Source organism: Mastigoproctus giganteus, chromosome 12 (genome assembly GCF_048544385.1).
Source record: "Mastigoproctus giganteus isolate SK-2022 chromosome 12, ASM4854438v1, whole genome shotgun sequence".
NCBI classification, from domain to species: Eukaryota; Metazoa; Arthropoda; class Arachnida; order Uropygi; family Thelyphonidae; genus Mastigoproctus; species Mastigoproctus giganteus.
Window position 1 is genome coordinate 158,057,789 of NC_143586.1, and position 72,089 is coordinate 158,129,877.

The window sequence follows — 72,089 nt, forward strand, 5'->3', positions numbered from 1 at the left end:
GAAGCATGTGCTACGCACTGCTGCTCCTTCCCACCTGGCTACAGAGGCGCCTAATGATAATGTCAGTGAGGCGATTATTTGTGAAAAGGCCAAACAATTGTTTGAGGAACTTGGTGCTAAGGCTCCTAGTATAAGTACTGGTTCTGTGAAGGAGTTTTTTGGCACGAAGGAGTAGTTTATCGGATTTAGGAAAAGGACTGGATTAGTGTTATTAGGCATGGTGAAGCTGCCTGTGCAGATAGGGACACTGCCGAGCAACGTCGTGAGCAATTTAAGAAAATAATTGAGGATGTTGGCTTTCTTTTGCAGCAGATGTTTAACTGCGACAAAACTGACCTTTTCTGGAAGAGAATGGCACGCAGAACATATATCATGAAGGAGGAGACCACCTTGCCATAAGCCAATGAAAGACCGGCTTACAGTGCTCTTTTGTGCCAATTCTTTGGGTGACTAGAAGGTCAAATCACTGCTCGTGTACCATTCAAAGAACCACAGAGCTTTTAAAAACATCAGGATAAACCGCCTTGAAGTTTTGTGGCATTCTAACCACAAGGCTTGGGTGACCAGGAGTCTTTTCTCCGACTGGGTGACTAAGGTGTTTGGCCCCACTGTCCGTGACTACCTTAGGGAGAAGGATCTTCCATTGAATGGACAATGCTCCAGCTCACCCTCCTAATTTGATGGAAGAATTACCAGATGAGTTCAGTTTTATCAAGGTTCACTTCTTGCCACCTAATACGACACCTCTCCTCCAGCCTATGGACCAGCAGGTGATCGCAAATTTAAAAAAAAAAAAAAAAATTCTACACTAAGGCACTGTTCAGGTATTGTTTTGAGGCCACTTCTTCCAGTGATGTGACCTCTGAAGGACTTTTGGAAGGATCATTTCAATATAGCGGATGCTGTTTTCCTAATTGTGGTTGCTAGGAAGGAGGTTTCTGTTAGGTGCTTGAATTCGGCTTGGAGGCTGTTGTGGCCTGACGCTGTGGCTCCAAGGGACTGCAAAGGCTTTCAACAGTTGGAGGAAGAGCCTGTTGCGCAGGAAATTGTGGTCTGGGCAGTTCCATGGGCCTGGAGATCAATGAGGAGAATGACCACAGGAAGGAGCTATCATTTGAAGAGCTAGAAGAGCTTCATAATGAAGAGGCAGAGGCAGTGAAGAAGAGGAAAGCTTTCGGGGACGAGGACAAGGAAAAAAGTCAGCATTCCAGCTGAGGACCATAAAGAGCAGTTCTCTTGCTGGAATAAACTGTCCAAACTTATAAAAGATTATCACCCGAATATTGCCACTGTGGAAATAGGCCTTAATCGTTTTAATGACACCTTGCTGGCCCACTTTTGGAGGGTCCAAAAAATCCAGGATAAAGCAGTCAACTCTAAATTCATTCTTCAAAAAGGTGGACAAATGATCTCCAACTGATGAACCACTCACAGGACAGTCACCCAAGATGATCAGGAACGATGACACCTCTCCTTCCACCTGTATGTGATTTTTTTATGATTTTTATTAGGGAAAGTTTGTTTATATTTTCATTGGGGGAATATTGTTTAAGCTTTTCATGTGCAAAAGATTTTTATGCTTTTATTATGGAAAGTTCAATTATAGTTTTCACTAGGGAAAGATTGTTTATCCTTTTTATTAGGGAAAGTCTGTTCATATTTTTCACTAAGGAAACATTGTTTATGCTTTTCAAATTTTATGTACAGTGTATAAAAGTTAAATAAAAATAGATTACCCCTAAATACATATATTTCAATGTATGCTAGAACATACAGATGCTATAACGAACAAGGTTCTAGAATACCCCACTGTATATACAATACATGCAAAACATGCATGTATAATATATATTTGCATCATACAGAGGTCAATTTGATGATTTCCCTGCTAACGTAGATAAGTTACATAATTGTGTTTTAACTTTTCCTTTAGTATTAACATCTGCATTTGGACTGCAGTTAAAAAAAAAAAAAAGTTGAAAGATGCTAATGACTTTTATATTTTGAAAATTATTAAACTGTATCTTATTTGTACTTTAAATTTTAGCTCACATTTCCTAAAAATGTAAAAGATTAAGTAACAAACACTCAATAAAAGAGAGGTGAACAAAGCAAAATAAAAATATATATTAAAAAAAAAAAAATCCTTAAATTTCAGAGACTATACATACCACAATTTTCTGGAATGAATTGGTAAGAATAGCCACTAAAGTATTGATGAGAGCAATTCCCATTAAAAGATGATATAATCCAAACAAGCAATGGCCAACTTCCTCTGTGAAAACATGGTGATTAATAAAAGGAAGAGACTTGTTGCCTTCTAAATTTGAAATTACAACATCTGCAGACTCAACGCCAGACATACCAAACATGGCCCAGAATAATGTCCACACTGAGGAAGTAAACCTGCATCAAATAAATAAATAAAAAACTCACATTTTCCAAATGATTAATTACCTATATATGATATCATTTAGAGATTACTACACTTATTTGATAAATAAAAATTATTTCTATATTTACCTTTATTCGCCATATAGTGCAAGGAAGCCGTGGGCTTTTGCTGCACCAACAAAAAAAAAAAAAAAAAAGGAAAAAAAAAAGAAAAAAAAAATAAGAAAATAGTTGACCATTGAATTTCTTCAAACTATTAGCCTCAATTACCATCTATATATCCATCTATAGACTATAGATGGATATAATACAAAGATATAGATAGCTAGACCTGAAAATCTGGCCCAAAGGATAAGGAACATAATTTCTCCTCAACAGTCCATTGCTTCATTGATATAACTGGTGTTGCAGTCCAGACATTACACCTGGTATGTTACCACACTCTTCAACATATCCAAGGATTATTCACCACTTCACTATAGTGTAGGTTGATTACAATTTAAAGCCAGGGAGTTGTAAAAATTCATGTAACACCCTAGCAATAGCACTAATATATGAAGTCAGATATGAAGTTTTCTGAGCAATGCAGACAGGCTGCCAGGGCAGGTCATGGGATTTTGTCAATGATATATAGGAATTTTGCTAGCAGGGAAAAGGAGGTGATTGTCCCTCTGTATAAGGCAATGGTTAGGCCACACCTTGAGTACCGCGTACAGGTCTGGAGGCCTCATTTTATGAAGGATGTAAATTTGCTTGAGCGTGTACAGAGAAGGGCAACAAGATTGGTGAGGGGAATGAAGGGATCCTCTTACCACGAGAGGCTTAAGTTCTGCAAATTGCAGTGGCTGGAAACTAGGCACCTGAACGGTGATCTGATTGAGGTGTATAAGGCCTTGAATGGGTTGAGCACGCTGAATTCTGATGAGATCCTTCCACTTGTTCAGATTACGAACCTAAGGGGGCATAAATTCAAATTAAGAAAGGACAGATGTAGAATAGATGTGCGGAAATTTGCCTTTAGCCAGCGGGTGGTTAATTTCTGGAACAAACTTCCATCTGTCGTTGTGGAAGTTGATAGGTTGAATAAATTTAAGGAGGAACTGGACAGGCATTTGGAGGGACTGGTGTGATTTTTTTTTTTTTTTTTGGCTGATGCTGCATAAGCTCATACACTTGCTTTCTTGCATCACATCCCACTACTACTACTAATCAAACCTAGATAGAAGGAAAAGCAAACTATACTGGTATTGCTGCCAGAATAGTTTGCATTTCCTTCCAAAATTTAACTGAGACGAACTGCATATGCATAAGTCTTCCCTAATTTGGGCTATTTACAATTTCAGCTCTTGTATAATACTGTAATATGATCAGGTTGTGTTAAATCATACATGCACTACATTATCAACCCTAAGTGCTGGTGCACAACAGGAAATGAAGTTGCTATACTGCCCTGCATACATAAAGTTTCTGTAAATTGAGGATTTCAATCATGGATCAACTCTACTCAACAGCACAGCCAGCTACAGAAGAGTCCCATTTGCCTGAACAGTAAATCTGATAAAAGGAGATAAGCCATACAGATATTTTAAGATTATTCTCATTCCCTCATGGGACAATGGTGAACACATCATTAAATTGTTTCCATGTAAATACATTGTATGGAAAATTATTATCCCATTCATCAAATGTTACATTATATTATTTTATTTTTCCAGCTTGGTCTGGTAATCAACAATTCCATGGCTGAAAGAAAACTTCCTCTTCCCCTGTCATTTGAATTTATAGCCCCTAGTTCTGGAATTCTTTTAATTTTTAATATTTAAAAGAGTAAGAGATTACCTCAGTCTTTTGCATAGAATGTTTCCAGTCGATGCTCTCCAAATGTAAACAAATAAAATAAATGGATAAAATGATTTTAATGAATTCTTGCACTCATAGAGACATGACCGGTCTGATACACAACGAAATCGAAAGCTGAGAGCTCCAACTCGACCCTGAAACACATCAAACCAACTCAGGAAAAACCATTGAGTGCGAGAAGACATTCTATCAGAATAATTAAAATAGTTAAAGTCGGAAAACGTATCGTCTTTTTCTTCCAGTCACATAGCTTCCTCAGGAGCTGTTGTGGCCACCAACAAATTCCTCCAACTGCATCGATCGTGAGCTATAAGAGCAGCATCGCAAAGTGCTATGCCCAGAAGTTCACTGATCCCAACCTTCCACCTAATTGCAGGTCTTCCTGTTCCCCTCAGTTTTTCCTTCCATTATATTCTTCAACAGAAAGTTTTCCTTTCTTACTAATTGGCCAAAAAACTTGAGTTTTCTTCTGTTGTGCTATGAAGAAGAATTTTAGGCTTGCCAATTTTATTCAATACCCACTCATTTGTTCTTCGATCCAAGTAAGAAATATACAGTGTTCTTAACACCACATTTCAAATGCCTCAATTTTCTTCCTGTCAACTCTTTTCAGATTCCATCCTTCATATCCATAAGTGGCAACTGGAAAAATTAATGAATCAGTTATTCTCAATTTTGTCTTTAGGGGTAGATCACGATCTCTCCATAATTTTATCAGATCAGCAACCAACATTTTAGCAATTACCTGTCGTCTCTTTACATCGATTGAGCAGTCCCTATTTTTATTTATTCTTGACCCTAAGTAATCAAATTCATCAACTTCTTCGATATCTTGCCCATTAACCTTCACTTTACTGGAATTGAGATTATCGCCAATCATCATAATTTTAGATTTACACACATTCAGAAACAATCCTTTTTTCCTACTTGCTTCACATACTTAGAGTTTCTTTAAGATGAAACATACTTAGAGTTTCTTTAAGATCCTTAGAATTACAAATTAGCACAGTATCATCTGCATAATGAAGGTTATTTATCTTCATTATGTCGATCCACTGGTGATATTCCGGCTTATTATTATTATTGCTAGCCATATAGTGCAAGGAAGCCTGAGGCTTATGCTGCACCAGCTAAAAAAAAATTTTCGAGTTACCCTGAGAGAGAGAGAGAGAGAGAGAGAGAGAGAGAGAGAGAGAGAGAGAGAGAGAGAGAGAGAGAGAGAGAGAGAGAGAGAGAGAAGTAGAAGGGAATCACCAAGAAAGAGAAGATCAGGATCCTGGGCCCTGGGTGTGCCAAGCCCATACTCACCAGATGTGAGCCCCTGGGGTTAATCCCATTGATGGAAAAATTCAATGGAAAAGTTTGGTGAAACACAAGCAGTTGCTCTTGACATCTCAAAGACTTTCGATCGTGTTTGGCATAAAGGTCTTCTAAACAAGCTTCCATCTTATGGTCTGCCAACTGTTTTTTGTAATTGGTTATTCAGTTTTCTCTCTTCTCACTCACTGAGGGTGATGGTAGATGGCTCTCTGTCTTCTAACTTCTCCACTAATGCTGGTATCCCCCCAAGGTTCAGTTCTTTTTCTCTTGTATATTAATGACCTTCCATTGACTGGAAATCCTATCCATAGTTTTGCTGATGATAGCACATTGCATTCCACTTTCCATTTTGAGAAACCTTTCCCTGCTCAATCAGCTTCAACTTCTCGTCTGTTACCAATTCCTTAAATGCCGATCTCCAGGTAATTCTCCAGTGGGGCAAAGACAATTTAGTTGATTTCAATCCTTCTAAAACTCAGTCTTGTCTTATTTCTCGCAAAAAGGATTCTTCTGCTCCTATGCTTATCTTTGGTGACACTTCAATTTCTAGGAAAGTTGATATATATCTTTTGGGGATTACCCTGATTTCTAATCTCGCTCAAGCACATTATAAATATTCCTCAGCATCTAAAAAATTTTTAGATGCTTCCTCAGCATCTAAAAAACTTGGTTTTCTCTTTTGCTCTCGGTGTTACTTTTCTTCCAAACTTCACTCTGTACAAATCGCAAATCCACCCTACGATGGAATATTGTTCCCACATCTGGAGCGGTGCCCCCAAAACTTCTCTCAGGCTTCTAGATTCCATTCAGAAGAGGGCAGTTAGGTTAATTAATGACTGCTCTCTAAGAGAGTCTCTCTCTCTCTCCGCTCGCTGTCTCATAGATGTACTGTTTCTGCTGCATGCCTTTTCTACAGATACTTCCATGGACGCTGTTCTTCTGAATTGGCTTCTATAATTCCCGCTCTCTCTTTCAAAACAGTTCGAACACGTGCTGCTACCAGCCATTTACTGTCCAACTTCAAACTCACAGAACCAACTTTTCCTCTTCCTTGTTTATTCATTCAACTGCCGTTTTCTGGAACAACCTCCCTTCATATGTCTTTTCTTTAAATTAGAGTCTACAGAAGTTCAAGTCTAAAGTCAACAAATATCTTCTTTCGTCTTCTAAACCTCCAACCCAAGCATGGTACTAAGTACTATAGGTTCTAATACCTCTCCTGTTTGGGGGTTTTCGTAAAAAAAAAAAAAAAAAAAAAATCCTCCAATTTTGATGCCAGTCTCTAAATCTTCCAAAGCTTCACGCATGATGTCTTCGGCATAAAGATTAAAAAGGTGAGGTGAAAAAATACAGCCCTGCTGACACCGTTACCTATTGTGAAAAAATTTGTGTTTCCCATGTTCGTTCTCACAGTTCCTTCCTGTTCCTGCTACAGTAACTTAATCAGCTGAATTATGTGAATTAGGAAACCCATAATAGTCATAGTTTCTCATGTGAACACAATCAAATGCTTTTGCATAATCTATAAAACACAAAATGACTGGAACAATGAATTCTTTGCATTTTTCAATAATCAGTTGTAGACTGATTATTGAAATACTGATCTGATTTCTGGTTGCTCTACCCCTTCTGAAACCTGCTTGCTCTTCTTCTTCTAGTTTTCTTTTAATTCTGTTTTATATGATTTTAAGCAGAATCTTGCTAGCGTGAGAAATTAGGCTAATAGTCCTGTAATTTGAGCAAATTTTCAGATCTCTTTTTTTTGGTAAGGAGATGAAAATTGATTTCTTCCAATCTGATGGCCACTCCCCAAATTTTTGCAATCATTTTATGAAAAAACGTGGCACCCTTCACACCTGTAGTTTTAATCAATTCCGCTGGGATTTAATCAATTCCAGGTGACTTGTCACACATTAGTTCTCTGATGGCTTTTTTGACTGCTTCCTTCAGTGGAACTGGTTCATGATCACATTCTTGAAAAGGGGGTGGCAGATCATTAGTTCCAGCAGGTGCTTGGAAGAGCTGTTCACAGTATTCTTTCCTCCTTCCTTTGATTGTGTTCTCCTCTGTTAAAATTTCTCCTTTGGAGTCCTTAATTACATTAAGTTTTGTTCGAAACTTTTGTCTTAAGGACTTAATTACATCATACATCTTTTTAGTGTTGTTTCATTTGTTGTGGTATTCGATTTCTTTACACTTTCGATTGATATAATCCTGTTTGTCCTGGCTTAAGCAGCGCTTGATGACTTTGCTTAGTTCCTGATACTCTTCGTTTCCTTGTACACCCTGGGCTTTTGCCCAAGGTTCAATAAGTTTAAAAGTGGCTTCTGTAATCCACGGCTTCCTGATCTTTGACCTTTCTCTAATGTGTCTATTTGCTGAATCCTTAATAATGCTTTTTGCATTTTCCCACATTTCCTCAGGCAGCATATTGTCATCTAGTTCTAATAGAGCTTGAAAATGATTGCCTGTTTCAAGCATATAATTTTTTCGAATATTTTCTACATCCAATCGTCTAGGGAAAACCTTATTCATGATGTTTTTAAGCTTCAGCTTGAGAACAATGTGGAGTAGCTGATGATCACTGCCACAATCTGCTCCAGGAAGTGTTTTTGCTGTGATTACGCTGGAACACCACCTTTGCTGCATAAGGATATAATCAATCTGATTCCTTGTTTTATGATCAGGAGATTTCCATATGTACAGCGTTCTCGGGTGCTGCTGCCGAAAGCAGGTGTTATGAAAAGACTGTTCAGATGACAAAATTCAATTAAACTTTCACTCCATTCATTTCTAGTGCCAAGACCAAACCTATCACATTCTGGACTAGAAGAAACTATCTTGCCTACTTTTGCATTAAATCACCCATGTAATAACATCCTTTTTTTTGGGACCAGATCAAGAGCTGACTGGAGCTTTTCATTATAAAACGTCCATATCTTCGTCTGTGGATGTTGATGTCAGTGCATGTGCAACTAAAACTATGAGATTTACTGGCTCGCTCTGAAGTCTAACCGTCATCATTCTACTATTAATAGGATTATATCCAAGAAGAGACCTTGAACATTCCTTATTTAAAATGACAGCGACACCATGTTCTTTTACTTGGTCACTTCCAAAAAAAAAACAACCAAAAACCCATTTCCAGTTTTGAAATGACCTTGTCCTGTCCACATGACTTCTATACAATTTTATACCTATTCAAATCATTGATGACCATATCTGTCTTGCCTTCTTTTAAACTTTTCACATTCCATGTGGCCACGTTTACCTTCTTCTTTCTTAAATTTAATTTTGCAGGGGTACACAGTGGCATCTGGGAACTAGTTAACAGCAATTTTTGGAGTTGTTTTTGTTGTGGTCTCTGTGGCATCAGATAATGTGGTGTTATGCCATTGCTTACCACATGGCCAATTTTGAAAGAGATAGGCTTTAATCATAGGAAGGGTCATCATGCATCTCATGAGAATAAATAATTAAAATCACGATTATAAAATTTGGATAAACACATTGACATACAAATTAAACGAAATTCACTGTATTTTCCTCCTTAGGAGGAAACTGTATTTTCCTCCTAAGGAGGAAATATATCTTAATTTGTAATAGACTTTATTTTATTGACTGATTTAATGAAAATACTGCTGAATTTGGATAAAATAAAAAATTGTTAAAGTCATAAAATATATGGAAGCTTTCAACATCCATATGTTACCTTTATCAAACTTACATGTTAAACACAATAATTCTTAATATGTAAGTTTGACAGAGCATAATGGGAGCATGTGATCTCCAGCAAGTGCAAAGCAACTGTTGTTTGCTGATGAAACATCCACCTGATTAGCAATGTCACCCATATCGTTGAGTGTCTCTCACACCCTCAATACTGGAAATCCTTCCAAAAGAGCATAACATTAGCATTAGCATTAGCATTAGTAGAGGCATTTGATGCAAGAAAGCAAGCTTATGCAGCATCACCCAAAAAAAAAAAAAAAAAAAACCCACTTCCACTTCACCCCTCTGTTCGTTCAAAATACCTGTCCAGCTGAGCCTTAAACTTATTTAGGCTATCAACCTCCACCACAAGGGATGGAAGTCTGTTCCACCAACCAACCACCCGCTGGCTAAAGGCAAATTTCCGCACGTCTATCCTACATCTGTCTTTCCTCAATTTGAATTTATGCCCTCTCAGGTGATTTTTCTGAGCTAGAGGAAGAATCCCATCAGCATTGAGCATGCTTAAACCATTCAAGGCTTTATACACCTCTATCAGATCACCTCGCTGGTGCCTAGTCTCCAGACACTGTAATTTGCAAAACTTAAGCCTTTCTTCGCAAGAGCACCCCTTTGTTCCATTCACCAATCTTGTTGCCCTTCTCTGCACTCGTTCCAGCAGCTCTACATCCTTCTTGAAATGAGGGCTCTAGACCTGTATACAGTACTCTAGGTGTGGCCTGACCATCGCCTTATACAATGGAATAATCACCTCCTTATCCCTGCTGGAAAAATTCCTGTATATCATTGACAATACTCCATGAGCTACTCTTGCAGCCCGTCTGCACTGCTCAGAGAACTTCATATCTGCCTGCACAACCACCCCCAAGTCCCTTTCATTCTCTACCACTGTCAGTGTAGTACAACAGAGTTGATACGTTGCTCTGGGGTTGCTGTTTCCCATGTGTAGTACTTTACATTTGTCAATGTTAAACTTCATTTGCCACCTCTCAGCCCATCTGCTCAACCTTTCCAGATCCTGTTGCAGCAGCATAGTGTCAGTAGTGTCCTTGACAACCCTGCCAACCTTTGTATCATCTGCAAACTTGGACATTAAGCCCGATATACCATCATCAATATCATTTATAAATACAGAAAATAATAATGGACCCAACACTGAGCCCTGAGGGACTCCACTAATAACATCAGTCCACGATGAGCAGTGTCCATTGATTACCACTCTCCGTCTTCTCCCCCTCAACCACCCCTTTATCCATAGCAGCAATTTGCCTCCAATGTCACACTGCTCCAATTTGTGTAGCAGTCTTCCATGTGCAACAGTATCAAAAGCCTTTCTAAGATCCAAGTATATAATATCAAAGTTATTCCCTGCATACAGTTCTTTTGTGACTGCATCATAGTATCCAATCAAGTTGGTCAGGCAAGACTTCCCCTTAACAAAACCATGCTGTGTCTGAGCTATAACTGAAGTCTTGTCTAAATGATCCTGCAGTGCTTCTTTAACCAGTGCCTCCATTAATTTACCTGGAACAGAAGTTAAGCTCACAGGTCTATAATTACTTGTGTCAGCCTTTGATCCTCCTTTTGAATTGGGGTCACATTTGCACATTTCCAGTCTATGGGTATCTCCCCTGAGTCCAAGGAAGCTCTCATAATTATGGCTAAGGGTTTGCTTACTTACTTTGCTGCCTCCTTTAATATAACTGGATAGATCCCATCCACCCCGGGTGCCTTTCTTGTGTTTATCTTCAACAGTTTCTCCTCCACTTTACTCCCAGTTATTTCAAGATTCTGTAGCTTACTGCTAGAGTTGAATACACCTCTGGCATTCCCCTCGCTGAATAACTCCTCATGTGTGAATGTCGATGCAAAATATTCATTTAGTTTGTTAGCTACCTGAGCAGGATCATCAACACTTGACCCATCAATATCAAGTGGACCAATCTGATTCATCCCCTTCCTTCTAGAGTTTACATAAGTAAAGAACTCTTTGCTGTTTTTCTTTGCATCCCTTGCCAAGGATTTCTCGTAATCTGCCTTTGCCTGCCTAACCTCCTTTGTAACTTGGTTGCATATCAACTTGTATCTATCATAGGCTTCTGTGTCATGTGTTAATTTGTATGTATCCCATGCATTTTTCTTCTCTGCCATATGCCTCATTAGTTCATCTGACATCCATTTTGGCCTAAACCTTGAACAATATTTCTTAGTTGGTATGTAAAGCCTAGTAGCTTCCAAGATAAGTTCTTTGAATGCTTCCCATTTTGAATTTGCTGTGGTAACATCATCAGTTGGTCCCACTGTATAGAATTTAAATACTGTCTCAGTCCATCGTAGTCGCCTTTACGGAAGCAATAACCCTTCCCTTTACCCCTAATGGTAGTTACCTCTTTGAGTAAATCCCACTTCAGCACACTGTGATCACTGCCACCTAGTGGTTCATTTATCTGCAGATTCTTAATGCATGAAGAATCACTGCTGATAATCAAATCAAGAGTATTACTCCCTCTAGTTGCCTCCCGAACATGCTGATGTAGAAAACAATCATCCAATAAATCCACAAAAGTCCTGCTAGTGTGTGAGTAACCAGCCCCCAAATTCCAGTCAATATCTGGGAAATTAAAATCTCCCATTATAAGACACTCTGATTTACTGGCCCACTCTATTTCCCTGTACAGTTCCTTATTATACTCATCAGAGTCATTAGGGCTATAGCACACTCCTACTCTCAATTTTGATCTCCCAATGTTTATGTCACACCAAACTGACTCCACACTGCACTGTCCAGCGATGTCGACTGGCTTCACTTCCTTGGTTTTTATGTGTTTCTTAACTAATAGCATAACCCCTCCTCCCTTCCTATCCTGTCTATCCTTTCTGTAGACGTTGTACTCCCCAAATTGCAGTTCTGCATCCCTTATATCTGTGTGACACCACGTCTCTGATATCCCAACAATATCTGCCTTCGATGTTTTGAGCAATACCTCAAATTCATCAAATTTATTTACTAAACTCCTAGCATTGGTGTACACGCAAGTATACCTGCACCTGTATAACCTTATAGTATAACTAGTATAACCTTAAGGACAGAATGAATTCTTACCCTTCCTCATTACTACTTCTGTCAGGCCTAGTATTGTGGATACATTATGCTTCAAGGCAACAGTACTGCTGGTCATCTGCCAGATCGGTAATACAGTAAACCCTTGCTAATCCGTATGTCAGATAATCTGGATCAATATATGAAAAATTTTCTGTTCACAGTTGAGTACTTTGAATCAAAACACACGTGGTTTAGGAAGCCAGATGAGTCACTCTGACTGCACAGAGAGAGAGAGAGAGACGGAACATAAATTACATTGTCTTGCGTTTTGTTCAGTATCATTGTTGACCATGAGTCGGACGGATGGTATTGCTTATATTGCTTCATTTCATACTTATTTATATGTATATACACCGATGAGCCAAAACATTATGATCACCTACCTAATATGATGTTGGTCCTCCACGTGCAGCCAAAACAGCTTGTATGCAGCAAGGCATGGATGCTACAAGATTTATAAATGTGTCTTGTGGTATCTGGTACCAACATGAAACCAACAGATCCTTTAACTCCTGTCCATGGTTGAGACGCTGCAGATTGGAGTTGCTGTTCCAACACAAATCACAGATGCTCAATGGGATTGATGTCTGGGGAATTTGGAGGCCAGGACAATATCTGGAAGTCTTCCTCAGGTTCTGCAAACCAGTCTCGAACAATCCGGGTGGTGTGGCATGGCGCATTATCCTGCTGAAAGATGGCACCGCCAGAGGGGAAGACAGTTGCCATGAAAGGGTGTACCTGGTCAGCAATGATGTTTAGGTAGGTGGTAGACATCAGAATGCTCAGCACATGGACGGCTGGACCCAGGGTATCCCAGCAGAACATTGCCCAAAGCATGATACCGCTGCCACCAGCTTGTTTTCGTCCCACAGTGCACCCAGGTAAACGACGCACACATACCCAACTGTCCACACGTACAACAGGAAATGTGATTCATCGGACCAGATGACCTTCTTCCAATCACACTACAATGGGCTGCTCCATGTGCCCATTGTAGGCACTGTCATGGTGCCCATGCTAACCGCAGCCTCATTTTCCACAGTGTTCGATGTACTGTGTATTGTGGCGCCTCCGTAGCCAGGTCGGAAGGAGCAGCAGTGTGCTTCTTGATTATACCGGGGTTCGAGCCCATCACCCCCAAATACAGAGGATGCGGAAAGGTCAGGGAATGACCACTGCATATCTCGGAGCAATATGGCCTTAGTTGCTAATGTTCCTAAAAACCAAACAACAACAATTGTGACATATTACTCCCATCACCAGAATTCCAAATACCGGCAAGTTGTGCCACAGTTACCCTTCTGTTGCCACATACCATCGAGGAGAGCCTTCACTCACCTCGAGCATCGATGAGTCATGGTCGTCCAACACCTCGCCGGCGGTTCGTGAGTTTTCCCTCCTAGGACCACTTTTGGTAGGTACTAACCACAGCTGATTGTGAGTATCCCACCCACCAGCCATGCTGTTTTGGATATGCTCTGATCCAGTCATCTGGCCATTACAATTTGACCTTTGTCCAACTCGCTTAAGTCTGCTGCCTTTCCCATCTGAAGAACAAGAGAACCCTGATTAACAGAGCTCAGTATCAGGTGTTTTTTATGTCATGTCCTGACCCATGCATGCACTGTAGTTCAAACACAAAATAAACACAGGAAAACAAAATAAAATAAAAAGCTTGGGCCATCACACATCATATACAGTAAGCCTAGTTCTATTATTTAACAATATCTCCCTCCTTTTAAACAAACCCTTTATGCATCATATCAAATGGGAAATTGCATATATAAAAGTATATAGGGCCACCACATCAAATGAAACTAATATGTCCTTCAACTCTCTTATACTGTCTAAACTCTAATTCTATTTCATGATATTCAATTCTCTATTACTGTACAAACTCCCAGTTAGATTTAGCTGTATGTTTTGTATTGATAACAAGGGACCTTATCAGTTTTGATATAAATTGAACTAGCTTTTATATGGGGTTTCCAACACAGGATATGTTTCCACCATGATAAGGCCATGTATATAGAGGCAGCTTGTATATTTGAAAAGTCAGTGGCAGCCCAAGATTTTCTAGGGTGGGAGGAAGACTAAAGCAGTGTTCAGAAAATCATTAAGCTTTAAATATCATGTAGCAGTAAAAAATCCACATTACTTTGATCATGGAGTGGGAGGAGCTATAGCCCCTTTAGCATCTACCTAGGACTGCCACTGTGTACAGTTGATAAAGCTTATAAACAATGTATAAAAATATACAATGTATATTTATGAAAATATAAATTTTTAGGCATTTTATGAACAAATTGAATTGATGCTATAACCATCCAAGAACAGAGACATCACAGTGATTATGGGTGATTTTAATGCCAAAGTTGGTGGTGGTAAATGTATAGGGATTGTGGGCAAGTTTGTACTTGGCAAGACTGTGGAGACAGGTTGGTAGATGCACAAATATTTGAACTGGTAATAATGAATACCTTTTTCAAGCTGCCACTGCACAGACTAGGTGATGGAGAAAACAATATTGTGAAGAATCAAATTGATTATGTTTTGATCAACCGTTGTCTCAAAAACTGTGTGAAGCATTTCAGGACATATCCAGGCACTGATATAGGTTCTGACCATAATCCATTAATCGGCGAACTGAAAGTGAAGCTGAAACGTAGAAAAAAGGAGGGTAAACAACAGATTTACCTTCAGAAATTGGAGAGCAAAGATATAAAAAAAGAAGATTGAAGACTTGTTAGCGAAGGAACTGAATTAATGCCTCCCCAGAAGAAATATATGAAAGATGTAGATCGATTAAAGATGCTGTGCTTAAAGTGGCAGATAATCATCTGAAAGGTGAACCTTTAAATGCAAAACAGAAGTGGATAATGAATGATATAGTAGAACTGATGGAAAAGAGAAGGAGAACAAAAACAACCCAACAAAATACAAAAAAAATAAGAACAGAAATTAGGAAGAAAATAAAAGAAGCAAAACAAAATTAGATCCAAATGTGAAGAAATTGAGAAATGGAATCCTTACAAGACCAATTCAACAAGCATAAAGTCTTGAAAGAGGCATTAGGACTTCGCTACAAAACTTGTAGGGGAATACTAAAAAAGAAGAATGGATGATCGCAGCTTCAATTGAAGAAAGACTTGAATTCTTGCAAGAATATATAAAAGAACTATTTTACAACAACAGAAATGAAGAGTTTGGCAGATCAGAAAACGTAGAAGGACTGAGTATCACGGAGGAAGTAGTGAGCTTGGCGGTTAAATAAGTTAAATCCAAAAAGGCAAGTGGTCCTGACAGAACTTTTAAAGATAATAAAGGTGGAGGTGTTGAGATCATTGTTCATACCTGTACCAAAATGTGCAAATGCAAATAGATGCTCTCAATTTAGAACAATTAGTTTGATGAGCCATGCACTGAAGATACTTTTAAGGATTATACACAACTGAATTTATAAAAGATGTGAGGAAACATTTAGTGATTCTCAAATTGGCTTCCGACAAGGACTGGGTACCAGGGAAGCCTTGTTTGCAGTTGAGACTCGGGTAGAAAGATGAGAGATGTGAACCAAGAGATATACATCTGCTTCTTGGATTATGAGAAAGCTTTGATCAGATAATACTTGACAAACTGTTCAAAATTTTAGAGAAAAGTGGAAATAATGGCAAAGACATCAGAATAATGGTGAATTTGTATTGGGGACAATCAGCAAAAGTATGCATAGAAGGAGAAGAATCAGAAGAGGTAGAAATTAAAGGAGAAGTTTGTCAAGGTGGTATTCTCTCACCTATATTGTTCAACGTGTATGCTGAAGAAATTTTTAAACAAGCTACAGAAGAATGAACAGAAAGGATAAAGATTAATGGCAATACAATAAACATGATCAGATATGCAGACGAACACTATTTTGCTGGCTAGCTTGGAGAATGATTTACAATCACTAATGAATAGAGTAAATAGGATATGCGAAAATTTTGGTCTGAAGTTAAACATCAAGAAAACAAAATTTATGGTGATCAGTAAGAAAGAAGTGCAAACAAAAATTATAATCAATAATGAAGAAATTGAAAGGGTTAAAAGTTATTGCTACCTTGGATGTATGCTGAGCAAGGAGACAGTGTGAAATGAAACATCATGAATGATTTTGATCTTGATGTTAAAGATACTACTGCCAATATTCCTAGTTACTCAACTTATCATTTGTATCACATTCCCTGATAAATCTGGAGAAGGTTTAATGCAGATAACATGCTTTACAGGTAAGTTTCTGTAAATTTGTGATCCTGTTGGAAAAGCAAAAAAAATTTGATTTTCGCAATATACCATCGATTCCTCTTGCAGCTCCTGAATGGTCACTGAAAATTAATGATATTATCCAGCTGTTCTTGTTCATTCTCCAAACAACAGGCAATCTTGTTTTTACAAGCCTTTAATTTGTAGTTCCTTGAGCATCTGACCCATGAAGTGGCTTCAAAATTTTAAACTATGACACTGTTTTCTCATCGATGTAAATTAAAAATACTGGGCCTCTGCTATCCAAACAGTTGAGCAGTTCATGAGCATGAACTACTACTTCAGTATACAGCTCAATTAAAACAATGATTAAGTATCCTTAATGAATTCTTTAAGAAGAGTAAAAGATTCATTAGCAGCAACATGATTTGCAACAAAAGGTGTTTATCCTGTGCATCTTTCTTCAGATCTTCATACACTTTCTTCACCTTCTTTTAACACTATATCATACTTTATATGGTTTATACTTATTATTTATCTATTTATTTATTACTTATCTATTTTTGTGTATGAATACTTTATCATACTTTATCTGGTTTATACTTATTTATTATTTATCTATTTATTTACTACGTATCTATTTTTTGATCTGTATATAAAATCTGTATATACAATCTGTAAATATGTAAAATCTGTATATAGCTGAAAAAATTAATCAAAAAATCAAAGAATTACTTATGTAATTCTTCTCTCATTACTTACGTAACAAAGGCAGAAGACTGGTCTTTTCTACCACCTGAAGTATCTAGCTGTACCATACCATTATAGTATGTATAAAGATTTGTCAAGGCTAAACCAAAGCAAAACATAATCATGAAGCAGATTATTAGAAAGAAACCTATTTGCAGTGACATCTTCTCTAATGAAACCTAGGAGAAAAAAAATCCAGTGTATAGATAAAAAAAAGTAACACAAAATTAACTGAACACAAAACACATATCAACACATATTAGAGCCAGCTGTGGTCCTTAGGTAGCATGCGTGGCCACAGGTATTGTATGGACTCAACCTTGCAATGTGCAAGATGGAATCCATACACTGCCACAAAAAATTTGCATTAGTGGCAACACAGAATTAAATTGAAATTTGCTTTAAACTGTTTACTTTGTGTTCTCTTTAAAAGGCTTTCAAATTTAATATACATAAATAATATAAGTTATTATAATATTATAATTATAATAGTATAATTTAATACAGGTTTCAAATTTAACACTCAAAATAAAATAAAATTAAAGGCTGTATAAAGCTTAACAGAAAATAAATTTACTCTTAGGCAGTGTAATACTGTATTTATTATTATTATTTTTGTTTTATCTTTATATTTTATTTAATCAATAATAATAGTCTAGCTCTGTCATTTCAATTATAAGGATTTATCTTTCATTAGAAAAGCATTTACTATTTCATTTGGTACTGTTTGAAGTTTGGATCATGTCTGGAATATTATTAAAGATAATGTAAAGCAAATATTTATAGAATAAAGCACCACAAGGTTTAATTTTTAAAAAAATTTTTTTTTTTTACATTTTTCTGTCTTACTGTCTTAGGGACACTTTTTGCTCTTCAGCAACAGTGACTGGCTTGGGCTTAAGCTCATATTAGAAACAATATTATTCACAAGTTGACTAATATCATTTTTAAAGTATGAAATGTTACTAATATAATTTTTAATTTGCAAACATGATAAATAACATCACCAAAAAGGGAAATCTGTTATTTATTTATTAAAACATTGCATTTAGAAATCAGTATCTATTTATTAAAATCTCAAAGGTGAAAATTTGAGCGAATAATGAATTCACAATTTTTTGGTGATGTTATTCAATTAAAAACATTATATCTTTAGGCTGAGTTATAGATAATGATGTTGTTTATACACCTTGTTCCCTTCAGTGATAGCAACAACCCCAAGCCTGCTGCTATTACTGAAGGGAACAAGGTGTCTCCAAAACAGTAATACAAAAAAATATATAACAAAGAATCGTGTTTATTATCAAATTTCAACACTTGCAATGAAATATGACCGTTCCTTTACTTAATCATCACAAGGTATATATACACACACCCACCTGAAAGTTTGGAATCAGTGTACAACAGTTTTCGTTAATTTTTTTGAAATTAGCTATGACAATACAATATAAAAAAGCAACACACTACAAAGCATTTTAAAATTTTTAAATGATTAATATTAACAAATATACTGATTTTTCATCAAAATATCATCCATGGCAATTTCATGGATGCTATTTGTAGCATTGCCTTACAAAGATGTGGCATTTGGTGATTAATTTTATAATAGTTTCTTGACTAACATTATTTCAAGTGATCTGCATGGGTTCTCATGAATTTTTATGAAGGTGGGTAGACTTCACGGACTTGATGGTCCAGATGAACCCATCAAGGCTCTATTGGGTTTAAGTCAGGCGATTGGGGTGACTGCACCATAATTTGCAATACCCCTCCCCCCCATTGTTTAGTTGCTGGAAAGTCCCTGCACACCTTAGAGCTGTGCTTTGGGTCTTTGTCTTGTTGTAATACAAAATTTCTTCCACAAAGTCAAAGTCATCCAGAGGATATTGCACTATGTTCAAGAATGTTTTTATAGCCCTTTTTTCTTAAAATTCATTCAATTCTGGACAATGTCACCCACTCCAAAACAACACAAACAACCCCAGATCATGCGAGAACCACAACCACGCTAGGCTGTAGGCACTAAACAATGTGGCACCATTTTTACTTCAGTTGATCATCTCACATAAACTCTATGCTTGGATCCAAAAGTTTCAAATTTGGATTCATCTGTCCACTATACATGTTGATGGCTCTTAGCCCAAGCCAACTGTTTCTTTAGATTGTCAGGTTTTAATATGGGTTTTCAGACAACTACATGACCATGAAGTCCTGCCTGTTTAAGACAAAGTTTTACAGTGGATATAGGCAGAGGATTTTCTCTGTTCCTATTGAACTTAGCAGGTGTGATAAGTCATTGATTGCATTTATAAATCAGTATTATTTCTCATCTTTTGCTTCCACTGTTACATGTATTCATGCTTATCATGGTTTGTCCTTTAAACTGACAGCTCTTCGATTCACTGAATAGTAGTTTGTACTCCTTTAAATGAAACACCTAGTTTTTTTGCCAGTACTTCTCATAGAATAACTTTCTTTATACAGAGAAGTAAATAGCACTTCTTTATTCAACGCTCAGTTCCTTATTTCTTCCCATGTTTATCGCGAAACACACAAAACTTACAACAAACACTCTTTCTGAATGACAGGTGTTCGATTTTATAAGTTTCAGCACTTATTCCTCAATTTATATTATTGAAAAATACTCTAAAATCATCTACAATATTCTATAATATTGAAAATTTTTCACACCTAGAATATTCTGGAATCAACTACAATGTTCTGCCACATTCAGGAATCTTCTACAATGTTCTACAAGATTCTTGAATGTTCTATTCAGGAATCTTCTCCACCTTTCTGGAATATTCTCAGATTTCTTGAAATTTCTTAAATATTGTTTTAAATTTTTGATTTTTATACATAATAGAAAATATTTTAATAAAAATTGGTAAACAAGTTGATCCTATTTTAATAAAAACTTTAAAATTAAGATAAATGAAATGTGATTCCAAACTTTTAGGGGTGTGTTGTTGTTGTTGTTGTTGTTATTTGGTTTTTAGGAGCATTAGCAACTAAGGCCATATTGCTCCAGGGATATGCAGTGGTCATTCCCTCACCTTTCCGCATCCTCCGTATTTGGTGGGCACGGGCCCCAGTATAATCAAGAAGCATGTGCCACGCACTGCTGCTCCTGCCCACCTGGCTACGGAGGTGCCTTGGTGTGTGTGTGTGTGTGTGTGTGTGTGTGTGTGTGTGTGTGTGTGTAAGCATGAGAGTGTAAATAAATCTGAAAAAAGTTTGTTTAGATGGAGGTGAGAATTACACAAAGTGCCAGGGTCTAGAAGAGTACAGATAGTAGAAAAAGGTGAAAGAATGTTAATATCCTAAAAGTTATGATGAATTAAGAAAATTATGGACTGAATTTGCAAAGCCAATTTGGAGGTGAAGGAACTGTGAAGTAAAATTATTAATACAAATTATTAAACAAAATAAAGTAGAAACAAATAAAATAAAAAGTGATGGAGCTGTCATCAGATATGGGTGGGCAAATTTAGTTATAGGTCAAATAGAGGGAAGGCAAAAATGCAAAGTCTAATGTCAGCAGAAGTAAATATTGATACATGGTTAGGTAATTCATCAGGGGACTACATCCAACCATGTATCAGGAACTGCATTTCTATACTGCATAACAGTATAAGAAATGTGAAATAAAGCCAAAAAGAAAAAGATTAGCACATTCTTTTACAGTATAGACAAGGTAGTCCCAATGCAGTATCAATGATATGAAAATTATGGTAAAAATAAGGATAAGGCTAAAAAATATACATATAATTAAGTGTTTTCAGAGTGGGAAAGAGGTATTTTGAAATATATGTAGAATTTTTTATTGCTATATATGTATTTGTATTATGTAGAATTTGTATTGCTGTATATATATATATACAGCAATACCCCACATGGCACTGATAATTGGTACCGAAACTGTTCCATGTTATGTGAAACCATGCTGATTGAGCAATTATAAGGAGTTTTAATTGAACGCACACCAGAGAAAGTCTATAAACAAATTATAATAAATCTATAAACAATTTGTGCTTGATAGCCATTTAAAAGGATTTGAAATAAAAAATATTGCAAAAATTTTATTAATGAAAAGGTAACATCATGAGAGACAAGAAAAAAGCTTTGTTTATTTAGGTATTTCAATAATAAAGTCTGGTGAAGTCGTCTCTTCTTTTTCTCAGTGTACAAGTTTTTGTAGTATCGAATCCCATCTTGTAAAATTTGGCGTATCTTTATGCTACATTCAACATATGGATCTCCATTCATAATTGCCTCACAGGCCATGTCAATTCCCGACAAACTTTTTCTCCAATTCTTCTGTTGGAAATTTTTTTGGTACCACATCAGAATTGTTTTCCTCTTCTTCATATGAGTTTGACGTCAATTTCAAGAAGGGCTGCATCATCTATCATTTGCATGCAAGTCAATGCAGTCATGTACATTGGCAGTGTCCAAAGTTTCGAATCCCATGTCTTTTCCGACCCTCACAATGTCTTCAGCAATTATCTGAATTTGCAATTCAAAATCAGTGAAATCATTTGCCAAATGGGGCGAAACATGCTGCCAAACAGCATGTTGTTGGCAATGATTTCTAGCAAAGATATTTTCGATCTTATTTAAAGGGGTAAAAAATAAATTGTGAAATGAAAAGATATCATGTCAGGACTGAATTAAGAATACTGAACACTGTTGCACGTTGCCGCTGACTACTTGAGGGGAGCAATTGGCATGTGCATGTGAGACAATAGAGTTGGCACCGCAGCATATATGTATGCGTACCTAGACTACAAAAATGCAGCATATATGTAGAGTATGTGTCTAGGCTATTGAATGAGTCTTAATATGTACAGTAATTTTTGACTTGAACTTAATTGAACACCGTGTTAAGTGAGGTATTGCTGTATACATAAAAACTCTACTAGCAAGATAAGGAGGTGATTATCCCTTTGCACAAAGACATGGTTAAGCCACATCTTGAGCATGGTCTGTAGGCTTAACTTTAGGAAGGATATAGATCTGCTAGAATGAGTGCAGAGAAGGGCATCCAGATTGACGAAGGGAACAAAAGGGGCTCTTACCAAGAAAGGTTTCAGTTCTCCAAATTGCAGTCTGGAGACTAAGCACCTATGGGGAGGCCTGATCGAGGTGTTTAAAGCCTTGAATGGGTTCAGTTAGCTAAACTGATGGTATTCTTCCTCTTGCTGAGACTGCACACACAGAGAGCACAAATTCAAGTGGAGAAAGAATGGTCCCACGATAAATGTGCAGAAATTTGTCTTCAGCCAATGGGTGGTTGATTATTGGGGAAGTGGGCAGTTTGAATAAATTCAAGAACTAGACAATTCTTGGAGGGTGTGGATGGGTGAGGTGTGTAGTTTTTTTTTTTTTTTTGGCTGATGCTTTATAAGCTTGCTTTCTTGCATCATTTACCACTACTAATACTATTTAAAACTCTATGAACATAATAATAAATAAATAAATAAATTTTCTGTTTATACTCTGGGACGACCAAACGGTCAGCCGAGCTTACAAGAAACAGCACCGTATTCAGCAGTCACGAGCTTGAACCGTGGTCACTCAAGGCATGTGTACTTATGCACCCGCACGCCTGACCACTAGACTACGGTGGCCTAATGGTATTAGTATTAGTAATGGCCGCATGGTGCAAGAAAGCCTATGGCTTATGCTGCACCAGCCAAAAAAAAAAAACCACGAATAAAACAATGATAAAAAAATAATAATAAATAATAATAATTAATAAAAGAAAAGGAAATTAAACCTATCATCCTATGCGCTTCCCTGACCTGATGGTACTATCCAGATGACCTTTGAATTTCCCCAAACTGTCAGCCTCTACCACCCATGTAGGCAACTTATTCCAGTAATTTATAACTCGCTGGCTAAAATAAAACTTCCTGCAGTCCAATCTAAACCTTTCCCCCCCGTAACTTGAATTTATGTCCCCTAGTTCTAGCATCATTTATAATCTTGAAAATTTCCTCCTCATTCATTTTACTGATGCCTCTCAGAGCCTTAAACACCTCAATCAAATCTCCTTTAAGGTGTCTAGTTTCCAAACTCTGCAACCCACATATTCGAAGTCTTTCTTCATATGGACACCCTTTTGCTGATCTCACCAGGCGAGTTACCCGTCTTTGCACCCTTTCCAGAAGCTCGATGTCTTTCTTTAGGTGCGGTCTCCATACTTGAACACAGTATTCCAAGTGTGGTCTAACAAAAGCCTTATATAATTGGATTATCACGTCCCTATCTCTACTTGCAAAAGTTCGATAGATCATTGATAGGACACCATGGGCCTTCCTTGCGACCTGTTTACAATGCTCAGAGAATTTCATGTTTGACCGCATCGTAACACCCAAGTCCCTTTCCTCCAGTACTGGGTTAAGTTGAACTCCACCAAGTGAATAAGTTATTTTGGGATTACTGTTTCCCAGGTGTAATACCTTACACTTTGTTGGATTAAAGCATAGCTGCCATTTTTCTGACCATTCCTGAAGTCTATCTAGGTCTCTCTGAAGAAGCTCAGCTTGACATTGATCATTAACTACTCTACCAATTTTAATATCATCTTCAAATTTAGACATTGCCCTCTATCACTTCATCGATGTCATTTATGAAGATCAAAAACAACAGTGGTCCTAATACTGATCCCTGGGGAACCCCACTTCTTACATCAACCCAATCTGAGGAATAGCCATTTATCACAACCTTCTGCCTCCTGCCCTGAAGCCATCCTGCTATCCATCTAAGGATTTTCCCAGTGATTCCAACCTGTTCCAGCTTATAAAGCAACCACTCATGTGGGACTGAGTCAAAAGCTTTGCTGAAATCTAAATAAACAATGTCGAAATTATTCCCTAAATCCAGCTCATGAGTGACCCTTTCAAAATAGCGAACTAGATTTGTTAAACATGATTTTCCCTTTACAAAACCATGCTGAGTATGGTTGAGCTTGAGAATTTCAATTCAATCCAAATGATCCTGAATTCCACCCTTGATCATTGCCTCCATGATTTTCCCTACCATTGAAGTCCGACTGACAGGTCGATAATTTCCCACTTCACTCTTAGAGCCACCCTTTGGGAGATACATTGGCACTTTTCCAATCCAAGGGAATCTCCCCAGAGTCCAGTGACGCTTGCATAACCAGCCTCAATGGGTCAATGCACTCACTTAAGATTATAGGGTATATTCCATCAACTCCAGGAGCCTTACTGGCCTGTAGGCTCGAAAGTTTTTTCATTAAATAATCTTGCGAAATTTCAATATCATTAATTACATATTTTTCAACTTCACTCCCACAATTTCCCATTTCCACAAAAGGTTTTTCATTTGTAAATATCGATGCAAAATAACTGTTGAGTTCATCTGCAACGGCAGCTGGTATATTTAATACTATCCCCTTTCCCTTACGTAAAGGTCCGATCTGGTTTGTCCTTCTCTTCTTGGCATTTATATATGTGAAGAATTCCTTATCAGGCAAAGGCAGTTTATAATGATATAAACTGCCTTTGCCTGTTGAACCTTTTCTGTGGCTCTATTACAGATCATCTTGTAACTGTTATAGGCTTCAGTACTTTTTATTGCTCTGTAACCTTTCCATGCCACCTTTTTCTGCTCAATTAATGTGGCAACTTCACTATTCATCCAACTTGGAACCCTCCTCGTAGAGAATTTTTTTAATGGTAAATACACATTCAAGGCATCTGTGATTAATGTTTTAAAAGCATACCACAGTTCAATTGTATTCATTCCTGCGCAATATCTACCCAGTTGTAGTACCTTAAAGCATCGTAATTTCCTTTTCTGAAATTAAAACCCATTCCTTTGCCTTTTACTACTGCTACATCTCTCATCATCATCCACCGTAGAACTCAAAAGGGGCTCAAATCGTTGCACTCAGGCTGCTTCTGATAAGAAGCATTACCCCACCACCCCTTCTATCTACCCTATTCTTCCTAAATACATTATACAAGCCGTACTGAAACTCATCATCCCCTATTTCTGGGTGGCACCACGTCTCCATAAGCCCTATTATGTCTCTGTTACTTGTTTTAACCAGCAGTTTGAATTCGCTCATTTTATTGACGACACTTCTAACATTACTATATAAACAATTAAGACTTACTGTTCTTGTATATTTAACTACCCTAACACAACCCTTGTAGTTCTTTAGGCTCTCTTCCCTGGCATTAGGTACCCGCTCACTTGAAACGTTTCTACCCCTAGAACATCTAGATAATATGTCCAGTTGGGATAACAGATAAGAACTCTTGAGGTATGTGCAAGAGTTACTTTGACCAATATTATCAGATAAACGTGTGTCAGTATTACCCACATCCCCCCCCCCCCTAACTAGCAGTTTCCCTGATCCTTTAAGGTATTCTCAATAATACTAGCAAAAACTTTTGCACCACCTTTGTTTAAGTGTATCCCATCTCTACAAAACAAATTCCTTCTACCTACTAGTGTGGGCCATGCTGATAGAAATTTCCCCCCCTAAAGCCTTGCAGAGTCCTTCAAGTCTTGAGTTAATCCACAAGGCTTTTAACATATAATCCCTCCTATCGTATCTGGGCATTAGCATTAGCATTAGTAGAGGCATTTGATGCAAGAAAGCAAGCTTATGCAGCATCAGCCAAAAAAAAAAAAAAAAAAAAAACCCACTTCCACTTCACCCCTCTGTTCATTCAAAATACCTGTCCAGCTGAGCCTTAAACGTATTTAGGCTATCAACCTCCACTACAAGGGATGGAAGTCTGTTCCACCAACCAACCGCTGGCTAAAGGCAAATTTCAGCACGTCTATCCTACATCTGTCTTTCCTCAATTTGAATTTATGCCCTCTCAGGTGATTATTCTGAGCAAGAGGAAGAATCCCATCACCATTGAGCATGCTCAAACCATTCAAGGCTTTATACACCTCTATCAGATCACCTTGCTGGTGCCTAGTCTCCAGACACTGTAATTTGCAAAACTTAAGCCTTTCTTCGTAAGAGCACCCCTTTGTTCCATTCACTAATCTTGTTGCCCTTCTCTGTACTCGTTCCAGCAGCTCTACATCCTTCTTGAAATGAGGCCTCCAGACCTGTATACAGTACTCTAGGTGTGACCTGACCATTGCCTTATACAAGGGAATAATCACCTCCTTATCCCTGCTGGAAAAATTCCTGTATATCATTGACAATACTCCATGAGCTACTCTTGCAGCCCGTCTGCACTGCTCAGAGAACTTCATATCTGCCTGCACAACCACCCCCAAGTCCCTTTCATTCTCTACCACTGTCAGTGTAGTACCACAGAGTTGATACGTTGCTCTGGGGTTGCTGTTTCCCATGTGTAGTACTTTACATTTGTCAATGTTAAACTTCATTTGCCACCTCTCAGCCCATCTGCTCAACCTTTCCAGATCCTGTTGCAGCAGCATAGTGTCAGTAGTGTCCTTGACAACCCTGCCAACCTTTGTATCATCTGCAAACTTGGACATTAAGCTTGATATACCATCATCAATATCATTTATAAATACAGAAAACAAGAATGGACCCAACACTGAGCCCTGAGGGACTCCACTAATAACATTAGTCCACGATGAGCAGTGTCCATTGATTACCACTCTCTGTCTTCTCCCCCTCAACCACCCCTTTATCCATAGCAGCAATTTGCCTCCAATGTCACACTGCTCCAATTTGTGTAGCAGTCTTCCATGTGCAACAGTATCAAAAGCCTTTCTAAGATCCAAGTATATAATATCAAAGCTATTCCCTGCATCCAGTTCTTTTGTGACTGCATCATAATATCCAATCAAATTGGTCAGAATTGCAGACACATAGACATTGTGGCCTAGCTCGCGGCATTTCCTCAGCATGGTCCTGTATTTTTCCAACAAATCGTCAGACCGTACATTTAATATCATTAGTCCCCACATGAATAATAATATTCTCTTTACCCCCCTTAAAATCTGACAATCTGTTGGTGACATCATTAATAGTTGCTCTCGGTAGACATACCCTGGTTCTACTCCACCTATCCTTATTACAAAAAATATTCCCCATTTCCCTGACAATGGCGTCTCCTAATAAAACAATGTCCTTTTTAACCATTGTAGTTTGTGCTTGGTTTTTCTGTTTTGAGGCCTGAATCAGGTGTGCATTGCTGGAGTCTTGAGTCCCTGACGAGCTCCCAGATGCATTATTCTCGAGGGCAAGCACTCGTTTATTCAGTGACTCAAATTGTGTCATCAGTGCACCAAATTGTAATTCAAGATCGGTGCACTCCTTACATCAATCACAAAGAAAAGAATCCCCAGGCGGGCTATGATTATCCACCAGGTCGACCTTGGAAAACATTCCACAGGTTCCACAACGGATTAAATCATGACTCACCCATAAATCTCCATCTTCTATTTCCATGTGAGTCACGATACCCTGTGACATGTTTAAGGCAGATCTCGTAACTACCATTAGAAAATTAGTTAAATATCAATGAAAATTAACTTTTAAAAATTATATCTATAATATTATAAAAATCAAACTGTTACAGGAAAACCTATAACAAAATAATCCAACAATATCTAAATAAATCAAATATTTAAAAGCACCAAACAAAAGTAATCCAATCCACTTAACTGAGGAGCCCTGATGAAGCGCGTCCGCTCACCTCAAATGCCAACCTTGATATGAATATAGTGTGTAAACTTAGCTTATTTTTGCTGTGGTTACCTTCTTCTTTATAACCTTTTCCTTAACTACCTTCTTGGCTTTTTTCGCTGATCTTTTCGTATTGCTCCGAAAAAGGCCACAAGCAATACGAAAAGATCAGCGAAAAAAGCCAAGAAGGTAGTTAAGAAAATGGTTATAGTGTGTAAAGAAACTTAATAGCAAAACATGTATTTCTGCATTCAGGTTTAGTGTAATATTCTCAAATTAAATTGAATTTAAATGGAAATCATGCCTCAGGCAAGAGCAGCAGACCAACAGGAATGCTGTAGCTCAGGGGAGAACTGAAGGGGGATTCTACCAGGAATCATGGCGCCTTATGAAATATGCTACTTATGCAACGTTTGGACCCATCTGGAATGGGACATGATACAGCCAAGCGGATGTCTTTGTATTTTCAAAGAGTGTGAGGAAATTAGGTGTGAACTCAGTGTTCTGATTGGTTGATTAAGGGAGCTTCAAGAACAGGGTGCATGTCTTCAAAGGAATTAAAATAGGGCCCATCAAGCTCTGAGCTGCCCAACTCACTGCCAGAGCTTTACACTTGTGCATCAGGAAACAGCAGCAACTTCCAAAGAAGAATGCACTGGTCCCACAGGAGTTGGTTATATTGTCAATGACTATTATCAGGGTAATGAGAAATACATTGTGCAAAAAAGATAGGTGAAATAGGAACAGGGTATGTCTGCAAGGGGTAAAAAGCAGATGACGTTGTAGAGCAGATTTCATCTTTTAAATACATGAAAGGGGATATTGTTGTATCCATTGGCACAACTGATATTAAAGTAGGAGATCTGAGGACTTACTTAACAAGTACATGGTAATGTTGGGAAATGTAAGTAAGGTTTAAATTTGAAAGTTCCCGCAAATCTATTCAGACATGATAGGAGGGAGTATATGTTGAGAGCCTTGTCAGTCAATTCATCCCTGGAGAGATGGTGCAAGGCTCATGGGGGAGAATTTTTCTCAGCATGATCTGAGCCTACGGAAAAGATTATTTTCACAGGGTGGAATACAGTTAAATATTTGTAGAAGAATAAGAGAAATTTACCTCAATATGGTACGTAGAACACTTCCGTATGACACTCTCCAGAAATTAAAACAAATATAAAATTATTGAAAAATTATTACAGTAATAAATTTAAAAAATTATTTTAAAATTTTAACATAAATTTTGTAAAACTGACTTTCCTTCCTCAATTAAAAATTGAGAATCAATTAAAAAAATTAAACAGTTAATTTTTTAATTGTTTAATTGTTCTTAATTTATTACTGTAATCATTTTGTGTTGATTTTATATTCGTTTTAATTTCTGGAGAGCATCACATGGAAGTGTTCTACGTACCATATTGAAGTAAATTTCTCTTATTCTTCTAAAAATATTGAAATACAACATAGAACGTTGTTTCTATATTGATTTGTTTCTATTGTTTCTATATCTCGAATCAATACAACATTGATTCGAGGTTGGCATTCGAGGTGAGCGGACGCGCTTAGACAGGGCTCCTCAGTTAAGTGGTTTACTTTTGGATAGTGCTTTTAAATATTTGATTTATTTAGATATTGTTGGATTATTTTGTTATAGGTTTTCCTGTAACTGTTTGATTTTAATAATATTATAGATATAATTTTTTAAAGTTACTTTCATTGATATTTATTTAATTTTATAATGGTAGTTACGAGATCTGCCTTAAACACGTCACAGGGTATCGTGACTCACACGGAAATAGCAGATGGCGATTTACGGGTGAGTCATGATTTAATCCGTTGTGGAACCTGTGGAATGTTTTCCAAGGTCGACCTGGTGACTAATCCTAGCTCACCTGGGGATTCTTTTCTTTGTGATCGATGTAAGGAGTGCACCGATCTTAAATTACAATTTGGTGCACTGAGGGAACAATTTGAGTCCCTCAAAAAACGAGTGCTTGCCCTCGAAAATAATGCATCTGGGAGCTCGTCAGGGACTCAAAACTCCAGCAATCTACCAAGTGATGCACACCCGATTCGAGCCTCAAAACAGAAAAACCAAGTGCAAACTACTCTGGTTAAAAAGGACATTGTATTATTAGGAGACTCCATTGTCAGGGAAACGGGGAATATTTTTTGTAATAAAGATAGGTGGAGGAGAACCAGGGTATGTCTGCCGGGAGCAACTATTGATGATGTCACCAACAGACTGTCAGATTTTAAAGGGGGTAAAGAAAATATTATTATTCATGTGGGGACAAACGATATTAAACGTACACGATCTGACGATTTGTTGGAAAAATACAGAACCATGCTGAGGAAATGTCGCGAGCTAGGCCATAATGTCTATGTATCTGCAATTCTGCCCAGACACGATAGGAGGGATTATATGTTAAGAGCCTTGTGGATTAACTCAAGACTTGAAGGAATCTGCAAGGCTTTAGGGGGTAAATTACTATCAGCATGGCCCACACTTGTAGGTAGAAGGAATTTGTTTTGTAGAGACGGGATACACTTAAACAAAGGTGGTGCAAAAGTTTTTGCCAGTATTATTGAGGAAAACTTAAAGGTTCAGGGAAACTGCTAGTTAGGGGGGATGTGGGTAATACTGACACGCGTTTATCTGATAATATTGGTCAAAGTAACTCTTGCACATACCTCAAGAGTTCTTATCTGTTACCCCAACTGGACGTATTATCTAGATGTTCTGGGGGCACAAACGTTTCACGTGGGCGGGTAGCTAATGCGAGGGAAGAGAGCCTAAAAAACTTCAAGGGTTGTGTTAGGGTTGTTAAATATACAAGAACAGTAAATCTTAATTGTTTATACAGTAACGTTAGAAGTGTCGTCAATAAAATGAGCGAATTCGAACTGCTGGTTAAAACAAGTAACGCGGACATAATAGGGCTTACAGAGACGTGGTGCCACCCGGAAATTGGGGATGATGAATTTCAGTACGGCTTGTATAATGTATTTAGGAAGGATAGGTTAGATAGAAGGGGTGGTGGGGTAATGCTTCTTATCAGAAGCAGCCTGAGTGCGACGATAGCTTTCCCGGATTCAGACGTTTCACATGCTAGTATAGAGTCTGTATGGTGTGAGATAGTTGGAAACAAAGGTATAATGCGAGTAGGAGTAATCTACAGACCAGGTGATTGTGAAGATTATGACAAAAGCCTCTACATGTAAATGGAATGGGCAAGTAAGCGTCAATGCCTTATTATGGGTGATTTCAATCTGCCTCTAATTGATTGGAGTAAATGGGAAGGAAACTCGACATGGGGAACAAAATTTTTAAATCAACTAGATGACTGTTATTTGTATCAACATGTCAGGGAAAATACTAGAGAAAAGAGTATCCTAGACCTCATCATCACACATGAATCAGATGACATAACAGGGCTGACAGTAGAGGAACCAGTAGCAGGAAGTGATCACGGAGTTCTACGGTGGATGATGACGAGAGAGGTAGCAGAAGTAAAAGGCAAAGGAATGGGTTTTAATTTCAGAAAAGGAAATTACGATGCCTTAAGGTACTACATGGCCTCTATTAACTGGGTAGATATCGCGCAGAGAATGAATACAATTGAACTGTGGTACGCTTTTAAAACATTAATCACAGATGCCTTGAATGCGTATATACCATTAAAAAAATACTCCACGAGGAGGGTTCCAAGTTGGATGACTAGTGAAGTTGCCGCATTACTTGAGCAGAAAAAGGTGGCATGGAAAGGTTACAGAACAACAAAAAGTACTGAAGCCTATAACAGCTACAAGGTGATGTGTAATAGAGCCACAGAAAAGGTTCGACAGGCAAAGGCAGTTTATGAGAAATCACTAGCAAACAGAGCAAAGAGGGGGGATAAAGAATTCTTCACATATATAAATGCCAAGAAGAGCAGGACAAACCAGATCGGACCTTTATGTAAGGGAAAGGGGATAGTAATAAATACACCAGCTGCCGTTGCAGATGAACTCAACAGTTATTTTGCATCGATATTTACAAATGAAAAGCCTTTTGTGGCAAAGGGAAATTGTGGGAGCGAAGTTAAAAAATATGTAATTAATGATATTGAAATTTCGCAAGATTATTTAATGAAAAAACTTTCGAGCCTACAGACCAGTAAGGCTCCTGGAGTTGATGGAATATACCCTATAATCTTAAGAGAGGCGGCAAGCGAGTGCATTGAACCATTGAGGCTAATTATGCGAGCATCATTAGACTCTGGGGAGATTCCCTTGGATTGGAAAAGTGCAAATGTATCTCCCATACATAAGGGTGGCTCTAAAAGTGAAGTTGGAAATTATCGACCTGTCAGTCTGACTTCAGTAGTAGGGAAAATCATGGAGGCAATGATCAAGGGTGGAATTCAGGATCATTTGGATCGAATTGAAATTCTCAAGGATACTCAGCATGGTTTCGTAAAGGGAAAATCATGTTTAACAAATCTGGTTCGCTATTTCGAAAGGGTCACTCACGAGCTGGATTTAGGGAATAATTTCGACATTGTTTATTTAGATTTCAGCAAAGCTTTTGACTCAGTCCCACATGAGCGGTTGCTTTATAAGCTGGAACAGGTTGGAATCACTGGGAAAATCCTTAGATGGATAGAAGGATGGCTTCAGGGCAGGAGGCAGAGGGTTGTGATAAATGGCTATTCCTCAGATTGGGTTGATGTAAGAAGTGGGGTTCCCCAAGGATCAGTATTAGGACCACTGTTGTTTTTAATTTTCATAAACGACATTGATGAAGGGATAGAGGGCGTGATGTCTAAATTTGCAGATGATGTTAAAATTGGGAGAGTAGTTAATGATCACTGTCAAGCTGAGCTTCTTCAGAGAGACCTAGATAGACTTCAGGAATGGTCAGAAAAATGGCAGCTGTGCTTTAATCCAACAAAGTGTAAGGTATTACACCTGGGAAACAGTAATCCCAAAATAACTTATTCACTTGGTGGAGTTCAACTAAAGCCAGTACTGGAGGAAAGGGACTTGGGTGTTACGATACGGTCAGACATGAAATTCTCTGAGGATTGTAAACAGGTTGCAAGGAAGGCCCATGGTGTCCTATCAATGATCTATCGAACTTTTGCAAGTAGAGAAAGGGACGTGATAATCCCATTATATAAGGCTTATGTTAGACCACACTTGGAATACTGTGTTCAAGTATGGAGACCGCACCTGAAGAAAGACATCGAGCTTCTTGAAAGGGTGCAAAGAAGGGTAACTCGCCTGGTGAGATCGGCAAAAGGGCGTCCTTATGAAGAAAGACTTCGAATATGTGGGTTGCAGAGTTTGGAAACTAGACACCTTAGAGGAGATTTGATTGAGGTGTTTAAGGCTCTGAGAGGCATCAGTAAAATGAATGAGGACAAAATTTTCAAGATTATAAATGATGCTAGAACTAGGGGACATAAATTCAAGTTACGGGGGGAAATGTTTAGATTGGATTGCAGGAAGTTCTATTTTAGCCAGCGAGTTATAAATTACTGGAATAAGTTGCCTTCATGGGTGGTAGAGGCCGACAGTTTGGGGAAATTCAAAGGTCATCTGGATAGTACTTTCGGGTAAGGGAAGCACATAGGATGATAGGTTTAATTTCCTTTTTATTTATTTTTTATTTTATTAATTATTATTATTTAGTTATTTATTTTTATTTTTTTGTTTTTATCATTGTTTTGTTCGGATTTATTAGTTTTTTTAATTTTTTTTTTTTTTTTTTTTTGGCTGGTGCAGCATAAGCCATAGGCTTTCTTGCACCATGCGGCCGTTACTAATACTAATACTAACGTATTGAGCATTGTAACTCTGTTTTATACTATAAAATACAGTTAAACAGAAGGGGTACTAGAATATTCGCTAATGCTATGGAGGCAGTGTTGGGTGGGTCAGAAAACTGATAGGTTGTGGAGATACAAACACTAATTGATTAACTAGAGCAGTAAACACGGGTAATAGTGATTCTTGCACTGTTATTATTGGAACATGCAAAATCCTGGAAAGCAAGGTGTCAGTAATTTCAAGTCCTGCTGTGGGTCATCATGAAACAACTAAATATATGGTCTGTGTTAAAGTAACTAAGAGTAAGAACAGCTACGTGTATACTTGCATGTACACTAATGCTAGGGGCATAGTATATAAATTTGATGAATTTGAAGTACTGATTAAGTCATCAAATGCAGACAACTGTACGGTTATCAGAGACGTGATGTTACTCAGACATATGGGGCAGACAGGACAGGATGAGAGAATATACTCTTAGTTAAGAAACATATTAATTCTAAGACAGCATATCCAGTCAGTGTGGGTGGCCAGTGCAATTTTGGGTCAGTTTGGTGTGACACAAGAAAATGAGAGCAGAAGTGCATTATAGACCTAATCACTGTGATGAGTCTAATGAACAACTGTACAAACAGAGTAGGCCAGTAAATCATGATTGGTGTTTAATATCTAGAAAATAGTCCTATGTCTGATATTTTCCTATAAACATATGTCTCATACATTTACAGGAACTTTTTTTTTTATTTTTACTTGTTTATACTGGAATGACCACTACGTCATACCTGGCATGACGTAGTGGTCATTCCAGATTATTATTATTTTAATTTGATCTTTTAAAAAAATTTAAAGGAAAAAAAAATCTTCATTGACAGCCATCTTATAAGCTTCTGAAAAGCAGCATCCAACCTGAAGCCTTTGCATCCATTGTTACCTTTCATGCAAATGGAAAAAATGCACACTGCTCATATGAATTATTTTTTAAAAGTTGTATCATTACAAGATTTTGCTTTATATATTTGACTTAACAAAATTTCAGGAAAAATTTTTTACTGAAGCTAAATTATAAACTTACAAAAACTAGTGACAAATTGACAATGAACTGGTAAAAACTGAATTTTTTCAAACAATAGTTACTGTGATTATTAAGAAGAAATTTTTGCTTTGCAAAATAGATATTACAAACCGGTAAAAAAAAAAAACACTTAGGAAATCTTCAGAAAAGCTAGTGTGCTATTTGAGCTTTTAAAATGACATGTGCAATGGGTCAGGTCAACTGCAACAAAATGTACAAATGTAACGATTCTTTGCATGTGTGCTTATAGATTAAAGCTTTAAACATCTCAATCAGGTCTCCTTTGCAAGTGCCTAGTTTCAAGATGCAGCAATTTACAGAACTCAAAGTCTTTATTTTGGTAAGAGTAACCATTTGTTGCTCTTCTCTGCACCCATTTCAACAAATCCACATTATTCCTAAAAATAAAAGTTTTAGACTTATATGCAGTACTCAAGATGTGGTGGCATGACAATTCCCTTATACAATGTGATAATCACTCTTTATTCCTGCTAGCAAAATTCCAAATTCGAGTATATCACTGACAAAACCACTTGGGCTGTTCTGGCAGCCTGTCTGCACTGCTTAGAGAACTTCATATCAGGCTGCACATTACCCCCCCCCCCAGGTCCTTTTAATTTTCCACTATTTATGTTAACTACATACTGTAACAGCCTTTCCATTGTTCTTGCTCTGTGATTTGCTGGATATACTGAAGTCTGCTATAAATAGTGCATGCAACACTGTGAATGGAAGTTGGTATGTGATAATATTTATCTTTATAAAAAAAGAGTTTATGCACTCAGCATTGAGTAATACCATCTTCTTGTTTATGGTTTTGGAAAGGAAGTTTGTACTAAAACATGAAAGTTTCTGCTGATCATAAAATTTTCTATGAATATAAGTAAATATATTTATAATCATGCATGATGCCACATCTTCACACCATGTTGAATGCTCCTCAATATCAAAATATAATGATATTACCTGTTCTGAGATTACAAAAGCATGATTTGTCTGATTATTTATTATGATGCAGTAACAATGGAACTGTATGCAAAAAATAATTTTGATATCATGTACTTAGATTTCAGTAAAGCTTTTGACACTGTTCCACATGAAAGACTGCTGTACAAATTGAAGCAGTGTGGTATTAGAGGCAAGTTACTGCTGTGGGTAAAAGGATGACTAAGTGGCAAAAGACAGGGGTAGTTATAAACAGATACTGCTCTTCTTGGACTAATGTTGTTAGTGGAGTTTCTCAGAGTTCAGTGCTGGGCCTCCTTACTGTATTTATTAATGGTATTGATGAAGGCTTATCAAGTTTAATGTCTAAGTCTGCAGATGATATGAAAGGTAGCAGAGGTTGGTTAATAAAAGGAATCTAAATAAAAGGAATAAAAGGTAATGCTACTGCAACAAGACCTGGAAAAATTAGAAAAATAGGCTGAGAAGCGGCAATTATGGTTGAACATTGACAAATGCAAGATACTGCACGTGGTTAGCAGTAATCCCACAATAACATGCTACTTGGTGGTAGCACACCCATGACAGTGGAGAAAGAAAATGACCTGGGATAATTTTACAATCATTAAGTTCTTTAAGTAGTGCAGACTGGCTACTAAGAACGCTCATGGGATTTTGTCAATGATATACAGGAATTCTTCAAGCAGGAACAAGAAGGTGATTATCGTGCTGTGGTTAGAGACCCCCCATCTTCTGCATTGCACACAGATATGGAAGCCCCATTTTAGAAAGGATTAGATCTGTTGGATGAGCAACATAACTAGTCAGGACTACAAAAGAGTACCCTTTATCTTTTTGTGTAGTCTTTTGTATTTCCGTAAGACATGAGCTACAAATTGCAACATTTCGAAACCAGGCACCTGCAAGGAGACTTGAAACCTGACAGAAGTGTTTAAGGCCTAATATTAATTGAATAAACTAAATAGTGATGGCATCCTAACTCCTTCCTGGATAAAACACATAAGAGGGGGGCATAAACTTGAAAAAAAAAATTGTTTCAGGTCAGATTTGAAATTTGCATTCAGATTTGGAACTTTCATAGAGAGTGATTGATTATTGGAACAAACTTCCATCTGTTACTATGAATAAAATAGGTAGTTCTGAATGATTCAAGGAAAGGCTAGATGACAAATATAATTTGTCTGGTTAAGCAGGTCTGCAGATTTACTTAACAAGTATAGGTCAATGTTGAAAAAAAGATGCGAGTTAGGGTTTAAATTGATAGTGTCTGCAATTCTGCCAAGACACGATAGGAGGGAGTATATGATGAGAGTCTTGTCAATCAATTCGAACTGGAGAGATTGTGCAAGGCTCATGGGGTAGAATTTTTTCAGCCTGGTCTGTGCTTGATAAAAGAAGAGACTGCTTCTACAGGGATGGTAACACTTAAATACAAAGGGTGCAAGAATATTTGTTGATGCTATCGAGGTAGCGTTAGGTGGATCGGAAAACTGCTAGCTTGGGGAGATTTACAGACTAAAAGATTAACAGCAGCTGGAGACAGAGGCAAAGTGATTCTTGCATTGCTTCTATTGGAATGAGCAGCAGCCTGGGGATTTTAAGAACTGCTGCTGGAAGTTATCATGGAACAAATAAATACATGGGCTGTGTTACAGTTACTATGAGTAAGAACAGGAGCATGTATACTTGCATGTACACCAAAGCTAGAAGTATAGTAAATAAATTTGATGAATTTGAAGTGCTGGTCAAGACTTCAAAGGCAGATATTGTTGGGATATCAGAGACATGGTGTCATACAGATTTAAGCAGTGCAGAATTGGAATAAGGAGAGTACAATATGTACAGAAAGGATAGGCAGGGTAGGACAGGAGGAGGAGGAGGAGTTATGCTGTTAGTTAAGAAACACATAAAATCTAAGGAAGTGCATCCAGTTCACATTGGTGGTGGACTGTGTAATGTTGAGTCTGTTTGGTGTTACATGAGCACTGGGAAAGGAAAAATGAGAGTACGAGTGTGTTATAGGCCTACTGACTCTGATGAGTACAACAAACAATTGTACAGAGAAATAGAATGGGTCAGTAAATCAGAATGTCTTGTAATGGGGCATGTTAACTTTCCAGATATTGACTGTAACTTGTAGGTTGGTCACTTGCATGCTATGAAGACTTTTGTGGATTTATTGGAGGATTGTTTTCTACAGCCACATGTTCGAGAGGCAACCAGAGGGAGTAATACACTTGATCTGATTATCAGCAGTGATTATTCATGGATTAAGAATTTGCAGATAAAGCAACCACTAGGTGACAATAATCACAGTGTACTGATGTGGGATTTACTTAGAGATGTAACTACCATCAATGTTAAAGGGAAGGGTTTTTGCTTTCATAAAGGTGACAACAGTGGTCTCAGACAGTTTTTAAATTTCATACAGTGGGATCAACTGATGATGTTAAAAACAGCAAATTCTAAATGGGAAGCCTTCAAGGATTTAGTCTTGGAAGCTACTAGGCTTTTCTTAACAATTAAGAAATACTGTTCATGATTTAGACCTAAATTGATGTCAGATGAAGTAATGACGATCGTGGCAGAGAAGAAAAATGCATGGGATGCATATAAATTTTCAAGTGACATAGAAGCCTATGGCAGATATAAGCTAGTCGGTAATCAAGCCACAAAGGAGGTTAGGCAAGCAAAGGTTGATTACAAGAAATCCTTGACAAAGGATGCAAAGAAAAACAACAAAGACTTTTTTACTTATGTAAACTCTAGACAGAACAGGATGAATCAGATTTATCCACTTGATATAATCCTGCTCAGATAGCTGACAAACTGAATGACTACTTTGCATCTAAATTCACATATGAAGAATTCTGCAAGGAAGAGGAGGACAGAAGTTTATTAAACTCAAACAAGGAACTAAATGATATTGTAATAACGGAGAGAAAAGTGGAGGAGAAATTTTTGAAATTGAACATAAAAAAGGTACCTGGGATGGATGGAATCTAACCAGGTATATTGAAGCAGGCAGCGAGAGAAAAAAGCAAACCCTTAGTCATAATTATGAGAGCATCCTTAGATTCAGGGGAGGTCCCCATGGAATGGATATGTGCAAATGTATCCCCAATTCACAAAGGGAATCAAAGGGTGACACAAATAATTATAGGCCTGTTAGTTTAACTTCTGTTCCAGGAAAAATAATGGAGTCACTAGTTAAAGAGGTGATACAGGATCATTCAGATAAGACTGCAGTAATAGTTCAGACACAGAATGGGTTTGTTAAGGGAGGTCTTGTCCGACCAATTTGATTGGATACTACAATGTGGTCACAAAGGAACTGGATGCAAAAAATAAATTTAATATTATATACTTGGATTTCAGGAAAGCTTTTGATACTGTTGCACATGGAAGACTGCTGTTCAAAATCGAGTGTTATGGCATAAAGGGCAGGTTGCTACAATGGATAAAGGGATGGTTGAGTGGGAGAAAACAGAGAGTGGTAATAAAGGGACACTGCTCTTTGTGGACTAATGATATTAGTGGAGTCCCCCCAGGGTTCAGGCCGACCGGGCTAGCCAGGTGGGTAAAGTGCCTGCCTGGCAACCCAAAGGTCGCGGGTTCGAATCCCACCTCGGGCTTGGATCAAAGCACTGCAAAACCTTGGGAGGTGCACTATGGCCACAGAAGCCGATGCGCCAACAACTACCAACCCAAAAAAAAAAAAAAAACCCCAGGGTTCAGTGTTGGGCCCATTGTTGCTTTGTGTATTTATCAATAATAGCAATGAAGGTATATCAGGCTTAATGTCCAAGTTTGTAAATGATACAAAGGTTGGCAGGATTGTCAATGACAGTAAAGACAGTATTCTACTGCAATGTGATCTAGAAAAGTTAGGCAGATGGGTAAGAATTGGCAACTGAAGTTTAACATTGATAAATGCAAAGTACTGAATATGGGTAACAGTAACCCAAGAGAAATGTACTAACTGTGTGATACAATGCTCAGGGAAGTTCAGTAAAAAAGACCTGGGGGTAATTGTGCAGTCAGATATGAAGTTCTCTGAGCAGTGAGATGGGCTGCCAGAAGAGGTCATGGGGTCTTGTCAATAATATATAGGAATTTTGCTAGCAGAGACAAGGAGGTGATTATCTGCCTGTATAAGGTAATAGTCAGGCCACACCTTGTGTACAGGTCTGGAACCTCATTTTAGGAAAGATGTAGAGTAGAGTTGCTAGAATGAGTATAAAGAAGGGCAATGAAATTGGTGAGAAGAAGAAAGGGGTGCTCTTACCAAGAAAGGCTTAAGTTCTGCAAGTTAGCATTAGCATTAGTAGAGGCATTTGATGCAAGAAAGCAAGCTTATGCAGCATCAGCCAAAAAAAAAACAAAAAAACCCACTTCCACTTCACCCCTCTGTTCGTTCCAAATACCTGTCCAGCTGAGCCTTAAACTTATTTAGGCTATCAACCTCCACCACAAGGGATGGAAGTCTGTTCCACCAACCAACCACCCGCTGGCTAAAGGCAAATTTCCTCACGTCCATCCTACATCTGTCTTTCCTCAATTTGAATTTATGCCCTCTCAGGTGATTTTTCTGAGCTAGAGGAAGAATCCCATCAGCACTGAGCATGCTTAAACCATTCAAGGCTTTATACACCCCTATCAGATCACATCGCTGGTGCCTAGTCTCCAGACACTGTAATTTGCAAAACTTAAGCCTTTCTTTGTAAGTTGAACATCTTAAGAACCTGTGAGGTGATCTGATTGAGGTGTATAAGGTCTTGAATGGTTTAAGCAGGCTCAATGCTGATGGGATTCTTCTGCTTGCTCAGATTACGAATCTGAGGGGACATAGATTCAAATTGAAAAAAGACAGTTGAAGAATAAATGTGCGGAGGTTTGTCTTTGACAGCGGGTAGCTGATTGCTGGAACTGACTACTATCTATTGTTGTGGAATTTGATAGCTTAAATAACTTTAAGGCTGAACACAACAAACATTTGGAGTGACCAGATGGGTAAAATGGGATGGTTGGTTTTTTTTTTTTTTTTTGGTTGATGCTACATAAGTTTGCTTTCTTGCATCATATGCCCCAACTGATACTAATCTGGGCCAGGAGCACTTCCAGTTAAATATGATATGTAAACAGAGTAATGAAATCTTATTTACACATAAATGCATATTTTTATGTTCCTCTTTATGAGTGTAATAAAGAAGACATCAAAGGCAAATATTGTTGGAATATCAGAGATGTGGTGTCACACAGACATAAGCAGTGCAGAATTGGAATTTGGGGAGTAAAATGCGGACAGAAAGGATACACAAGAAAAGAAGGGAGGAAGGGTTATGCTGTTAGTTAAGAAAAACAAAAAAATATAAGGAAATGCATCCAATTGATGTTGGTGGACAATGCAATGTTGAGTCTGTTTGGTATGACATAAGCACTGAGAAAGGAAAATTAGATTAGGTGTGTGTTATAGGCCTAATGAATCTTATGAGTATAATAAGCAATTGTGATTGCTTATTATACTAGAGTGGGCCAGTAAATCAGAGTGTCTTATAATGGGGGATTTTAATTTCCCAGAGATTGACTGGAATTTGTGATTGGTCACTCACACACTAGCAAGGCTTTTGTGGATTTATTGGATAATTGTTTTCTACATCAGCATGTTCAGGAGGCAACTAGAGGGAGTAATACTCTTGATCTGATTATCAGTAGCGATTCTTCATGCATCAAGAATCTGCAGATAAAGAAACCACTAGGGGGCAGTGATCACAGTGTGCTGAAGTGGGATTTACTCGAAGAGGTAAATACCATCAGGGGTAAAGGGAAAGGTTTTTGCTTCTGTAAAGGTGACTACGATAATCTGAGACTGTATTTAAATTCTATACAATGGGACCAACTGATGATGTTACCAACAGCAAATTCAAAATGGGAAGAATTCAAAAAAATAACATTGGAAGTTAGTAGGCTTTTCATACCAACTAAGAAATATTGTTCAAGATTTAGGCCTAAATGGATGTCAGATGGATGAACTAATTAGAAATGTGGCAGAGACGAAAAGAAAAATGAATGGATACACATAAATTAACAAGTGATACAGAAGCTTATGATAGATATAAGCTGGTCTGTAACCAAGTCACAAAGGAGATTAGGCAGACAAAGGCAGATTACGAGAAATCTTTGGCAAAGGATGCAAAAAAAAAAAACAAAGAGTTCTTTACTTATGTAAACTCCAGTAGGAAAGGTGATGAATCAGATTATTCCACTTGATATCGACGGTTCAACTGTTGATGATCCTGCTCAGGTAGCTAACAAACTAAATTAATATTTTGCTTCTACATTCACATACGAGGAGTTATTCAGGGAGGGGAATGCTAGACGTGTATTAAACTCTGGCAGTAAGCTAGATAATCTTGTAATAACTGAGAGTAAAGTGGAGGAGAAATTGTTGAGGACAAACATAAGAAAGGCACCCAGGGTGGGTGGAATCTATCCAGTTATATTAAAGGAGGCAGCAAACCCTTAGCCATAATTATGAGATCTTCCTTGGACTCAGGGGAGGTATCCATGGACTGGAGATTAGCAGTAGCATTAGGCACATGATGCAAGAAAGCAAGCTTATATAGCATTAGCCAAAAAAACACCACACACACACACACACACCCTTCTAATTTCATTGATCCACCTGCTCCAAATGTTTGTCTAGTTCTGCCTTGAATCTATTTAAGCTATCAACTTCTACAACGACAGATGGCAGTGTGTTCCAGCAAACTGCCATCAGTTTAGGTCCTCTCAGGCGATTATTTTTGAGCAAAAGGAACAATCCCATCAGCATTGAGCATGATCAAACCATTCAAGGCTTTATACACCTTAATCAGATCACCTCGCAGGTGCCTAGTCTCCAGACACTGTAATTTGCAAAACTTAAGCCTTTCTTCATGTCGCCTGTGTAGCTTGGTGGGCAGGAGCAGCAGTGCGTAGCACCCGCTTCTTGATTAGACCTGGGTTCAAGCCCGTGACCACCAAATACGGAAGATGCGGAAAGGTGAGGGAATGACCACCACATATCCTCGGAGCAATATAGCCTTAGTTGGTAATGCTCCTAAAAACCAAATAACATACAAACATCAAACAGCCTTACTTCGTAAGAGCAATCCCTTGTTCCATTCATTAATCTTGTTGCCCTTCTCTGTACGTGTTCTAACAGCTCTACATCCTTCTTAAAATGAGGCCTCCAGACCTGTACACAGTACCCAAGATGTGTCTTGATCATTGCCTTATAAAAGGAGATAATCACCTCTAGAAAAATTCCTGCATATCATTGACAAGACACCATGGGCTACTCTTTGCAGACCGTCTGCACTGCTCAAAAAACTTCATATCTGCTGCACAATTACCCCCAAGTCCCTTTCACTCTCTACCTCTGTCAGTGTAGTACCACACAGTTGTTATGTTACTCTGGGGTTTCTGCTTCCCATATGCAGTACTTTACATTTGTCAATATTAAACTTCAGTTGCCACCTCTCAGCCCATCTACTCAACTTTTCTAGATCCTGTTACAGCAGCATACTGTCATTAGTGTCATTAACAAACCTGCCGACCTTCATATCGCCTGCAAACTTGGGCATTAAGCCTAATATACCATCATCAATATCATTAATGAATAAGGAAAACAACAATGGATCCAACACTGAACCCTGGGGGACTCCACTAATAACATTAGTCCACGAAGAGCAGTGTCCATTGATTACCACTCTGTCTTCTCCCACTCAACCATCCCTTTATCCACAGCAGCAATTCACATCCAATGCCACACTGCTCCAATTTGTGCAGCAGTCTTCCATGTGCAACAGTATCAAAAGCCTTTCTAAGATCCAAGTATATAATATCAAAGTTATTCCCTGCATCCAGTTCTTTTGTGACTGCATCATAGTATCCAATCAAATTGGTTAGACAAGACTTTCCCTTAACAAACACACATGTCGTGTCCGAGCTATAACTGAAGTCTTGTCTAGGTGATCCTGCAATGCTTCTTTAACCAGTGCCTCCATTAATTGATGATGGTATATCAGGCTTAATGTTCAAGTTTGCAGATGATACGAAGGTTGGCAGGGTTGTTAATGACCCTAATGACAGTATGTTGCTGCAACAGGATCTAGAAAAGTTGAGCAGATGGGCTGAGAGGTGTCAACTGAAGTTTAACATTGACAAATGTTAAGTACTGCATATGGGAAGCAGTAACCCAAGAGTAATGTAGCAACTGTGTGGTACTACACTGGCAGTGGTAGAGAGTGAAAAGGATTTGGGGATAATTGTGCAGGCAGATATGAAGTTTTCCGAGCAGTCCAAACGTTCTGCAAGAGTAGCTAATGGCGTCTTGTCAATTATATACAAGAAATTTTCTAGCAGAGATAAGGAGGTGATTATCCCCTTGTATAAGGCAATGGTCAGGCCACACCTTGAGTACTGTATACAGGTCTGGAGGCCTCATTTTAAGAAGGATGTATAGCTGTTGGAACGAGTACAGAGAAGGGCAACAAGATTAGTGAATGGAACAAAGGGTTACTCTTATGAAGGAAGGCTTCTTAAATTTTGCAAATTAGAGTGTCTAGTGACTATGCACCTGCGAGTTGATCTGATTGAGGTGTATAAAAGTCTAGATTGTTTTGAGCTGCTCAATGCTGATGAGATTCTTCCTCTTGCTCAAAATAATTGCCTAAGAGGGCATAAATTCAAATGGAGAAAAGACAGTTGTAGGATAGATGTGCAGAAGATTGCCTTTAGCCAGCATGTGGTTGATTGCTGGAACAAACTTCCATCTGTCGTTGTAGAAGTTGATAGCTTAAAGAGATTAAAGGCAAAAATAGACAAACATTTGGAGCTAGTGGATGTGTGAAATGAGAAGGGTGTGTGTGTGTGTGTGTGTGTGTGTGTGTGTGTGTGTGTTTTGGCCGATGCTATCTATATAAGCTTGCTTTCTTGCATTATGTGCCCTTGCTAATGCTAATGTAAGTTTATTAATTCCCGTGTTGTAATATTTTTAAATGTTAAAGAATTACCTGAGACAGAGCTGTCAAACTGCTGAGGTGCAATGTATATTTATTTATTTTTATTCATTTAAAAATAAAAACTTTTTTATTTATGTTTAACAATGTACTAACATTAGCTAAAATTTGGTAACTATAGCTTGATTATTTGGGGGCTGAATGTGTGTGAATAAGCATATTTTGTCTGGCAGTCGCAGATTTCTTATTTGAGATTGTAAATTATAAGTAAATGCTATGCATTTACTGATGTCTGAAAGTTCACTGGCAAATAGAATGCACTCATTTGTATAGTGCAAGATTTTAAGATTGATTGTTTCTGCAAGCTACGGTATCAATATTCAATTTTTTTTTTTTTTTTAAATTCTGCTTGAACAATGCCAACAATTCATTTTTCCTTAATGTATCCTTTGTATGTCCTTTTTAAGTTTTAATTAAAAAAATTAAAAGTTTTAAAAGAATATTGTATATTATGTTTTAAAAAAATGTAATGTATGTGTTTAAATCTTTTATTTTCAAAAAAAACAACAACAAAAAAATACATTTTAGACATAAAATAGAAACATTATTCTCTTCTTCTCTTCCATTTTTCAATTTTAAAGACTGTTAAGTGTGCAAAATCTCAAACATACACGTTTGAAACCTGTCCTGGAAAAGGATATGATCCGCCAAGGATCACGTCTTTGTGTGCTAGGTGCACAGAGTGTGAAGAAATTAGGTGCCAACTCAGGGTTCTGATGAGTGTTTCTGAGAGTTTAAAGAGTAGAACAGATGCCCTTGATAATCCTAACGTTTCCATCTAAGCAAAACACAGACACTATGAAGCTTAACAGAGGCAAAGTGAAATTTAACAAACAAGGTTGCTGTAAGGGATAGATATTTGAATGCTGATAGCTCACCCACTATTAAAGATAACAAGTTAGTTCATGTATGTGGTGCATTATATTTTAGGCATATTTGTTTTGTTTTTTTCATAATTAAATGAGTTTTTTTCTTTTTCTGTGATTAGCAGAAGTGAAAATATGTATAGATATCTTCTTGTCAATTAATTACTAAGATAATCACTTTATAGAAACTTTATAGAATAAACTCTATACTTTTATGTTCTCTTAACCAAACCATTCAGTTTAATTAGAACTGTATAATATTTATTACTCTCCTCTCATATATATTTTTTAAATTTCTCTCTCTCTCCCTCTCTATATATATATCTTCACAAGTGACAGCACATTCACAAGTCTTACATAACAATACATGTGAAGCACGGCTGGACTGTCTAAATCCAATAATATTGCATTAAAACTGCATTTAATCAATGAATTTTCTTTTTTACATAAAAATTGCATGAAAAAAAAGAAATAATAATTGCCAGATTTCTATTTGTCCAATTTTAATGAGTGGCTTGACAAATATTTTGAAAAGGCCTAAATATAAAATTTCATGGGAATCTATTCCATTGGAAGTTGAATTGTTATTTACAGATGGATGGATGGACAAATGGACATAGAAAAAAATAAAAAAATATATAAAATTTGTTTGGCAATATTTTAAATAAAAAATGTATAATCGTATCCTAATTTATAGAGAAACCTCAATGTTATCAGCAGATTTTTCTGCTGATAATATCTAACCTAAGAATACTAAAGCACCTTTATATTTTCAAAAACTGTATATTTAATTTTAATTTTAAATCAAATATTGAAGCTATACTCCATGTACATTTTTTTAACTAAATAAATAAAATGGCTGGTGCATGATTGCTGGTTGAAAGAGCTTGTGTGTAGACTATATCTTTAAAATTGTAAGAAAAATGTTCCTCTAAAGATTTTGTGTTATTAATATAAAATCAGTGAAACACTACAATTATTTTCAAATTTAGTCTACATACACTATAACGGATTGGCAACCTGCGGCTTGCGAGTCACATGCGGCTCTTTGAGCATGTAACTGCGGCTCTTTTAGCTCACATGAAGCAAAGTTTTAAATGGAGTTAGAGGACTTAAAAATCAAGGACATGTGGAGTGCAAGACTAAAATGCCTTAAAACTGAAATTGACGATTTGGAGAGGCAAAGGGCTGCCCTTGCAATTCTACATAAATGGATGCTGATAGATGAGTTGAAAAAGCAAGACCAAATAATGTTCAATGCGTGGTGTAGCTTACCGAACATGTTTATAAATTTGAAAATATTTGTTTGGACTTCTCTCAGTTTTTGGTTCAACAAATTTCTGCAGACAAATATTTTCGAACATAAACTATATTGAAAATAAATCAAGAAACCATCTGAACAATGCGAGTCTCTCAGCATGCTTAAAGATGAAAATTATGGCATACTTCCCTGATGATGAGAGACTCGCTCAAGAACTTCAGCAGCAAAAGTCACATTAATTAGAAATATTATTAATAAATAATATTTAAAAATACTGTATATATATATTTTTTAATAAATATATACCCACCATTCCATTTTTTAACCCCCCCCAAGCTTGAGCTGAAGTGCGGCTCTTCAGATTCTCTCTCTATTTTTTTAATAAGATCAAAAATGGCTCTTCGCTCAAAAAGGTTGCCGACCCTTGCTCTATAAGTTATGCATTGTGTGATCTAAGATTCAAATTGGATATTTCAGGGACTTGATCCATAAAAAGAATTTTACATTGGTAAAGTTCCCTTTACTAATAGTTTGTAGCTAATACTATTATGCAATAATTTATACTATGGCAGCAGTTCTCAAAGTGTAGTCCATGGACACCTGGAGGTCCCCAAGACCCATTCAGGGAGTCCGTGAGGTCCAAACTATTTTCATAATAATACTAAGATGCTATACTAAGACTAAGACTTTGGGGTGCTCAATAATTTTTAAGAGTGTAAAGGGGTCCTGAGACCAAAAGTTCGAGAACCGCTGTACTATGGCATACTATGTTACAGAGATCAATGAACAACAAACTAAGTATAATATTGCAAACAAAAAGAAATACTTTACATGAACAACTAAAATAACATTAAAGAAGCTAAAAATGTATGTATACATTGAAATTTTTCTTGTGCCAATCCCTAAATTGGCTTACTATTCATGTAGTCTACATGTATTTTAAGTTAGACATAATCTTAACATATAGTAAACTCAGAAAAAAAAAATTACAAAACAGCAAAATTACTATAATATCTCATACTGTGATATCCGTAACAATGTGAGCTGTTATAGTAGTAATGCCATATTGCAAACTGTTGTCTGTTTTGAGTTTAGTGCATGTTAAAATGATATCTTAATGCACTACTCAATATGCATTAGTAAATTCTTGCAGTCAGAAACCTTAACCTGGCAGTAATAGTGCAAACTAGAGTTGCAAAAACTATGGCACAGCACCTGTTAGGTGCCAATTTTAATTTTAATTTCTGAAAAATATTTTATTTATTTATTTATTTTTAAATTCTGCTTTCATGTTACCAAATTTCATCTTTTCTGAATGGTTTGGAATACTTATTGTAACTGTTCATGTTTTAATAAAATGTTAAATATTTAAATAATGCTGTGTTTTTTTTTTTTTTATTTTCACTTATTTTTAAAAAAATATTTTCTGCTGAACTTAAAAAATATATATATTGTACCCCTAAAATATAGACATGACTCTGACTTAATCCTGTACTTAAAAAACTGTTAAGCTTGCAAAATTTAAAACGGGCACATGTGCATAAATTTCTGTTTATTATTTGTACAAATAATTCTCAAAAAAATTTAAGAATATGTGTATATGTTAGAAACTTTTATTCACTTCAATTTCTAAATCTTTCAAATTCTGAATCATCTATTTTTCACTTCCCACAGACAAAGCTCTAGATCTATCAATTAGACTGAAATTCATTATATGCTATGTGTGGTCCATTCTATTATATGGAGTTGAAACTTGAATACTGAAAACATCAAGCATGAAGAAAATAGAGGCCTTCAAAATGTGGATCTACAGATGCATGCTAAAAATATCTTGGTTAGACAATCACCAACACTGAAGTCTTGAAAAGAGCAGGAAGAAAATGTGAATTATTGAGCTTAGCAAAAGAGAAGGAAAACTGCCTATCTGGAAAGCTTCCTTAGAAATGAGAAATATAAATTGCTTCAAGTAATAATAGAGGGAAAGAGAGGAGTAGGGAGGAGAAAACTTTATTGGCTGAAAAACATCTGAAACTGGACTGGCAGATCAACTGAGGATCTTTTTGATCTTGCTCTAGACAGAGGGAAGTACAGCATGGTGATTGCCAACCTTCAATAGGAGATAGCACATCAAAAGAAAAACAGACTAGTATTCATCTTAAATAAATATTGTGTTTCATTTTCAAGTATTTAAGTACATTTATTTATGCAAAAGCAATAATAAATCTTTCAGCAGTGAAGCATGGGAAACTCTAGATGTTTTAACTTGTTGGAATGGAATGCAGTAACCTTAAGACTTTAGAAAAAACACATAATTTGAAACTTTGTTTCTATGTTGGTGTTTATCAAGTTCCATGTTTCTCTTCGAGGAAACAGTTGTAAAAATGGTGATGCAGCACCTGACAGGTACTAGTATTTCTTTTTCTACAAAACCATAAAAAAAATTCAGGAACTCTTGCAGTAAAAGCAGCAGTGGACACAATTCCAAAAGTTAAAACTCTCTCCAGAAAAACAATCTATAGACAATCTATGTCTATCAAAATGGTCCAGGAGTTAAAATACCTGGGTACCATTTTTGATAGCAAGCTCTCTTTCTATCCTCATTTTGGCCACCTAACTAAGAAAATTAGAAATTATGCAGCCTTGATATCCAAGGAACCCAATCAAATGATCCTGAGGTATGCTCCCAGGATCATTTGATTGGGTTCTTAAAAAGAAAACACTTACAAAGCTGCATTCATTCCAGTCTCTTAAGGGTCTGGAATCTGGTATACCTGAACCCACAGCAGTTAGAATTAAAATAAAACTAGAAAGTATACAGAGAAACATCCTACTGGCTTACTGCATGGTTGAGTATCACTGCACTGCAAGTCTTAGCAGGTATGCTCCCACTGGATTTGGAAATAGTAAGCCAAGGTCTTTATTATAGACTTAGAAAAACTACACCCACTGAACATCTGGGTATCACCTTTGACTTGGCAGTTGACCCAAAAAAGAGAAAGAATCACCACTGAGCTGACATGGGGCAGTGGCAAGCAAACTGGGAACAGTCCACACAGGGTGTTACAAAGCTGCATTCATTCCAGTCTCTTAAGGGTCTGGAATCTGGTATACCTGAACCCACAACAGTTAGAATTAAAATAAAACTAGAAAGTATACAGAGAAACATCCTACTGGCTTACTGCATGGTTGAGTATCACTGCACTGCAAGTCTTAGCAGGTATGCTCCCACTGGATTTGGAAATAATAAGCCAAGGCCTTTATTATAGACTTAGAAAAACTACACCCACTGAACATCTGGGTATCACCCCTGACTTGGCAGTTGACCCAAAAAAGAGAAAGAATCACCACTGAGCTGACATGGGGCAGTGGCAAGCAAACTGGGAACAGTCCACACAGGGTGAGGTGACAAGGTGATTCATACCCAATGTGGCTATGATGCAAGAAAGCCTGAGGCTTATTCTGCACCAGCCAAAAATAAATTTCTGAGTTACCCTGAGAGAGAGAGAGAGAGAGAGAGAGAAATAGAAGGGAATCACCAAGAAAGAGAAGAATGATGATATCCAGCTCAGGACCCTGGGTGTGCCAAGCCCATACTCACCAGATGTGAGCCCCTGGGGTGGGTTGTTGACTAGCCTTGGTTTATCAAATGACCCATGCTGCACTGGTGGTGCACCTGAAGATTGGAAATACTTGCTATATGAGTGTCCAATCTATGGCAACCCCCTTAGCCTGTTATCTCAAGGATTGGTTGCCCTTTTCAGATTAAGAACACCCTTTATTACTGAAGAGGAATACTACAAAACTCTCAATACAATATGCTCAAATTATATTTGAAACAAGAAGGCAGAACCTTAGACAAATACAAATGCCACCCACCAGGCACCTAGAATCACTAAACTGTACATAGCACTGTATAATTCAGGCTCAAAACCTACAGGTTGATTTACCCTTGGTCTCGACCCTACCAATCAGATAGTAAACCCTACTTAATTGTTGGAGCCCTGTCTGGTGTGAATGAAGTGTGCTGCCCATATGACTGAGATTATTTAAATGCATGACTATGGGCACTCTCAGCTCTATGCGTGAAATGGGAGAATGTGTCTGTATATATGTGAAAGATTCTTGAGGGTGACAGAGTTAGGTAAAATAAGAGAATGAAGAATGTGAGTATGCTGGTGAGCACTTATGAGTATATGTATACTTTCCAGGTTTATTGCAAGTGAAATGCAGATGGGTGAGTATGTGTACTATGTGTACAAAAGTGTCCCTGTGTGTGTGTGTGTGTGTGTGTGTGTGTGTGTGTGTGTGTGTGTGTGTGTGTGTGTGTGTGTGTGTGTGTGGCTAGGATGCAACCATGTGCTGGGTTATTTCCCCTAGCTGAGGGTGCAAATGGGCCATGCCTATTTACACTCCTCAGCTGGGGGGGGGGAGATACAAGCACATCTAAGCTAAATATAAAACATTTCTGCATGATAACTATCTCAGTTTGTGCGTTGGAACCACACTAAAAACCAAAGGTACTTCTTGCTGTTCCTGGGAAGATGCCCTTCACCCCTCCTGGCTGGCTCCTGCTATGAGTTAGAGCCACAAATACCTCCTCCTGTCAGCCTTGGTCCTGGCTGGAGGTGGAGGAGGAGGAGGAATACTATTTGGCACATGTGTTTGCAGACAATGGGGAGTCTCATAATGCCTCTCTATGGCTGGTAAAACAAATATTTGAAAAAATATATATTAAGTTAAACCTACCAGTTCCACCAATAGACTCAACATTGGAAAAGGGGAATTCTTTTTGGCTTAATTAGTTACAAGAGGGTCATGGGAACTGACTGAAAATTCCTGGAGTAGGGTAATGTTACCCCTTTCCCATAATGGAACTATTACAATAAATGTTCACCCTCCTCTCTTCTGCTTCAGGCTCCATGTTGTTTCATGGCAGCGTGTGGGGATTGTGACTGGTCAGTTTGTCCTGAGAAGAGCTCAGAAACAGCATGAAAATTGCAGAGGAAGAAGAGGAGGTATTCTGGCTTAGGTTTATGTTGAACTCCTGGAAACTCTGCTTCACTCCCCTCCCCCCACATCTGGTGGTGCCTCTAGTTTAAAATTAACCTTTGATCATACTGGATGGCTCTTTCCCTGGGATGAAGGGAGGGGCTGGGAATAACCTCCAAAACTTTTCCCAGGAAAAATCTCCACTTGACCAATCCTTCCCTCTTCTGTGTCTGGCATGAGCCTCCTGGTTCCAATGCTAACCTACGGGCACACCTGGCAGGCAAGGGAGAGAAATTGTTGGGCAATTGTGCACGTTCAAATATGGTGTGTGTGTGTGCACACATGCATGGAATCTTGCTGGTGTTGGGGAAGGGCTCCACCCTGGGCAAGTCCCTACATGTGGCTGCTTGTCTAACCTTAGCCTGGAAAAAAAAATTGTGGTATCTATATTCAGAGCACTGTGATAAATGGATATAAATGTTAAATGAATGTCCAGTTGACTATTTAATGTTTTTATTAACTGTGCACTCCAAATATATGTCCATAAAAAAATTTTTTTTTCCTTGAAGGTGTGTAATTGTAGAATGATGAACTGGTCATATGTGTAAACTTTGTGATGACCAAGTGAATGCTACGTATCTTGCTTATTAGGGAAAAAAAAAGTGCCAGGTTGACTAGCCTTGGTTGATATATTGTGTTCTTGTGATAGACAGGTTCCCTTTCCCATTATGAATACTGCTCCTTTTTGAGTGGCCTAGATGGTGATTTGTACCTCACTTAGGGCATTCTGGCCCTAAGACTTTAATCCCCTTCTTTTCCCAGGGCCATGACCACTTCCTTCTCCACCCCTTAACTTTCTCCTGGTGGGCTCAAACCCTTTTTCTGTCCTTAACAGTCCCCCTGTGAAGGGTGGGTTGCTTCTACAGTGGTTGCTCTCTGTCCCTTTGTTTTCTATTTACTGGTGGAAGTCTTCTTACCATCCATCTTCTTCACCTTTGCCTATTATCCATAACCCACCCTCACACTCTGTTCCAACAAAAATTTCTACATTCCCTCCCCCCCCTTTTTTTTAGGATCCTCCTTGGCAAGATCAAGTGTTGCCCAGCCACTGTTATCTATATTATTCTATTACCTGACCCACTTCCAAGTGGTTATGGATGGGCAATGGGGGGAGGGGTGTTCCAAGGCTAAAAGGCCAGATGAATAATAGACTAACCCCACACAATATGATGCAAACCGTACAATTACACACACACTATCCAGCCTTCAAGGAGTTTGTAATGCATTACAAAGTAATAGTAGTAGTAGTGGCATGTGATGCAAGAAAGCAAGTGTATGAGCCTATGCAGCATCAGCCAAAAAAAAAAAAAAAAAAATTTACAAAACAATCCCCTCTAAATATCTGTCCAGTTCCTCCTTAAATTTATTTAACCTATCAACTTCCACAACGATAGATGTGGAAGTTTGTTCCCGCAATTAACCACCCGCTGGCTAAAGGCAAATTTCCGCACATCTATTCTACATCTGTCCTTCCTCAAACATCTGTCCTTCCTCAATTTCAATTTAGGCCCCCTTAGGTTGGTAATCTGAACAAGTGGAAGGATCCCATCAGAATTCAGCGTGCTCAACCCATTCAAGGCCTTATACATCTCAATCATATCACCGCGCAGGTGCCTAGTCTCCAGCTGCTGCAATTTGCAGAACTTAAGCCTCTCCTGGTAAGAGGATCCCTTCATTCCCCTTACCAATCTTGTTGCCCTTCTCTGTACACACTCAAGCAAATCTACATCCTTCCTAAAATGTGGCCTCCAGACCTGCATGTAGTACTCAAGGTGTGGCCTCACCATTGCCTTATACAGAGGGACAATCACCTCCTTTTCCCTACTAACAAAATTCCTGTATATCATTGACAATACCCCATGACCTGCCCTGGCAGCCTGTCTGCATTGCTCAGAAAACTTCATATCAAAACTTCATCATAAAAGTTACAAAGAGTTGGTGGGAACCCCCCCCAGAGTGTCAAGACATTGAACACTATATACTATATTTAGGAAAGTAGAAAAAATTTCAGGTTTTTAATTATTAATTAAAGGATAACACGAAGCATTATTTTTGAGAGGCACTCATCAGGTCCTGCACCACCACCACTACATGGTACAGGCCATAAATTGCATTATGTTGGGTATAATCATAATATACATAAGCAACTTATTATATTGAATCAAATTTTAGTCCTAGAAACTTAAAGTCCATATAATAAATTTCATAAATACAAGGAATAACTTTACACCATAACAGTGTATCTACTACTGAATTAGAAAGAAAATACTAAATTGGAAACATTTTGTTTCACTAACCTGTACTAATGCTTTAGAAAGATGATATTCAGCTTCTAACAGAAATGTTCACTCTAGGATTTTCCAGAAGAGCACAGAAAACTTGCAGCAGACAGTTACAAACATATACAATAGAAACAAACAAACAATAATACAAAACAGTGAGTAATAAATAGTCTTCCCTGAATGAGGAAACACAAAAAGAGACTGTAAGAAACTAAACAGTAAAACTTGCCTGCAATGGACCAAGGTCTGAACTCTGTTGGCAAAAACATGCAATGCGGCCTGCTGCTAAAATACTTCCAATGGCAAACAATCCTTCATGAAGAAGGGTAGCATCAAAACTTTTCCAATATTTTCTTTCTACAGGATGCTTGTGATGTGTCTTATCACGATGAACATCAAACCATGACTTTATCCAAAACACAAAGGTTAGGAGAAACACACATATAATCGTTACATCATACCTAATTAACAGCACATAAAAAATAATTTCCAAATTAAATATATTCATTTAGCAACTAGTGATTAGTTTAAAGAAAAATTTACCATATTCAAAGAACTGTTTTAAATGGCAAACTGAAAAGAAATTTTGAAATCTTAAGAAAATTTAATGGTATGGTATAACACACCATACCGTTATGTTTTGAAATTGGAAAAAAAAAAAAAAATGTTATTCAAAGCAACCAAAACATATGTAGAGAACTAAAAAGAAACCTATATAAATTACTGATAACAGTATAATAATTCAAAACATATGTACAGAAATAAAAATAATCTATATAAATATTACTGATTACAGTATAATTGAAACATTTTATCAAAATGTTTCAGAAAACCATCATATCTGATATTTTAAACATGAAAAGATTATGCAGCTTTGTTCCAAAGGGTTTTTTTTTTTTTTTTTTTTTAAACTTATTTCAACCATTTATTTTGAGTTTTCAAAAGAACTGGTTGAAATCTGTGATTCTTATCCAGTATTTTTATAAAGGATAGCTACAGGAGATGAAATGTAGCCAAAATAATTTCTGTTGCCTAAATTTTTACAATCAGCACAGAAAATATCAATTCACTGAATTGAAATTCTCATGTCCCTCAGGGGAAAAAAAAAAAAAAAATTGGATTGATAGGTTGAAGGTAAAGTTATGCTAGATTTATTTTTTTTACAATAAAAGCATAATACATACAAAGAATAAGCTCTTAATATTTCTAAACTTTACTTCAGAAAACATTAAAAGCTTGTGAGATTATTGTTATTTATTATCCTTATATTATTTCTCCCTGAATGAGGACTCCACCTCGTGAAAGGTATTGCTACCAAGTATGTTATGTTTAAGTTGTTATGTTTATTATTATTATTATTATTATTAGCTATATGGTGCAAGAAAGCCTGAGGCTTATGCTGCACCAGCCAAAAAAAAATATTTCTGAATTACCCTGAGAGAGAGAGAGTGAGAGAGAGAGAGAGAGAGAGAGAGAGAGAGAGAGAGAGAGAGAGAGAGAGAGAGAGAGAGAGAGAGATATGATATCTAGCTCAGAACCCTGGGTGTGCCAAGCCCATACTCACCAGATGTGAGCCCCTGGGGTTTGAAATCATAAAGAAGAAATATGACTTGTGAGCAGGAAAAATTGGAAACTACCCTGTGATAATGCTCCTTATTTTGAAAAAGTAGTATTAATCAGGTCAAATAATGCAAGGAAGTGAACTTATTCTACATCTGAAAACAAAACACCCCTGAATCTATCACAATTTGTCCATCATTAAAAGTTACTATTTAATTCTCCTTTGAACTTTATCAGACTAACTTCAACTACCTTGGGAGGAAACATTCCATTGATTAACAATATGTTGCTGAAGGTGAACTTCATGGGAATCTGCTGCTTCCTAAAATTTTATTCATTTTACTTATTTCTTTAAGGGTTTTAAACACCTCAATCAGTCACTCATGAGGTGTCTTCAGATTCTGCAGTCCACATCTGAGTGATCCTCATAGGGACAACCCTCAGAAATAAAAAAAAAAAAAAAAGTAAACTACAGCCATTATTAACCAACTGCAGGATGGAATCCTCCTCAACAATTCAGGTTGAGGGAAAGGGACCATAATCTGCCACACTGGTCCAGTGTGGGCTGGCAGATCGACCATATTTATCAGTCAGGGGCTTGAACCCCAGTCCACTCAAAGAGTGTGTGCTTCTGCACTCCTGCTCCTGACCACTTGGCTATGGAGGCCCTCCCAGCCAATATAATTGTCTTTCTTTGGACTCTCATATAGAAGTTCTATATTCTTCTTTAAGTAAGACTTTCAGACCTGAATACAGTATTCCAAGTGTAGTCTCACCAGGAAGACTCAGAGTGTACTATTTTATTTTATAATGAGGAATAATAACAAACATGTCCCTGCTAACACAGGCCACATAAGCATTTGGTCTGTATGTGATAGTACACTCTGAGCCATCCTGGCCACCCAATTATATTACAAGAAAAATAATTTCTGAATATCTATCCAAACACTCAGTAACTGTCTTACAATATTCTCCTTATTCACCTGACCATGTTGCGATGCAAGTTTTATTTTTTTTCCCAAACTGAAGAACTCATAAAGGGACAATGACTTTACTAAGACCATATTGCTCCTGGGATATGCAGTGATCATTCCCTGACCTTTCCGCATCCTCCATATTTGGTGGTCACAGGATCAAACCCTGGTCTAATCAAGAAGTGTGTGCTACGCACTGCTGCTCCTACCCACCTGGCTATGGAGGTGCTGGCTTTACAGTGAAGCAGGAGTTATGAAATCTATGAAAAATGCAATCAAGGAACTTTAAAAGAAGGAAATTTTCTGTAAGCATTATACAGTGTTGTTAAAATTAAAGTATCCCTATGAGAAGGCTCTGGAGTGAGTTCTAAGGCTTGTATTGAAGAGAAATTTGGACAACAGGTACAATAAAGAATGTACTCGCCATTTATTGGAAAAAAAAAATTAGTTACAAAATTTGTCACTATATGGCACTGTGGTGATACAGGATGTCTGGCCACAATGACTGATGACCTGTATGTCTGTAAAGTGTTGCCTTAGCAATCTTTGGACACAATGGTGGATGTGGGTTGGGGCACCATCTTACATGAATATGGTATCCTGAAGGCACCCACGTTGTCTCTGGTATTGTGAAATTTGCCAATATTTCATAATATTGCTGTCCAGTGGTGGAACAGGTGCAGGGTACAGTCGGTGTTACCTGTTCAAAAAAAATATGGCCCAATCATGAATGTGGCTGTAAATTCACACCACACACTCACTTTTGGAGAATTCAACGGGACCTCTTGGATAATTCAAGAGTTTTCTGTTGCCCAAATGCGACAGTAGTGTGTATTTACTTGTCCATTTAAGCAGAAGTGGACTTCATCACTCCAAAGGATGTTCCATGGCTAAGTGATATCTACTGTCATTCACGCCACAAACTGAAGTGTGTATATGAAACGAATATCTGCATCACCATGCTTTAACTGCTGTAGCATCTTGTAAGGATAATACCAACACCTGATGCATTACTAGCCTTACGGTGGAATACGGCATATCTACTTCACGAGAAACAGCTGGCACACTTGCACTACCACATGGAGATTGACTTGATAAATCCACGACAGCCATAGACAAGACAAGACAAGAGGAGTCAACTCATTTTCTCATCTTCAAGACAAGAGGAGTCCACTTATTTTCGACCTTTACCTGGTTGAACACCAAGATGTACTGTCGCTTCAAATTTCGCAATCATTTTGAGGACGGCGCAAACAGTCATAGGTCCACACCTTATGTGGTTCTGACACTGGAAGTCTCTGATAGCCGCAGCTGCATTGTTGCTGTTCTGATAGTACAGCTTCACTAATAACGCCTTTTCCTGCAATGTTGGCCTGCTGTAGAGCAGGCAAACATCTACTGTATGATTTTGAAGAGACTGCTTTGCTTTTATACAGTATAGTAGAGCTGAGTAGTGGCACTGTGGCAATAACTTACGATTATGTAAATAACTTACGTTATTTGCATAATCGTAAATAAGATAGTTACATGCCATACAGTGACAAATTTTGTAACAAATTTTTTTTTTCCCAATAAATAGTGAGTGCATTCTTTATTGTACCTGTTATCCAAATTTCTCTTCAGTAGGAGCCTTAGAACTCGCTCCAGAGCCCTCTACATAGGGATACTTTAATTTTAACAACCCTGCATTTGTTTAAATGAAAATTCAGTCCTGAAATTTTCTGACCTACTTTATACTTAATCTTTTAATATACATGCATAATGCACTACAATATCACAATTACACACTGCTCAATATTAGGAACCATTTTGTTGATCACATCACCCAAGTATCACGTATTAGACACAACTATAAATATGCTCATAGGCTTTTGAGGAGACAGTGGTATGAATGTGAATATAAAGATGCCACAATTGAAAGAATTAGAAGACTTCCAGCATGGAATAATAACAGGGTACTACATAAGTATTTGGTCTTTATGTGACATTTCAGTGGCCTAGGCGGTCGACAATTTGTAAGTTGATCTGCAAAGGGAAGCAGACTGGTGCTGAAACCAACCTGAAATTACCAGGAAAACCTCTGAAGTTGATGGAATGTGACAGGAGTGCCCTGCAAAGAATCATCCATTCATAACACGGGTAGATGCTGTCACAGTGCATACAGGCCAGCCATCAGTGAGATGACTGAGACATGTCAGCACCAGTACAGTACAGTGCACAGGATGCTAAACATGATGAACGGGTTAGCCACAGTCATGCAGCCATCCAACAGCCACTAATCACCCCAAATAATGCCTAGCCTAGTGTAGACCCATTCCTGATAATTTTCTTTTGGAATTGCTAATAGTTCCTATGGTTTGAATAATCCACATTTGTTGCAAATCTGTGACCTTTCAAGGTACTTTATGCTTGGGGGAGGAATCACAGGAAGCTAAATTGATTGATGCAAGGCTGAAAATCATCATATTCCCAAATCTTGTCTTAAAATTGGTTGACACGTCCTATGAGGAAATATCAATTTCACTGGAAACTTTGTGAATATTGATCACTTCAGAGCAGATCATAAATGCAAGTAATTAACTCATTGATTTTTGACAGACAAGTAGCTCTATTTAGACTTTGCAAATTACTGAAAAATCTTCAAATAATACATAGCTCTAAAATCCATTTTTAAAATTCAGAGGGTTTCTGTTGCACTTTTTCCTAATTTGAAACAAAATTTAATCCAAATTTGCTGCTCGGTAAAATTACTCATTTAAAAAAAATGTAAAGAAAAACATAAAACACCTTCTGTTCAATGCATGCCAATTCATGCTGACAAGAGGATTAATAGATTATTTATAACAGATAAACAGATGACGTGTTACTACGTCTAGAGGAGTCACTGAAAAAGTTGTGACCGCAACTCAGTATGACACCACAATTTAAAAAGCTCAGTCCTTGAACTTTTTGATCACTTCTTGTGTATGGAATTTCTTTGGGCTCTGTGGCACAGGCACTATACACTCATCAGCAAAAACATCATGACCAACTTTTGCTGTAATAGCCACTTGCACCTGACATGGCATTGACTCCATGAGACTGCAGGAGATGTCCCAGGTATTCTGGACTAGCTGTACAGAAGGATATCCTGGAGCTTGGCAATAGAGTGAGGCACTGGTGTGGACTAGTGAATATCAAATTCATCCACTGCATCACACAAATGTATGATAGCATTGATGGCTATGAAATGCCTATGAAACAGGGCGGCACCTGAAATGCTTGGACACAATCCTCAAACCATTCCTGCACAATGCAAGCCTTGTGACACAGGGCACTGTCTTGTTGAAAGAGTCCAGTGCTATCTGGATACATGGTCACCATGTAGGGCAAAACATGGTCTGAAACAATGCCAAGGTAGAATCTGGTGGTGAAGGTATGCTCAATGAGATGAGGTGACCCAGTTGTGTCCATGAAAACATCTCCCCAAGCCATGATACCACAGCTGGCCTGTTTTCATCAAACTGCAAAGTCTGTCTGCAGCTGTTCACTTGCTTGCTGTTGAATACACACCTGTCCATCAGCATGATGGACAGGTGTGTATTCAACAGATGTAGCCGGAACCTTGATTCATCAGACCAGTTCAGATAATCAGTGGTGGTAATGCACCAGTTCAGGGTGATGATAGGACCTAAAGAATATCAAGATACTGCTGTACAAATCATTGTTGATCCTCCTCCATGTTTGATGGTTTGCACAAGAAAGTCAGGATGATGCATTTCCTTTGGAATTTTTAAAATGTAAATAAACTCTCCCTTATCTCAGAAAACATTAGGGAGAGTTTACAGGCGTTTATAAGGAATAATGCAAAGTGTGCATTGGAATATGTTAACCCACTAGCTGGCACATACCAAAAAGTCACACCATCTGGCACATACACCAATGAGCCAAAACATTATGACCACCTACCTACCTACCTAATATGATGTTGGTCCTCCACATGCAGCCAAAACAGCTCGTGCAAGGCAAGGCATGGGTGCTACAAGATTTCTAAATGTGTCTTGTGGTATCTGGTAACAACATGTAACCAGCAGATCCTTTAACTCCTGTACGGTCCATGACTGAGACGCCACAGATCAGAGTTGCTGTTCCAACACAAACCACAGATGCTCGATGGGACTGATGTCCGGGGAATTTGGAGGCCAGGGCAATACCTGGAAGTCTTTCTCATGTTCCACGAACCAATTTTGAACAATCCAGGTGGTGTGGCCTGGCGCATTATCCTGCTGAAAGATGGCACAGCCAAATGGGAAGGCCATTGCCAAGAAAGGGTGTACCTGGTCAGCAATGATGTTTAGGTAGGTCGTAGACATCAGAATACCTGGTACATGGATGACTGGACCCAGGGTATCCCAGAAGAACATTGCCCAAAGCATGACACTACCGCCATTGGCTTGATTTTGTCCCACAGTGCATCCAGGTGCCATCACTTCCCCAGGTAAACGATGCACACGTACCTGGCCATCCACATGGTGCACCAGGAAATGTGATTCATCAGACCAGACGACCTTCCAATCACTGAAGGTCCAGTTTCGATGCTCGCATGCCCACTGTACGCACTGCCGTTGGTGAACCGTGGTTAGCACGGGTACTTGGAGCAGCCTGCAGTTATGCAACTCCAATTTCAGTAGGGTTCGATGTACTGTGTTGTGACACATTACTCCCATCATCAGGATTCCAATTACTGGTGAGTTGTGCCACAGTTGCCCTTCTGTTGCCACGTACCATCCGTGAAAGCCTTCACTCACCTCGAGCATTGATGAGCCGTGGTCCGTGGGTTCCCCCTCCTCGGACCACTTTCAGTAGGTACTAACCATGGTTGACTGTGAGCATCCCACCAGCCGTGCCGTTTCAGATATGCTCTGGCCCAGTCATCTGGCCATTATGTTATTGTTATTTGGTTTTTAGGAGCATTAGCAACTAAGTCCATATTGCTGTGAGATATGCGGTGGTCATTCCCTGACCTTTCCGCATCCTCTGTATTTGGTGGTGACGGGCTCGAACCCCGGTCTAATCAAGAAGCGTGTGCTACGCACTGCTGCTCCTTCCCACCTGGCTACAGAGGCGCCTCATCTGGCCATTACAATTTGGCCTTTGTCAAACTTGCTTAAGTGTGCTGCCTTTCCCATCTGAAGAACAAGAGTAACACTGATTAATGGAGCCATTATGACCAGTGAGTAGTTATTTGCATAATGACTTGCTGGTCATAATGTTTTGGCTCATCAGTGTACGAGTCCTCCACTAATAAGATTAAATGTTTGAAATAAAGGCAATAAACAATTTAAAATTGGATACTGCCTAATGTATTCATTATCTTGACAGTATAGCAGATATAATAAAAAAAAACATAATTTTTAAATATTTTTTTAAATTAATTTATTTTTTAAAATTAAACGAGGATTAAAAATCTTTACTACAGCTAATAAATATTTTTATATGCATATAAAGGCACAGAGAGATATCTTATAGAATATCGTTTAAGTATATAAGACAAAAATATGTTTTTAACTTTTTAAAATGCTTTAAAATAAAAGTTTAATAAAACTTTAAGAATGAAAACTTTAAAAGTTTTAAGTTTTTCAAGTTTTAATTTTTTTTTAATTTAAAGAATTTTTCAAAAAAAGTTAAAGAATTGAAGGGCCAGATTTGCTTCCATCACTTTTTTGCACTTGTTTGCAAAATTGATTGATTGGATTTTCAATCAAACACATAATATATGTGAATCAGATGGCAAATAAAAGTCAAAAAATAAATCTGCAAATGAAATCAATAATATGCTGATATAAATAATAATATATATAAATAATAATAATAATATGCTGTATGCTGATATAAAGGTTTACTGTTTTATTTTTTAGTACTGTGCACAATAATGATGGCTGTGTGTGGAACTGAAGTATCAATGCATTCAGAATTTTCTTGTCTTATCAGCGGCCAATTAGTAACTGCTGAATTTGCTGTGCTCACTCAATACTAGCACTAAAAAATGGCAAGACATAAAAATTAAAATAACAATTCCACTTACTGATTAGCTGTGTAGAATGTAAAGTCTACTAATAACAATAAAACAACAGTTGACTAAACAACATCTACCAAAAACTTGTAATCTGACCACCAAAAAATTATAACCTAACTAAAACCCTTCAAACTAAAATAATGGCATGTAAGATTTGAAATGAAAACTAAAAATAAATTAATATCAGCATTTACGTCCCTCTAAAAATAATTGTTCTTTTTTGCAACAAACATGTGGCATTCCTCAGTTTTGATTTCTTTGTGGACATACTTCTCAAATTCAAACAAAATTAGATCAATAAGTAAAACATACACTGAAGGAATAGTAAAATTCAACTGCTTTCTTTTTTTTCCCCTGTAATGTAATGGGAATATGCTTCTTTTAAATTTAAACTTTACACTGCAGTTGTTGGTCTGATTTCAAAAGGCATCATCATCCAACTCTGCTTAGTATTAATGGCATACATATGTGACATTAGTGACATAAATACGTCATACAGTTTCTTTACTGAAAGAAGCTTATAACAATTACATCTTTCTGAAAAGAACTGCAAATTGATTGTTGATACATTTTATCCTATAATTAAGCTTTGTTACTTAGCAGTATCAAACAGAGTTTGTTTAAGTGTCATTTGTGTTGGCTATTTAAATGAAATAAACTCACTACAGGATAACTAGATAAGAATGTATCACCCTTTAAAAAAGAGTCCAGTATGTCTTTTGGTCATTACTAACCCCCATGCAAACATAAATATGAGGCAGGAAACAAGTGTTCTACCACAGAAAAATCACCACCAATAGTTATGGTGCCACACAACAATTACTTCCTACCCCCACCCTCACCAAATGGATAACTTGGAACAGCTATGTTCATCATCGTCATCAGCCATTTTCAATCCACTGCAGGATGAAGGCCTCTTCCAGCAACTTTCTAGTTCCTTCTGTTTTGTGCAATGGCCATCCATTTACTACCCATGAACTCTTGAATTTCATCTATCCATCTCCGTCGTTGTATTCCAGGTTTTCTTCTAGCTCCTCTTGGGTACCACTCTATTATTTTCTTAGTCCGTCTGTCATCATGTCTTTGAGATATGTCCTGCCCAAGACCATTTTAGTTCTTTAGTTTTGATAAGAATGTCCTTTACTTGAGTTTTCTGCCTAATCCATGTGTTTTTCTTCTTTATCTAACAGTCTGCTTCCTAATATAATTCATTTCATTCTTCACTGTGTAATTCTCAGCTTCTCTTCCATTCTTTTGGTGAGTGCCCAAGTTTCACTTCCATAAGTCATGGTGGGGAGTATAGGTTGGTTCATTATTTACGTTTCAGACAAATTGGGTTATTGCACCTCAATATGTGACTATATTTCCTTAATGCTATCCATCCAAAATTTATTCTTCTCTTGATTTCCAGCCATTTACAGCTAATGACTTGTCCCAGATAACTACATAAATCCACCTTTTCAATTACTGCCCCTTCAATCATTATATTCCTTTCTGTGGCATACTCATTTATCATTACTTTTGTTTTAGCCATATTCATCTTTAGTCCAAAATGCTTACTAACTCTGCATAACTGATTAAGATTTTCCTTAATTCTTTGGGATCGTGGCTTATGATCACAATGTCATCTGCAAATCATAAACGGTTTAGGTACTCTCTATTCACATTGACTCCTTTCTGCAACCACTCTAATCTTCTGAAAGCTTCCTCAAGGGCAGCAGTAAATAATTTGGGAGATATTGTGTCTCCTTATCGAACTCCTTTCTCAATTTTAAATTTGCTACTGTCTTTGTCTGGTCTAATAAAATTCTCATATATTTTCTTCAAAATCTTAATATATGGGGTATATATGCCTTGGCTTTCCAGTGCCTGAAACATTCCTTATGCTGTATGGAGTCAAACGCCTTTTCATAATCCACAAATACCAGGCATAATGGTGTTTTATATTCATTTGCTTTCTCCATTAGCTGTGATATTATGTGAAGGTGATCCATAGTTGAGAATCCTGTCCTAAAGCCAGCTTGCTCTTTCGGTTGATTCTCATCAAGTATTCTTTCTAATCTGTTAGTAATGACCCTTGTGAAAAACTTGTAGATGTGAGATAACAAGCTAATTGGTCTATAATTTCCAATTTATCTCCTTTCTTATGATTGCATTATCATAAGAAATGCATTATCATAAGAAAACTATGATTGCATTATCCACTTTTAATGCATTTTGTGAAGAGACTTGCCAGTTTCTGTGTCATGTCTCTTCCTCCTAATTATGTTAATTAACACGTACAAATAGATATTTTGTTCCAAACAAATGAAAGTGAAACTAAGGGCAAATAAACAGTTTTACTGTAAGATCCCCTGGCATGTTGGCAGTTGATGAGATACTGTGTGATATGAGGATGGTAGTCATAACTTAGCAAAAGCTAGCTCATGCCACAAATAAAAATAATAACAAAACTTATTATCTTTGTTCATAAAAATAAAAAAGAAATTTATCTTTTGCTTTCAATGGTGAAAACAAGAGATAAATACAAATGTATCATGTCAAAGAAACGCAGACAGTTTACATATGTTTGCTGGAAATAAAACAATATGGCCTCATCTCTCCACAGCAATCTTGCGGGAGGGGTTTCATGAAGTGTGAAAAAAATTAACCCATCCACGTACAAGCCTAAATGAAATTACTTACAATAAAAACACTTGTTTATAGGTCATCACATATTCATATTAAAAATTATGAGAAAATTGGGCAAATTTCATTTCAGACTATACAGGATGTTAAAAGATATCACTGACAGCTGCATTACATCGAGGTTGCACTGTATTAGCATTAGCATTAGTAGAGGCATTTGATGCAAGAAAGCAAGCTTATGCAGCATCAGCCAAAAAAAAACCACTTCCACTTCACCCCTCTGTTCGTTCGAAATACCTGTCCAGCTGAGACTTAAACTTATTTAGGCTATCAACTTCCATGACAAGGGATGGAAGTCTATTCCACCAACCAACCACCCACTGGGTAAAAGCAAATTTCCACACGTCTATCCTACATCTGTCTTTCCTCAATTTGAATTTATGCCCTCTCAGGTGATTATTCTGAGCGAGAGGAAGAATCCCATCAGGATTAAGCATGCTCAAACCATTCAAGGCTTTATACACCTCTATCAGATCACCTCGCTGGTGCCTAGTCTCCAGACACTGTAATTTGCAAAACTTAGCCTTTCTTCATAAGAGCACCCCTTTGTTCCATTCACTAATCTTGTTGCCCTTCTCTGTACTCGTTCCAGCAGCTCTGCATCCTTCTTGAAATGAGGCCTCCAGACCTGTATACAGTACTCTAGGTGTGGCCTGACCATTGCCTTATACAAGAGAATAATCACCTCCTTATCCCTGCTAGAAAAATTTCTGTATATCATTGACAATACACCATGAGCTACTCTTGCACCCGTATGCACTGCTCAGAGAACTTCATATCTGCCTGCACAACCACCCCCAGGTCCCTTTCATTCTCTACCACTGTCAGTGTAGTACCACAGAGTTGATACGTTGTTCTGGGGTTGCTGTTTCCCATGTGTAATACTTTAAATTTGTCAATATTAAACTTCATTTGCCACCTCTCAGCCCATCTGCTCAACCTTTCCAGATCCTGTTGCAGCAGCATAGTGTCAGTAGTGTCCTTAACAACCCTGCCAACCTTTGCATCCTCTGCAAACTTGGACATTAAGCTTGATATACCATCATCAACATCATTTATAAATACAGAAAACAATAATGGACCCAACACCGAGCCCTGAGGGACTCCACTAATAATATTAGTACACGACGAGGAGTGTCCATTGATTACTACTCTTTGTCTTCTCCCCCTCAACCACCCCTTTATCCATAGCAGCAATTTGCCTCCAATGTCACTCTGCTCCAATTTATGCAGCAGTCTTCCATGTGCAACAGTATCAAAAGCTTTCTAAGATCCAAGTATATAATGTTCTTTTGTTCTTTTGTCACTGCATCATAGTATCCAATCAAATTGGTCAGGCAAGACTTCCCATTAACAAAACCATGCTGCGTCCGAGCTATAACTGAAGTCTTGTCTAAATGATCCTGCAGTGCTTCTTTAACCAGTGCCTCCATTAATTTTCCTGGAACAGAAGTTAAACTCACAGGTCTATAATTACTTGTGTCAGCCTTTGATCCTCCTTTGTGAATTGGGGTCACATTTGCACATCTCCAGTCTGTGGGTACCTCCCCTGAGTCCAAGGAAGCTTCCATAATTATGGCTAAGGGTTTGCTTACTTCCTCTGCTGCCTCCTTTAATATAACTGGATAGATCCCATCCACCTCAGGTGCCTTTCTTGTGTTTATCTTCAACAATTTCTCCTCCACTTTACTCTCAGTTATAACAAGATTCTCTAGCTTACTACTAGAGTTGAATACACCTCTGGCATTCCCCTCGCTGAATAACTCCTCGGGTGTGAATGTCGATGCAAAATATTCATTTAGTTTGTTAGCTACCCGAGCAGGATCATCAACAGTTGACTCATCGATATCAATTGGACCAATCTGATTCATCCCCTTCCTTCTAGAGTTTACATAAGTAAAGAACTCTTTGCTGTTTTTCTTTGCATCCCTTGCCAAAGATTTCTCGTAGTGTGCCTTCGTCTGCCTAACCTCTTTTGTAACTGGTTACAAATCAACTTGTATCTATCATAGGCTTCTGTGTCATGTGTTAATTTGTATGTATCCCATGCATTTTTCTTCTCTGCCATATGCCTCATTAGTTCATCTGACATCCATTTAGGCCTAAACCTTGAACAATATTTCTTAGTTGGTATGTAAAGCCTAGTAGCTTCCAAGATAAGTTCTTTGAATGCTTCCCATTTTGCATTTGCTGTTGGTAACATCATCAGTTGGTCCCACTGTATAGAATTTAAATACTGTCTCAGTCAATCGTAGTCGCCTTTACAAAAGCAATAACCCTTCCCTTTACCCCTAATGGTAGTTACCTCTTTGAGTAAATCCCACTTCAGCACACTGTGATCACTGCCACCTAGTGGTTCATTTATCTGCAGATTCTTAATGCATGAAGAATCACTGCTGATAATCAAATCAAGAGTATTCCTCCCTCTAGTTGCCTCCCGAACATGCTGATGTAGAAAACAATCATCCAATAAATCCCCAAAAGCCTTGCTAGTGTGTGAGTGACCGGCCCCCAAATTCCAGTCAATATCTGGGAAATTAAAATCTCCCATTATAAGACTCTCTGATTTACTGGCCCACTGTATTTCCCTGTACAGTTTCTTATTATACTCATCAGAGTCATTAGGCCTATAGCACACTCCTACTCTCAATTTTGATCTCCCAATGCTTATGTCACACCAAACTGACTCGACACTGCACTGTCCAGCAATGTCGACTGGCTTCACTTCCTTGGATTTTATGTATTTCCTAACTAATAGCATAACCCCTCCTCCCTTCCTATCCTTTCTGTAGACGTTATACTCCCCAAATTCCAGTTCTGCATTCCTTATATCTGTATGTATGAATACATATTGGAATACTCAACATTCATTGTAAAAAGCACTGATATCTGAAAGGAAAAAATTTGAACCACCCATACTGAGGTTCTAGTATCTTTTATTATACAGGGTGTTTCAGCTAAACGTTTCAGAACTTCTAAGAGAGGTAGGGTACATCCTGACAACTCGAAATCATATAGCAATGTGGGGTCGGAAATGCTTTCCTGAAGCGGTGTTGTACACAGAAGCACCATAAAGAAAAGAGACTAAGTGAGAAATCGTTTTAATATAATACATGAAAAGAAGCAAAAGGTACATGAATTATCAAGTAGATAGGTCTAACCGGACCTATCTACTTGATCTTTCTGCAGCAAGTATTGCCACAACTTTTGAGAGATGAACAGATTTCTGCATCGACGCAACAGACAATGTGGTTCCAACACGATGGAGCCCCTGCCCATTATAGCAGAGATATTCGTAACTACCTGGATGTCACATTTGGTCAACAGTGGATCGGACGTGGTGATCCCGTGCGTTGGCCTGCTCGGTCACCCGACCTATCATGTCTTGATTTTTATTTCTGGGGTCATATGAAATCGCTAGTTTATGACACCCCTGTTGACAATGCTGAGGAGCTGGTTGCAAGAATCGCAGTAGCTGCCGAAGAAATTCGAAATTCGCCTGGAGTATTCCAGAATGTTCGGATGTCCATGCGTCGGAGATGCGAGGCGTGCATTGTAGCCCGTGGAAGAAACTTCGAACACTTACTTTAATCCATGTACCTTTTGCTTCTTTTCATGTATTATTAAAACGATTTCTCACTTACGGTCTCTTTTCTTTATGGTGCTTCTGTGTACAACACCGCTTCAGGAAAGCATTTCCGACCCCACATTGCTATATGATTTCGAGTTGTCATGATGTACCCTACCCCTCTTAGAAGTTCTGAAACGTTTAACTGAAACACCCTGTATATTTTTTAACATTTTATTTTGCAAAAACTATTTTAATTTTTATATTCTGCTATTTAGTTGGCTGATTTGATTATAATGGTGTTAAAATTTACACTAACACTTTTTAGAAAAAGTAAATCATAATATAAGATTTTTAATTATTTATTTTGGATGTATTCTAATGTCTTGTGTGCTAAGAACCTGAAATCCAGAAACCTCTGGTCTCAGGCTTTCTGCATAAGGGGTCCAGAACTGTATAACACAGTTAAAGATATGTTGCACCTTTGCGTTTACCTGGTAAAATACTGAGTATTATGTAATAAAAATCAGTGTAAAGTAGATCTTGGCACATTAATCATAGACAGCATAGTATGTGCTTGATTGTGAGAGAAATACATAATTACAATACATATTAAAAATGTAATCGAATAAAATAAGCTCTGATATTGTACTGAAAACAAGTGAAATGGTATGGATCTAAATTGAATTTGTGAATTTGCCTAATATAAACTGACAAACATAAGAAGAAACAAACTACATTTAAAGAAAAAGAATACTGCTATTCAAAGTCTTACCAATGCCAACGCAACACTATATATCGATTCCATCCGTCCAGCCAAATTTTTCTTATAGCACCCCAGAGAAATCCAAGGATATATGCTATTATAAGTGGCTCTAAGCCTGAAATTAAAATCCATGACCATATTTATTTTTAGTATGTGTTTTGGATAAATTTTTGTTTTGATATACAAACATCAAAATATCAAATTATGTAAACCATATCTAAAATTTTCAAAATATAGCATTCGGGTATCCAATAATATTAAATGCACAGTTTTCACATTTTAATAGATCAAAATACTTCATTCAGAATACCACAAACAAATCAAACATGAAAAAGTTTCAAATTTTCTTCCCCAATACAAGTATACAGAAATTAATGAGAATAAAGTATCCAAGATAGAGGCATTTATGCTGTTGGACAAGAACATGATGTCATCACTGCTTCATCAGTGGATACTGGTATATTATGAGCAGACATTGAATAATAATATGCATCAAAAAAGAGGCAAAATATGCACCAAAACTGTATTATATGCAATAACATTTTTACAATTATTACCTTCATTATAATAAATTAATTATAGATTTATTTATTACATGAATTACAATTTCTTTGTATTCAGGATTTAAAAGTAACAAACTGTTAAATGAGAAGTTTTAGAATAAGTATCCTTTTATGTGGAATAACTTTTGTTACAGTAAACAGCAATGTGTTTTAAATATGGCCCACTGTAAATCAGTGGTACATTATCCAAAATCATTTTAAAAGCAGAGAGAGAAATCAGTGGTGTTTATCATCCAAAATCATTTTAAAAACATATTATTTTTGAAAGTAGGTTACCAATGAAATGAAATGGAAATACCAAGACCAAGACCATAAGGTCATTAACATTACACTATCTTCCAGAGTATCTTCCACTTTGTGTGTGTGTGTGTGTGTGTGTGTGTGTGTGTGTGTGTGTGTGTGTGTGTGTGTGTGTGTGTGTGTGTGTGTGTGTGTGTGTGTGTGTGTGAGAGAGAGAGAGAGAGAGAAAAAGTGAGAGAGAGACTTCAGCCTGGTTAATACTTCAAGGGAATTTGATTTAAATGTGAATAGATAAAGAGTTCAGCTTGTTTTATCAATTAAACTTCTTAGTGTAATTTTAAATTTGAAATTGCAATAGAGACAACAGTGAAAATGTGCAGCTTTCCTCTACAGAGGTAGCTCGGAGATTAAAAACAGACTTGATCAAGATAAGGAAGATTATTTAAGATTATTTTGTGTCCTGTACCACACTGATTGAAACCTATGCTTCAACTATTTAGGCTTTAGTTTATCCTATTTACATGAAACTAATTACAAGAGCTGTGGCTTTCCTTAAAAATCAAGATGCAACCACCACAAAATCTATATCTACAGGATGTTAGGATCACCTGAAAATTAAGAATCTTTTGTGAATAATGATAAACAGGCATTGTTAAGTCCTTAAATTTGTTCTTCCTTCAATTTGCTTCCCTGTAGAATGCTACAGAAAAGCTCAAGATCAATTCTATCTGCATTATTCCTTCACAAGAATAAGAAAAAATTAACTTGTGAATTGTGCAGTTAATGAAAATTTAATATTGACTGTGATACATGTAGATTGTAAGAAGGCTATTGTGGCTTTAATGGTAGGTGGCTGCTATGAACATTAGTTATTAATCTGATTGCATACCATGATGCAGTGGCAAAGGAACAGGATGCAAAAAATAATTCTGATATATACTTGGATTTCAGAAAGCTTTTGATACTGTTGCACACAAATGACTGCTGTACAAATTGGCGCAGTGCTGCTAATACTAACATTGTTCTGAATAAAAGGATGGTTTAGGGAGAAACAGATAGTGGTTGTTTGTATACTGCTCTTCATAGACTAATGTTATTAGCAGAATTCCCCATAGTACAGTGCCTGGTCTATTGTTGTTTTCTATATTCATTAATGATAAATAAAAACCACAGCTATGATGCTCAATGAGTTCTACATTTATATTAATATACAGAAATCTTCTTCTTAGG